Here is a 55681-nt window from a genome sequence, read left to right as displayed (position 1 = left end):
AGCAGTGATTTTTTTTCTCTTCAGATTTTAAGGGAATCTATACCCTTGGTCAAAACATTTTGTGAGAGAGAGAAAAATAAGTACAACAGAAAGAAATAAATCAGACAAAGCAAAAAGAACCGAGATCTCAAAGTTAGTAAAAGTATGTAAATTTCTAATTGCAACATGGCAACTGAGTATTATGACAAGTGGTGGGGACAACTATCCCAGAGGCCATGCACTTAATTATCAGGAATTTGTGGTTATATCCTTAAAGGTCAAGTCCACCCCAGAAAGATCATGATTTGAATAAACAGATAAAAATCAAACAAGCACCGTCGATGCTGAAAATTTCATCGAAATCGGTTGCCGTAAAAAAAGAAAGTTATGACATTTTAAAGTTTCGCTTAATTATTTTTCACAAAACAGTTATATGCACAACTCAGTGATATGCAAATGTGAGAGCCAATGATGCACCTCACTATTTCTTTTGTTTTTTTATTGTTTGAATTATAGACAATATTTCAATAATAATTAAAGACCAGGCGGGTGTTTCATAAAGCTGTTCGTAAGATAAGAGCGACTTTAAGAACGACTGGTGATCCTTTCTTATGCGCTAAACCGTCGCCAATGAATATACCATTTACCACAAGAAAGGATCACCAGTCGTTCTTAAAGTCGTTCTTAACTTACGAACAGCTTTATGAAACACCCACCAGCTTTATTGAACCACAAAATGTTATAACAATGGTAGTTCCACATGTTCGGGAGGAATAAAATCAGTCAGTCTGCAAGCCCGGGGGGGGGGCACTTCCATTGACGAGTGGATATACCATGCGCGACCACGGGGTCTTGAGAAGCACCCTAAACACGTATTTTCCATATTCTGAAAATGCACCCCTTAACAAGTATTGGCGTGTGAAACCCTACCCTTAACAAGTATTGGAAACAAATACTATTGGCAAGTATTCCCAGAACTGAGCCCCTAAACAAGTATACAGCGATGTATTTTCCATATTCTGAAAATGCACCCCTTAACAAGTATTGGAAACAAAACGATACTCTTAGCAAGTATTCCCTGAAATGAACTTGAACCCCTAAACAAGTACAGATATATTGTATTTTTATGTCACGCGTCCGTCGGTCCCATCTCAGTGCACACCTCGCGCAAATCGGACTCTAAACACGTGTTGGGGCAAAAAGGACATCCTTTATAAAACATTTTGATTTTGTTTTATCATCCCCGCACATTTGACCCTAAACACGTATATTTTTCCGGGCAAAATAGATACCCTTTTTTCAATATTTTTGTGTTTTTGACACCCTTATCACGTTACGTACGTAACGTGCCCTATCTTGAAAAAGACATCCTTTTTACGTGTTTTTTTGGTCGCGCATGGTATCCACTCGTCAATGTAAGTGCCCCCCCCCCCCCCGGGTCTGCAAGCCCCTATATAATGAGCAAGATGAGCAGCCCGGTCGATCGTGTTATTTTTTTTCTTGTCCCTTTTCTTTGTTTTCTAATTAAGCTTTGACTTATTCCATTCTACCTTCGTTTCCCGCTATTGTTTGCCATTTTGTCATCTTTTAATTTATTTCCCATCATGCATGCTATTGAATTTCAAAATGATTTGTTCTTTGTCAAATGTTCTTCTTTCGTACCTTTTCTCGTCTTTTTTCCTTTTCCATTAAAAAAAATCTTCGTTTTCTTTTCACTTTTCCCCTTTCCCTTTCTTTCTTTCTCCCTCCTTTTTTTATTTTCCCGTTTTTTAATTTTCTCGGTGAAATCCGCCAGGGGGGCAGCTTGCCCACCCCCGCCTGTTACGCCACTGATTATAACATCTTTTTAAAAAGCCAAACACATGACCTGAAAGAATGATTTTTCTTCTTTATGAAGATACCAAAAACATGAAATTTTGTTAAAGGGATGGTCCGGGCTGAAAGTATGTATAGCTTAATAAATAGTGTAGAATTCACTAAGCAAAATGCCAAAAATTTCATCAAAATCGGATAGCAAATAACAAAGTTATTGAATTTTAAAGTTTAGCAATATTTTGTGAAAACAGTCGTCATGAATATTCATTAGGTGGGCTGATGATGTCACATCTCCACTTGTTCTTTTGTATTTTATTATATGAAATTATGTTTATTCAATTTTTTTCCTCCAAGAACTAGAAAATTGGATTGACAACTGATTTGGTGCATTAGGTATTTATTGCTGCAACTTATTTCATTATAAGGGAGACATATTATTCACACAAATGAAATAATGAAAAAATTATGATTTCATGTAATAACATAACAAAACGGAAAGTGGAGATGTGACATCATCAGCCCACCTAATGAATATTCATGACTACTGTTTTCACAAAATATTGCCAAACTTTAAACTTCAATAACTTTATTATTTGTTATCCGATTTTGATGAAATTTTTGACATTTTGCTCAGTGAATTCTACTCTATATACTAAGATTTAAATATTTTCAGCCCGGACCATCCCTTTAATATTTAGAGCAGCAATGGCCGAATAAAGAGGTGTTTTGGTCCGCACCAAGCTCATTAACAATGCAAAACCACTCTAGTCATAAAAGAAGCCACTTTTTGAGGGCTTGCCGACTGACTGCAATTTTGTTTCACATGACAAATGAGAAAATATTTGAAATGAAATACAAAAGAAATAGTGAGTGATGTCATCAGTCCCCTCATTTGCATACCGACCAAGAGGTGCATATAACTGTTTTGTTAGATTTTAACAAAAACTTTAAAATGTCATAACTTCCTTATTTTACATCCGATTTTGATGAAATTTTCAGTGTTGTTATGCTTGTTGGATTTTTCTCTTTTTATTAAATTTAACTTTTTGTTGGGGTAGACTTGTCCTTTCAATACCCATTCCCCTCGGGAAGTAATCAAAATATAACACAGGTAGTATATTGTTTGATATCTTCATGAAAGCAAAGTATATTTTTAACTGAAGTAAAAGAAATAGCATTTTGGCCAATGTATCTATTAAAGTAAATAGAATAGTCGTCCCTACCTAACATCACAATGACATCACCAATGCAGCCAATTTGAAGTCTCCGTGGATACATAGTGATTACCAATTTTTACAACTTCTTAAAAATTCCTAACTTTCTTATTGTTAAAACTTTCACCATATCTACTTGTCTGAGTTTTGTGAACCTCTAAAAAGAAAAACTTTCATTAGGTCGGATTTCTAATAAGTTCCTTGAAAGGGTTAATACTTTAACTCAAGAAAATCGAAGACCCCATATTGTTAATTCAATATTTTAGATTTTATTCATTCATTTTGCCATATGTATATAGGAAGTACAAGAATTTCAATCATTATTTTATACATACTGTATTAGTGTACAGTCTTGAGAATGATTCAATACATTGATGGAAGTGCAGTTAATAAAATACTATAGGAATATCATTTATAGAAATGGAAACATATGAACTCTCATTCATCAAGTTAAATTACATGCATTTATAACTATAGGCCAAGTTCTCTATGGCATAAGTATCAAGCAAGTATAACACTTAAACGTAATATACATCAGCTTTATTTGCCAAATAATATACATCTGGCATAGTTACAATTATGTGGTACTTCTATAAAAAGGAAAAAAAAAATGTACACAAAAATAAGAAATTAATAACACATATTCGGAGAGAAGCACTGTCCGACTTCTTTCCAAGATAAGACACTTCCTGATCTCTTACTGCTTTAAATTCTTTTAGAGCATTGACATCCATTTCTTTACAAACCAGGAAATCACAATTCATACTCTTATTACTTTCAATAAGAAAATATTGCACCTCATTTAAATTATCACAAAAAGTTGAAAATGAATTTCTCTTGGCATTATTCAAAACCATCCACATGAATCCAGAGCATTTTCAGTATTCTTATCCCCCCAAATCAGTATTTTGACCCCAAAACTCAGTATTTTTACCGTGTGAGATAAATATTTTGTATTTTCCCCCCAAAAAAGTGTATTTCATAATAAATTGCTTGGCGCACTCGCCCATCACGGCGCTCAAGCTGCATGCAAGCTAAAATGCGCACTGCTCTTGCAGATGAAAAAAAAACCATTGAAACTTGTGTATATCTCTTCCTGGTTTTTACAAAATGATTGAAAAAAAAACAAGTTACCTGAAATTACATTGATCTAATAACCATATTTGTGTACGTTTTATAAAATAGAGACATATAGAGATGATTTTTCTCAATAAATTACGATTTAAAAAACATATTTTTTAAAGAAAAAAACGTACTGCCGTATTTTGGTTGCAAAAACGTACTAAATACGGCTAAAACGTACTGGTTGGCAGGTCTGTAAATCCCGAACCAGTCTTCAAGATTATGTCATTAAACTTAAGACATCTCTATCTTAAAGCATTCTCTAGAGGTTGACAATCAGACAGTGAAGCTACCAAATCACAATGAATCATATCATTAATTCTCCAAATTATTATCAGAGCTTTCCTGCAACAGGTGCATATATGTTCAATACAGCTTTACTTCTTAATTGCCACAAACATGCCCCATATAAACTACAAAAATATTTAGTAATAAACACTAGTGCACTGATGATTTAATTTGGCCAAAATCTGATCTAACAATAAGAAAAATAAGAATTGAAAAAATAAGACTTTTTGAAAAACTGAGATCACTGAGACCTAAAATATTGTCATTTTCTTATTAAAAGTAGCTTGATGACAGATGACATTTCAATGAATTAGACTAAATGGAGATAATTATGTACTGTACATCAGATTGACATTCCTTTTTGCAGTAAACGAGAAATCACTATTTCAACTAGCTCTATTTAACTTATTAACTAATATTATTATTTAACTCATTTCACTAGCTGTACGCCTAAAAGAAAATAGTACTTCATCGGTCTATATTATAAGCTTGTAGGTTCAGATCCAAACCAATAAAAAATGGCAAGATTTTTCTTAGATTTACTTGATAAATCATCAATACTGTTCAAGATACACGTAAGTACTGACAATAATTTTCAAAAATATGAGTAGTTCGAGTACACTATATATTTGTTTATAATTTACTTCTTCACAAAAATGTCTTCACAGAAAATAAAAAAATACAATCATTTGAATTGATTCTTTGTCATAACAGGATTCAGTAGACTGGCATGTATAGGCCTAGATGACAGAGGTTACATATCATAAATTAAATATCATATGTTGAAGAAATTATAAAACTATGCATTAAGTATACATATTTTTCAAGGAAAAAATAGAAGAAAAACCATGTATCATAAAAAAAAAGTTTTAGCCTCAATCCAGTCAAATCATTGCTCCATAATGGTATTAATGTATGGTAGTAATGAGTGTACATATAAAGAGTATTGTGCAAAATCTACTAAACAAAATTACATTCACAATAAGTTGTACCATTAAACATACCGGTATATAGATTTTCACATGGTTAGCACACCATATCTTTGTTTTTTGAGGCAGTGTGAAATGTCTGAAAACAATGACTTTTCATATTTTTTGGAAAGTTGAATACTGAACAATGCGATTACTTATACTTGTATCAGAATTGGAATGCAGGAACAAAACCTGGTAAGTTGAAACATTCTAAAGTTGTCTGAATTGTTCAGACTCCCTGGGCTAAATGAGAGTGCAGTACACTTGGTTCATGCCACATTGATGCCTCATGCCATCAAACTTATGCTAGACTGTTAGTTAAAGTGTCAATTAGGGTCTGTGCCTGCAGACTATATCAGATGGCAAATATATTATAATGCAGGTGTGCTCTTGTGATAGGTGAAATGCAATGAAATAAGAATTGGATTCTGCTTACAATATATTGTTCTGATTTACAAACAAAAGCTGGAAGACAGTGTTGAGCTTGGCAACCTGGAGTTGATAGATGAACAACAGTCTCTTGTAAAAAGCACCACCTTTGCATCCTTTCATTACAACTACTCGACAGTGGTTCCTTCGTTTGTGTATTTGAATGCTGAAATAAAGATGGTTTCCATGGCATCATGTTTCTCCAGTAAGATCTGGAAGATCAGGTAAAGTGTCTATTGCACCAGTAGTCTCCTCCTCCATGCTCTTGCGACTGGATGAATGCCGCCTTGGCTTGGATTTCCTATCAGGAGTTTTCTGATCATAGGATTATTAGGATAGAAGCATACAGACAAAAATATCATCAATATGATTGCAATATCCCTAATTTAAATGTGATGTCTGTTCTTACTCTATATTGTTATTGCATTACAATCCCGTGCGTGTTTTACAAAGCGATGTAACAATTTGCTTAAAGGACAAGTCCACCCCAACAAAAATCTGATTGGAATAGAAAGAGAAAAATCAAAAAGCATAACACTAAAAATTTCATCAAAATCGGATGTAAAATAAGAAAGTTATGACATTTTTAAGTTTCGCTTAATTTCACAAAACAGTTATATGCACATCCTGTTCGGTATGCAAATGAGGGAACCGATGACATCATCCACTCACTATTTTTTTTGTATTTTATTATATGAAATATTTTGATTTTCTCGTCACTGTCATGTGAAACAAAGTTTCATTCCTCCCTGAACACATGGAATTCCATTATTTTAACATTTTGTGGTTCAAGCAAGGGGGTCCTGATTGTCAAATTCGTAAAAATTGAAATATTGTATAATTCAAACAATAAAAAACAAAAGAAATAGTGAGTGACATCATTGACTCTCTCATTTGCATATCACTGAGTTGAGCATAGAACTGTTTTGTGAAAAATAAGCGGAACTTTAAAATGTCATAACTTTCTTATTTTACATCCAATTTTGATGAAGTTTTCAGCGTTATTCATGTTTGATTTTTCTCTATTATTCAAATCAACTTTTTTCTGGGGTGGACTTGGCCTTTAATTGAAAATTTACCGGTAAGTTTTATCAAACATTGAATTGGTATTGCCAGTATCAGATTTGACAAAGAGTCAAGGAAGTATTTCAAAATAATGATTCACAAAATGTATTTATTGTATAAGTATTTGGTTGCTAGTCTATAGTAATTCTCACCTTCTTTCAGTCCTGCACAGAAGTCCATCCATATCATGCCACATAAAATTGTTCCAAGGCATCCACAAAAATATTAGCCTTGTATGCAACAATTGCAAATATCAAAGTGTCAACAGATTTCTGCGACCCCAAGAGATTTTTAAACTAGCGAGATTTCCCTGTAGTAGCTAACTTGATACATGTAGGAATTGCTATCAATGTCAAGTTGTAACTATCATGGACAGTTTCTGTTTGCTAAACAACAAATAAAAATCAAGGTTTCCATGGAATTTACCATCAGTGGCAAAGTTATCAGTAATTGTTTTATAAAGCAAAACAGGCCTGGGGGTATTTCACTACAAGTTTGTCAATGACGATTTTAATTTGCAATTGCACTTGAACTCATAATTGCATGTGGTATACAACATATCATTGCACTAGTCAGATTATTCAAGAGATACATGCTGCCGCAGTTAGAAATAAGATTATAATAATTGCCATTAGACGTGACCCTTATGAATCTTTATGAAACATCCTGGGTAGAGTAACTGGAAAAAAAAATCTTTAACTACCTTCTTTGTTCTTTGTTTTGTGGTGAACATTTGTTTATATATCCTTTCAGCTTCCTGTCTCTCATCCCAAGTGACTGGTTGATCATCTAATGTCTCAAGTACAGGAAGCTGACTGATCACATACTGCCTAAAAAAACAAAACATCTTAACATTTTAATGTCAAATGGTAATTTTTAGATACAATAAAACAGAAAATATGCAGATACCCTGACTTACTCATCACTAGCAACAGTTTTGTTTGGGTTTTAAATCAAAGACACATGTAATTTGTAGACTTAATAGGGACTACAAAAACGTTCAATAGAAGTTTAACCTACAGGGTTGTCAAGCACAGCAAAATAACTTTTCCAGGTACACTGACATAATATAATATCATTTTCTCTTTAAAAAATATATACATATCATGATTTTCATTAATCCATTTGTAGAAAATTTTCATTCATGGTGGTCTAAACATCAATCTATAGAGTTGTCATATAGCAGGAAATTAATAAAGAGTCTGGCTTCTTTACACTGTACACATAGTATTACCTATAGTCTTGAAACTGTTGAAAAGTGCCTCCATTGAAGAAGCTTGGTGCAGCAGGGTTATTCATCATGCTAAGAAACTTCAGCTTGGGAAAGTTCTGGGCCAAGGTCTCAACAAATGTTGTTAAGTTGGTGATGTTATTACGATTGACCCACAGGGTATGTAAGCAGGGCATTGGAGGGAACTTTGTATGTGACTTTATCTCATTGTTATCCAAGATCAGTGTGTGAATATTGTCAAAGCTCTCCAATGTCCTTAGCTCTCTGTTTTGATAATGAATTAAGGAAGAATCAATTAAGTCCCATTAACTTTTGGTAAAGGGCAAGTCCAAGAATTCACGCGCATCACGTACACATGGGACATATCAGAGGCTTTAATGGCCTGAAAAATAGTGTTAAATGACTTTCATTAGATTTAATACCATCAAGATGGCTGATATCTAGGAGAATTATAATGTAAACAAGTGGAATGCCTCTGGCGGTCTCACCTGCATCACGCGATTCAATATAGCAGCAGTGCTGAATTTGAAAACTACTATAAAATAATTATTCACAAAAACACCATTCATATAATGATACAATACTACGTTCATTGACATTTGACCTTGATCATGTGACCTAAAACTTGTCAGTGATACTTGATAACCCCTATATCCACATTTTATACACTATATCTATAAACTTTGAAAGTTATGACAGCAATCTAATAATTACCTCTAAAATGGCCTTAAATGACCTTTGACTTTGGTCATGTGACCTGAAACTTGCATGAGATGTTCAGTGATACTTGATGACTCTTATGTCCAAGTTTTATGAACTATACCAATATACTTACAGTTATGATGGTAATTCAACAAATACCCCCAACATGGCCAAAGTCCATTGACCTTTGACCTTGGTCATGTGACCTGAAACTCGCACAAGATGTTCAGTGACACTTGGTTACTCTTATGTCCACGTTTTATGAACTAGACCGATACACTTACAGAGATATGATGGTAATTCAACAAATACCCCCAACATGGCCAAAGTTCATTGACCTTAAATGACCTTTGACCTTGGTCATGTGACCTGAAACTCGGGCGAAATGTTCAAAGATACGTGATTACTCTCATGTCCAAGTTTCATGAATCAGATCCATAAACATTCAAAGTTATGATGGTAATCCAACAGATACCCCAGATGGGACGCAGAAAAAGATTTTTTTTTTCAAGTTGAGAATCCTCTAAAAGTATTTCATTTGACAACTTGTTACTCAGTCAGTGTGATAAAAGTCATAACAATCTTATATCTAAGGCAAGTTTCACGTCATAAGGCAAAACCCTCTAGTTACAGACTCTGATTAAACCAATTAATGACATTTTAGTATTGGACATTTTGCCCCCATAGAGAACACACACAATTTTCCCCATTATTATAAAAATCCAAATAATTTCAAATTTGGAAATAACAAAAGTTTTTTTTTCTTTTAAAATGTTCTATTGAGACAATATGTGATATGGCTGAAAACTTCCTAGAGATGCAACAATACAAGGAATGGATTAGAGAAATAACTTAAAAAAAACATCCTCAAAATGTTACGTATGGGACATTCCATCCTTGGACAAGACCTAATTTGCATTTTATTAGATGACACCACTTTTTTTTCCCAAAAAAGTAATAAGATGTTGGGGGGTCTATGTCCCACCTATGACTAAATCTCACAAATTTTGTTCTGATTTTCTATGAGTTTTATAATTGTCCCATACATAACACCCATTTTACCAATTGTGCAAATTAGGTGCCCCTAAATTACCATAAATTTGCATATTATCACATTTTAAATTTTCAAATTCAACATTTGGGCTCTCTTATCCCACCAAAGAAAACTTCTTCAAATAAAGATGAAATTTTGCTGCTTGACCTGTTCTTGGACTTTCCCTAAAAAGCTCCTAGTCTGCGTAGTGCTGTACACAGGCATATATGTATCTGCGCAATTCTAATAAAAGAAGATACATAATGACCACATACTTTACATAGTAGTACTATTACACAGACAGTTATTCATATAAAAATCTGACTCAAATTGGTGAAAAATATTTATTTTCAGGCATTAATGTGACGGCCTCAAAATGCAGCCTTTCTCATCAACATTTTAGAATTGTGTGTCAATTGTCAAGTGAATAGGTGTGCAGAAATTTGGCACCATTTTTTATCATTCTTAAAATGACTAGCCAAGGTTTTTTCCAAACCAAGAAAGATCTAGGGTCTTTTTCTCTCATTTTCTAATGAGAATTTTGGCACACTAAAATTCTCATAAGAATTAGAGAACATTATCAACTTATTTTTTGTGAAATAAAAAGAAATTCATGATTAATCCCGAGTTAAACTGTTAGGTGCACAGACATGGCCCCCCCCCTTCATACAGATGGCGTATACAATTACAAGAATAGTAGTAGTAGCAGATACGTTGAGAATTGTAACAAGTCATTTGTTCAGGGAATGGAATAACGTTTATCCCAAGCAAGGGAACATTGCACTTATACTAAAGCCAATTAGGCATACGCAACGAGAAGATACGCAACGAGCACGAACTCTACACATGCAATACATGGACAGGTATTCATAAAAAAATCAGACTCAAAATGATGGAAAAATGAATTTAGGGCATTTCATGTGACAGCCTCAAAATGCAGCCTTTCTCATCAAAATCCCTGAATCGTGTGCAATGTGAATGAGTGCGCAGACGTGGGGTACCATTTTTTTTTCAATCTGAAAATGACAGCCCGAGGTTTTTTCAAGAAAATCCTATTTTCTTTAATTTTTTAATCAGAAATTTGGTACACTTAATAATAATAATATAAGGAACCTTATTAACTGAAAGATTTTGTGAAATAAGAAGAAATTCATGTTAAATCTTAACTCAAATTGTTAGGTGCGCAGACTTGGGGCCCACCATCATAACATAGAATTTAGAAAGCTATGTATCAATATCATGATTATGAATGCCTATTTTCTTGGCTTGGCCTTGGGATAAACATTATTCCATTCCCTTAACATATCATACAAATGACTTGTTAAAATTCTTGACTCAGTCTCAACTTGCATGATTCTCTTTAATTCTATCAATCTTTTAACTGGAATATTGTTATTTTTGCTTTAATTTACTGATTAAAAAAAGATGTCTAACGTAAACGTATAATAACTATAATGTTTAATAAAATGAAAAACTTAGTAAAAAAAGGATACGAAAACTTGTTATGGCTCAGGTCTAAAACAAATGTTGTCTTAGAATAATGAAGAATAATGTTGTCTGGAAGTTCTTTCATGTCTTGGTAGGCCAAGTTGAGGCGATGTGTGTCGTCAGCATCCGTCAGCTTCAGTTTCGCCATCACTGATGTCTGTCACTCAGTCTTCTGCAACTCGAGCAAGCTATTTCGCTGGAAGCCGGTACGGTATCTGAGACCGGTAAAGAATTCAGTGATCCGATCCGGAGTTGACACACATTCGCACTACACAACGTTGGCACTACACACGTATGTATATGTATGACGACTTCCAAATATCGATTGCATTTGACAAACAAGTTTGTAAACCACTTTTTGAGGAAACCGAATTCATCAAGATGGCGGGTAGCGGCGGCTTTAAATTTGGATCAACAGGAACCAGTGCCAGTGGAGGTAGCTTTTCATTTGGAAATACTAGGTAAAAATATCATTACGAACAATTCTTGTTTCGGCCAGTCTATTGTAATCCTTTGCATGTTTGATTTAGTGAATGTTATTGTAAGTTTAAGTTACAAAAGCCGGCCTGGCCCGACTACTGGCCGTGGTGCGGTGTGGAGTGCAGTGGCCTGTGCCGGCTGTGCCTGTGGCTGTGTCAGTGTGGATTCAAGCCAGGCCAGATTGGCTAGCGAGTAGCGGCAGCGGTGCCCGTGAAGCTCGGCCACGCCGCCCACCTCCCTGAGCTGCGCGGCGAAGCCTCGCTTCGAACATCGCGGTGGACGTGGCGATTAAAAACAATCAAAACAAACCGTTTTAGTCCAATTATGTTTAAGTGTCCGACATTTGGGTACTTTGCTCTTAGTCTTGGCAAAAAAAAATACAATCATTGTCATTGGATAAAAATCATGTGTAAGACCACTCAGTGACTCACACAACATGCGAGGTTAGTATACTAACCTCGCACAACACATGTGATTTCATACTAATCATAGTGCATTTTGACGTTTTCATTCATCACACGAATGTGAGGGACTAAACTACGCCAAACCTTTCAATATTTGTCCACTATGTTAATCTTGATCGTATGATTTAAGTTTATTTGAATGAGGAATTATAAATTATTTATTAAAGTGTTTTTATCGCTTACCTCCAAATCTCAACCAGGATACTTCGCTCGGTCCGTCCTTAGTCATCCTTCGTACTGCGGTGGAAATTACGCAAACAACAATCGAAATGCGAAATTTTCCTATCGAACACTCTCGATTCAAGTCGTCGGCGCATAATAGGAAATTGTACCAAAAATCAACATAGTTCTCTATTTATTCAAACAATTTTTTCTGGGGTGCACTTGACCTTTAAGAGATTTTCCAATGAAAATATTACATGGAACTTGGAAATACAAATCATAATTTGGTTGAACAAAATGTTTTCTGTTAAAGGTCAAGTCCACCTCAGAAAAATGTTGATTTGAATCAATAGAGAAAAATCAGACAAGCACAATGCTGAAAATTTCATCAAAATTGGATGTAAAATAAGAAAGTTATGACATTTCAAAGTTTCGCTTATTTTTAACAAAATAGTTATGTGAATGAGCCAGTTACATCCAAATGAGAGAGTCGATGATGTCACTCACTCACTATTTCTTTTGTTTTTTATTGTTTGAATTATACAATATTTCAATTTTTACGAATTTGACGATTAGGACCTCCTTGCCTGAAGCACAAAATGTTAAAATAATGGAATTCCACGTGTTTAGGGAGGAATGAAACTTCATTTCACATGAAAATGACGAGAAAATAAACATATTTCATATAATAAAATACATAAGAAATAGTGAGTGAGTGATGTCATCAGTTCCTTATTTGCATACCGGCCGAGATGTGCATATAACTGTTTTGTGAAATGAAGCGAAACTTTAAAATGCCATAACTTTCCTATTTTACATCCGATTTTGATGAATTTTTCAGTGTTATGCTTGTTGAATTTTTCTCTTTTTATTTAAATCAAGTTTTTGTTGGGGTGGACTTGTCCTTTAAAGTATAAAACAGAAGAGGAACATATCCTTCACGTATTTTTATATCCAAAATATGTTGCCTTAGTATGGAATAATCACAATGACATAAAATGAAAATGGGTAAAGTACCTTCCTAATGATCATTGAGATTTCGCCTATGGAATCATTGTTTAATAATTTTCAAAGCTTTAAATAGATGAAAATGTTCATTGAGAAAATATACATATATATATATGAACAAAATGATAATGTCCTGATTGTTTCGCATTACGTGTGTTAGATTGCGGGCGTTTGTGTGTGTGTGTAGGAAGCAAGATGTTCGTGTTAATGTTTGCACAAAAAAGGAGAGGGAAAGGGAAAGGAAAAGGGAGGGGGAAAGGTAGAGGAGAGAGAGGGAAAAGGAGACCATAAAATAGAAAGAAAACAAAAGAAAGGAAGAGGGGAAGGGAGAGGGAAAGAAAAATGGAAAGAGCGAGAAAAGAGTAGGGGAGGGAGAAAGGAAAGAAAAGAAGAGAAAGGAAAAAGCGAGAAAGGGAATGGAGGGGGCGGGAAAGGGAAGGAGAGACAATAAAAGACAGATCAGGGGAGGGGGAAAGGTAGAGGAGAGAGAGGGAAAAGGAGACCATAAAATAGAAAGAATACAAAAGAAAGGAAGAGGGGAAGGGAGAGGGAAAGAAAAATGGAAAGAGCGAGAAAAGAGTAGGGGAGGGAGAAAGGCAAGAAAAGAAGGGAAAGGAAAAGCGAAAAAGGGAAGGGAAAGGGAGAGAAGAAAAGAAGGGAGAACGAAAATGGGGAAAGGGAGAAGGAGAGGGGATGATGAAGGGGATGGGAAAATGTCAAGTTTGAAGATCTGAATATTAACACTAAAACAAAATTAGACTCCCATGTTTTATTTATAAAAATACCATCTTTTTCATGATTATAAAGGTTCAACGTCCCTGTTCTAGGTCTAAACTTCAACATAAATCTACTGGCGCTTCGCGCTTGAATTCTGGAGGTCATTCCTCTTTTAAAAGTATAGGTAATCTGTCGGACTTTTCAAATCCCAAATTTAAATCTTAAGTGCAAATGCCCTCGCATTATTTTTCATTTAGATACAGTCCTGTCATCAATATCAAAAACTCTAAGCGCGAGCTTCGCGCTGGCATCATTTTTGTAAGTGACATTTATGATGTTGTTCATATTTTAAAAATGTCCATTTGTTGAGGTTTAAATGTCCAAAAGTTCAGCGCTCGCATAATTTGTAAGGTAAATAGGCCTACCCTTTTATACAAAGGTAGGGACAGTGATTTTCCGCGATCGCGGAAAACGGACAGAATTCACGAAAAGGGCCTTTTGAAACGGAAAATGGCATTTCAAACGGAAAATCACGGAAAACGTATTTTCCCTCAAAATACACAGAATAGCAACAGAAATTACTCCAAAATCACAACAAAATGAGAATATTAAATGGCCAAAAAAACCCAGAAAACACGATCTCACTTCGCTACTATCATGACAATTCACACATCATGACTGCACTCGACATCAGCACACTCGATTGTACCCCGCACCGTACCCGTATCCGGCCGGTGTACCGGCGGATCCTGCGCCTGGCAGATACTGTTCTAGGCACCAAATCCGCCGGCGGATCGTGTTCTACTCCGGCGGATTCAGTACCAAAAAAGGCCACTCTCTTCGGAAGATATCGTTCTTGCGCTATCGCGATATCCTTCACTCACATACGTGGAGGTGCCGTGGCCGAGTGGTCTAGGCGGCCTGGCTATGCCCGTGAGCCTGGAGGCATTTAATCTGCAACGCTCTTTTATCTTGCTTTCAAATAAATGGAAATGCTATATGCATTAGTGGTAACTATATAGGTGTGCACTGTTTAAAAAAAAAAACGCCTTGTAATAAAAAATATGCATTTTTAATTCATTTTATACCTATTAAATCCTTCTTATCACAATTTTAGGGATAAATTTGATACAATATGCATCAATTATGATTGATACAGAGTATTAAATAAAGGCAAACAATGGCAGGATTTTGTAATAAGTTTTCTAAAGGGAAGTATAGATAATGATCACTGCAAATTAAATTCTTGATTTGCGAAATTCCTATGTATTTTATTTCCTCCACATTTTCTCGTATATTTTTTTCTCCCTTCCCTCCTCTTTCTATTTCTCCCTTTTTGGTGCTATATCTAATCACCCACGCGTATACGCCCCAGATATATTCATGATGTGCCAGAAATGTTAGGAAACTGGAGAAGAGGCAAAAGGGGCGAAATGAGCAGGGACAGAAAGAAAGGCCAAAAATAAAGAGATGAAAAACCAGAAGGGGGTATAGTAAGAGAAACAAAAGATATAAAGGAGAAATTATATTTCACTAAAGATCCCATATTGATCTTAAAATTAGATGACTGAGAGGTAAATTGAGGAGCATACGATACATGGCGTATCTAACTTTTGTCAGGGTGAACTTCGATCCGGTCCCCAAGTTCAGATTCCTTAACAAAAATATTGAAGAAAAAAAGAATTAAAAAAAAAATACATGATAAATTAAAAATTGGCCTACAATAAACTACATAAGAAATAAATCATGTTTTGACATTTTTATTTTTATTTTTTTTTAAATGTCAAATTTATGTTTTCACCCAAAATTAGCATTCTACAAGCAATAATATGAGTTAACAGCAAAACATATTTTCATACACTTATTTGCATCATTTATTTGGAAATATGAAGTTTTAATTTGTTGAAATTTTTCTAAACATTTGTAGTTTCAAAAACCAATATGCCTATACAGTGCGTATCGAAAAAACGGGACAGATTTGAAAAGTCTATAAAATTTTTGTTTCAAATTATGACATCTATATATTGGTGTTAATAGGTGCTCTGAGGTCTTATCTTTCAAATGCCATTTAAAAAAATAGTTTTGTTCATGCTTGAGCGAACACGGAATGTTTTTGTTTGGGGTTAAAAAGGAATCTTGCGCCAAAATGGCATAACATGATAAATGATCGGACTTCTTGCTATTTAGCAGACTTCCTTTTAACCTTTTAATTATCTTCGACATAATTTTCGAATTATGCTGTTAAAATTCATTTTCGAATTATGCTGTTAAAATTCATTTTCGAATCTGTTTATTTGCCTGAATTGTTCTGTTGTTTCTTTTTAATATGTTCTCTTTTAGCTTTCAATATTCATTCTATATAAGCAAAAACAAAATTTTTAAACAGAGTATTTTTTAATCCTTCCATTGTGTGCTACAAAGGTTATGGTGCTTTTGAACAGTGGCATACAGATGGGTGGGGGCTCGGGGTGTTACCCCCCCCCCCAATAAAAAAGTGGAAAGGGAATACAAGGAAAGATAGAAAGTGAAATATGATTTATTTTCTAAATATTTTGTCAAAATCTATCACAGAATTGGATATTAAAAAAAGTGGAAATTTTTGCTTGCTCGCTCACAACTATTTAAATACATTTTATCCGATCTGCCATATCTAGCTCCTTCAAAATTTATATATTGCCATTGAAAGACATGAATCCTTTCCTGTTTGCCCTGTCAAGCACTTAATTAAACTTGGTCAAGGAATCAATGACCCCTTGAAAATAGGATTCATGTTTTTCTATTATAAAGGTACCATAACGTAATTTTTTTCACCTAATGAAATACGATTTGAATAACTACAAGTTCTCCCAATTAACATGATTAATAACGCAAATCTTCTTCCTTGGGTTGACAAAAGTCTTCTTTTCTTACTTATGAAGGAAAATTCAAAGGTTAAAGAAGTTTTAATGAAAAAACAAAATAATTCAAGTATATAAATACATTTGTAAATAAAATTTGACAGCATAATTCGAAAATCATGGCGAAGATAATGAAAAGGTAAAAAGGAAGCCTGCTGATTAGCAAAAAGTCTGATCGTCAAATTTCTAATTTCTGCCATTTTGGCGCAAGCCTCTCTTTGAACCCCCAACAAAAACGTCCCTTGTTCGCTCAAGCATGAACAATTTTTTTTTAAATGGCATTTCAAAGATAAGATTTCAGAGCATCTATTAACATCAAAATATAGATATCATAATTTGAAACAATTTTTTATAGACTTTTCAAATCTGTCCCGTTTTTTTTTATACGCACTGTATGGGGGTGCACATTTTCGCCAAACAGTCTGGCAAACTGACACTAACATTGGTGTGAAAAAGCACAGTTAAAGAGATCGATGCATACTGCGGACTGAAAATAGTATACAAATTCACAAAAACAAAATGATGAAAATTTCATCAAGATCTGATAATAATAAATATAGCAAAGTTTTGGCGTATGTGCCAGGTCTATGTAATACATGAAATATCGAGACATTATTTCTCCTATTAATCCTCACCCCCATCGAGCCCTATGTCGAACGCTGTATGGATCCACCCCTGAATAAAAATTCACTAAAGGCGGACGAAAATCCCCCCCCCCCCCCAATTGCGATCGACATTGCCAGAGCCGCGCATGCGCGCGCTGCCGAGGTTGTCTGAATTACACGTATAGTCAATAGAACCAAATCCGCCGAGGAACCAAATCTGCAAACTTCAAGCCGCGCAAACCCGGCGGATATGGTTCCGATTAAAAACGATATCGGCCATTTAGAACGATATCTGCCGGCGGATACGGTATCCGCCGGTGGAACCGAATCCGCCGCTACACCGGCCGGCCGGGTTGACGTTGGGCTTCACATGCACACGTATCGTTCAACTACATGTACACAGTTGTGTGTTGCTGCCCTCTACGTTTGAAGATGTAACAGCACGATATCGTGGTCTTAAAATCCAAGATGGCGGATTGGGAAAAGACGATGACTGATGATAACGATGTCCAAAAACCCCCAAAATTATCGATGAAATATCATTTCACCGTGAAATAATGCTAATAATATGAAAGGTGAGGATGTATGCATGCAAAATGGGTGTGTTAAAATATTTTATTCACCCGCATAGATCCGATTAGAACGGATTTTATTGTGTTGTTGGTACAGTAGCAGATACAAATTTTGACCAGTGCGAGTGTGCATGTAAATGTGTATTACGGAAATGTCACATTTCCGTGTGTACAAAGTCTATGGGGAAACGGAATTTCCGTTTTCTGACATGCTGAAACGGAATTTGAGATTTTCTGAAACGGAAAAGGCAATTTTTTGAAACGGAAAATCACTGTCCCTACAAAGGCGCTTATACAACGTCCAGAATGCAGTTCGGAATATTGAAAATAACTATTGGTCCCGCTATTTCTGCCCGTGCGACAAGCATTTATCATTTTGAATCATGAGATTCACCTTTAAAATATGATGAAAAAGTATCGTTAAGACTGAATCAAGAAAAAAAGAAGCTCACGTTTCACGCTCGCATTTTGATCCGTTAGCTTGTGATAATAATGGTGACTTCGTTAATATATCTTAGCGGACATGTCCACCTTTTGGTGCTTCAAGAAAAATAAACACAACACACAAATAATAATAGAAAACGAACAAGAATAGAATAGATAGTTACCTATCCCACGCATTAATTCTTATTTAACAGTCCCCAAAACGTCTTTTTTTCGTGTTAGCTTATTTCATATACATATATATAGGCCTATATATAAATATATATATATATATATATATATATATATATATATATATATATATAGGTCTCCTCATCATGGTTATAAAAAGTGCTCAGAATGTTTTATTTTCAAGTCCTTGTATCAGAATTTTCAGCTCGGGCAGCTCTATCGCATTTTGATTACTATCCTGTTGATTTATTTACTTGAACAAAATATTTAAAATGTCCAGCTTTTAGAACAGATATCAAAAAAAGGTATTCACCTTTGATCATAGATGAGGAAGAAGAAAAAAGTGCAAAAAAATAGGAAACAAACTAACGAATTAATGTGACATAATTTTTCTTAATTTCAAGGCGACTCTTTACATTTCATCATCGCTGATGGCGCTACAATAGAAAATACCGCTTGACAGCAAAAAAAAAACAGAAAGAGGAAAATAATGCTGAGCGTCTAAAATGCAGCTAGCAGTACCAGCTGCAGAACCGTAAACAAACATCTTGTGAATAATATCGCGCGCCCTCTTTAAGCAAAAGTTTACAACCACGATGACCCTGCGGTATCTACGTGAAGATCACGAGAAAATGCTTTTTTTCCCTTAAAAACACACCAAAGAGAAGTCAAGAAACGATCCATATGGTTCGGTAAGTTTCATAGCACAATTAGAAACATTATTTTAAAAGGAATGGCATAGTTATTTTAGTAAAAAGGGTGTGAAAAATTCGCGTGCACCATGTGCATATGAATCCTTGGCACCCGAGATGCATTGATCCCATGAGTGGTGTAAGACTACCTCGGGCGATGTTCGTGCAGGCTCCACTCCACTTGGTCTTGGCACTTCACTACCGGCACCGCTACACTATGCTCCACCTACCCGGGTAGGTGGAGCGTAGACGCCGTAGTGTAGCGGTAGTGAAGTGGATGTTCGTGCAGGCTCCACTTCACTACCGCTACACTACGCTCCACCTACCCGGGTAGGTGGAGCGTAGTGTAGCGGTAGTAACGGTAGTGAAGTGGAGTGGAGCCTGCACGAACATTGCCTGAGGTAGTGTAAGACTAAACTAAGTAAGTAAGTTAGATCTAGATTAGATGATCTAGATCTTATTCTAGGCCCTATTTGATTTCCGTAGTACAGCCTATTAGTATTATGTTGAATATTAATGTCACAAAAAAATAGAATTGAAAAAAAAAAGTTAACTGAAATTATTTACTTACTACCAGAAGCTTGTTTTTTGCCAAAAAACGGACGTAGTTTCCAAATATCGGACGCGTAGTCGTAGAGTTGTGCGCTGCAATCAATTTCGGCGATTTAGATCGCTCTAAACCCCAAAATAATTGCTTGATTGTTGGGAAATTTAGTTCAGCTGTGCAAATGCCAATTCTAATTATTAATCAGTAATTTTTATACAGAAATCGGTAAATGATAATTAATGACTTACCAAACGGACCTCTTTTTGCTCTAAATGTCAGACGTTTTCGCCTCAGCTGCGCACGACTTCGTTCTTAAAACAAACGCCCGCGTGTCAACAGCACGCATTTCTAATTCAATTGGCGACATGTCCGATGTTTGGGAGAAAGCCATATTTGGAACGGTGTCGAATGTCCCACCGTGGGGAACCCCCACAGCGGCCATTGCAGATTTGCTTTCGATAGATTGAACATCAGGGGCGATATTTCCGGTGAAAATCACTTCCCCCTTACAAGACTTTTTACCATCATATCTTTAAAAGTTTATGGATCTGATTCATAAAACTTGGACATAAGAGTAATCTAGTATCACTGAACATCCTGTGTGAGTTTCAGGTCACATGACCAAGGCCAAAGGTAATTTAAGGTCAATGAACTGGCCATGTTGGGGGTATTTGTTGAATTACCATCATACATGTAACTCTGTTAGTGTATTGGTCTAGTTCATAGAACTTGGACATAAGAGTAATCAAGTATCACTGAACATCCTGTGGCGAGTTTCAGGTCACATGACCAAGGTCAAAGGTCATTTAAGGTTAATGAACTGGCCATGTTGGGAATATTTGTTGAATAACCATAACTCTGAAAGTGTATGGATCCAGTTTATGAAACTTATCACCGAACATCTCATGCGAGTTTCAGGTCACATGACCAAAGTCAAAGGTCATTTAAGGTCATTGAACCTTGGCCATTTTAGAGGTAATTATTAGATTGCTGTCATAACTTTCAAAGTTTTATAGATATCGTTTATAAAATGTAGATATAGGGGTAATCAAGTATCACTGACAAGTCTTAGGTCGTATGATCAAGTTAAAATGTCATTTATTGTCAATGAACGTAGTATTGTATCATCATATGAATGGTGTTTTTTTGTGAATAATTTTTTATTTTGCCTCCGACGAAGATTCTGCTAGGATCGAAAGCTTAGGCCCCTTTTTGACTTTCTAATTTACTCCATTGGCTCTCTTTTATTAGATAAGCAGTTTTCAGCAGCTTCTTTTTGCCAATAATTTTTTATAGTAGTTTTCAAAGTCATGTCCACCCCAGGAAAATGCTGACTTGAATAAATAGAGAAAAATCAAACTAGCATAGTGCTGAAAATTTCATCAAAATCGGATGTAAAATAAGAAAGTTATGACATTTTAAAGTAAAAAAAAACAGTGATATGCACAACTTGGTGAGTCACTCAATGATGTCCATCACTATTTCGTTTGTTTTTTATTGTTTGAATTATACAATATTTCATTTTTTATAGATTTGACAAAGACAAACTTGACTGAACCATATTGTATTAAACAATGCTAATTCCACATGTTCAGAGAGGAATTAATTGTTGTATCACTTGACAATGAGGAGAAAATTATAATATTTCATATTTCATATAATAAAATACAAAAGAAATAGTGAGTGGATGACATCATAGTCTCCTCATTTGCATGTACCAGCCAGGATGTGCATATAACTGTTTTGTGAAATTAAGCGAAACTTTAAAATATAACTTTCTTATTTTACATCCGATTTTGATGAAATTTTCAGTGTTATGCTTGTTGGATTTTTCTCTTTTCATTCAAATCAACTTTTTGTTGGGGTGGACTTGTCCTTTAAATTTGCAATATCGTTTGCAAACTCGGAACAAAACCGCAGATTCCTTCATTTTTCGGCAACCCCGCTTCTTAAATTTCAGCTACATATAAGCCGCCATGTGCTCCGGAAATATGGCGCAGAATCCACATTTTTGATGGTGAAATTTGACTTTTTAAAGGGGATTTTAGAGTTGAAATCGGGACTTTCATGTGGTGAGTGATAGTGCCCGTGTAGGCAGGCCTATATAACAATATGTTTGGTGTGTGTTGTGATTGATTGTGCTAGCTCGTGAAATAAGTTTGCCATGTCAAATGGAGGCACATGTCGAATTTGGGGTGCGTTACTCTATTAGAAAGGTTTTGTGGTCATTGAGAACAGAGTCAGAGACCCTTTTGTCTTTTGAGACAAGCGGGGCCACTAGCTGGGGGGGGGGCAGGGCTTTTCTCGAAAGGGTGTGTTAACTAGTCTTCGACTTCAGTCATGTAATTGTAAAACTACGTAAATTTGACGTAAACTGGTAAATTGGAAATGTTCCTTAACTGAAATGATTTGTCTCAGCTTTTTAGTTCAGATAAAAAGATTAGAATTATGCTCTGTACTCTTCCATTCCCTGTTTGCCACATTTTGTTTCATGCATATATAGATGTAGCCAGGTATCAACAAAACTTCTGACCCTTCACAACTTGAGTCTATAGAATTAAAAAAATTTCTCATTGTGTGGCATCAAATAACTTTGCTTGCTAGTTTTTCACTTGTGCTCTTATTAGCAAATTGAGAAGAGTAATTTCTTTTTAATGTGTTATTGTAGAGAGTATAATAACTTGCTTTATTTATAAATTATTTTGTCATCTTTTGTCGCAGTGCAAGTACCAAACCTACTGGGCTCTCATTTGGCACTCCTGCATCTACCTCTCAAGCTCCAACTGGAGTAGCAACAGGGTTCAAGTTTGGAGGAGCAGCATCCCAAGCATCAGGTGGACTACAACTAGGAGGTGCAACAGGTATTTGTTTTTCTTTCTTAGCTGTAGTGATGTGATGCCATCTTTTGTTTTAATAAATCAGTAAAGTACAAGTGTAATTCATGTACCAATTTTAAATTTCAGATTGTTAAGGTACATGTATCATTAAGAAGAATGTTGAGATATCATATTCTCCTCCTAAACAATGAAAATCAATAGATCACTGGATTAATTGCAGAATGGATGATACAAGATTTGCTTTACTTTAGGATATGTATTCGCTACTTTTGAGTCCGTGGTTACTTCAGAAATGCTTATTCCAATAATATTGTTTGAAAGTGACTGTACAATATTAGGTACTGATTGGCTGAGAAGCACTCTTAGTCTCTTACTATGTTAAATATTCCAAGAGTTCGGGAAAATATTCCACGAATTGCAGATGAGTGGAATATTGAGCCTAACGAGTGGAATATTTCTGGTATTTCATGAAATAAAGCCATCCAATATAATTATTATCTCTCCCACCCCCCCCCCCCAAAAAAAAAAAGAGGGAGCAATTTTATTTAACAAGTCATATCACATATCACATTATGCCATTATCTCTTCATAGGATCAATTTTGGTCGTTGACATGCGAATGGCATGTAGTTCATTATGACGTCATTGAGCATAGTTGTGGTCTACAATGCGCATCGTATTGCTTTCATTGTTGTACGCGTTGTATATTTCACGCATTCCCGCACGCACCCTAAACAGTTGAATATGCTCTCATAATCAATAGAAAATTTTGTACAGGAGCCTATGGGATAATCGTAGGATTTCTGTCCTTTTTAGGGATACGCTCTGATACTGCATGGGCAATTGATGCAGACCAAAATACATGTTTTTAATGCATTGCTAGAACACTCTATATAGATGATAATATTGAATGTTATTGAACTCATCAACATTTATGGAATGTGTCGTGGTAAAAGCCTGGACCTCTCAGCAAGACAGGAGAAGGTTTGTATCTCTTAACACTTATCTGCAATCAACCGAGTCGTGTAGTTGTACCCGTTCTGTAGAAAAATAAAATGTACAAGTTTGTTAGACTTGACCCTATTAAAGTGATTGAACTTGTTCAAATTTTTTTTTTCTCACAGCTACATCTCAAGCAAGTAAACCTCTTGGTTTTGGACTGGGTTCCACAGCTACTACTTCTGCTGCAGGTGACTTGATTTTTCTTTACCCATATCATTTGATAATTTCAAATGTAATATTTATACACTGAGTATGAGAAAATAGATTTTGAATTCTATTTACCTGTATGCTTCAGAGGGTTGTTTTAGAAATAAGAATGCTTGATAAACTACAATGAATGGAGTGAAAGAAGGAAGAATAGGAAAATAGAGGAAATGACTGCTAAAATAATTTGATTATTTTTCAAACCTATTATGGATGAAAGCAAAAAGTTGATTCAACAATGATGAATGTATCATAAAGATGTTGATAGAATTGTTTCAAATTTTTCTTATTTTGTTGTTCTTTAATGCAGGTACTGGTCTAACTTTAGGAACACCAAGTACTGGTACAGGTCTATCTCTCGGTGGTACCCTTGGAGGTACCCTAGGAGGTACCAGCACTGGCACTGGTCTGACCTTGGGTGGCGCAAAGCCTGGTGGGTTGACCCTTGGTGGATCTAAACCAGCTGGAAGTGGATTCAGTCTAGGAGGAACCTCGGGGACCGGACTCACTCTGGGAGGTACAACAGGTCTTGGCCTGGGAGGGACCGCTACCACATCTTCTGGGCTAACGCTTGGTTCTGTTTCTACCAGTGGAGTGTCAACCGGCCTTGCACTAGGTACTGCAATACAAGCATTTGTGCTTAGAGAAAGAGTTCCCATACCCATGTTTCCCTCCTCATATTGGTTCCCCCCCAATATTTGTAATTCTTTCCTTTTTGTCTCGCCTGCATAGCAGAGTGAGACTATATGCGCCGCTTTTCCGATGGCGACGGCGGCGCCGTCAACATTGAAATCTTAACCAAGGTTCAGTTTTTGAAATGTCATCATAACTTAGAAAGTATATGGACCTATTTCATGAAATTTGGACATAAGGGTAATAGTGTATCACTAAATATCCTTCCTGAGTTTCAAGTCACATGATTAAGGTCAAAGGTCACTTAGGGTCAACAAACTTTGGCCATGTTGGGGTTATTTGAGGAATTGTCATCATAACTTTAAAAGTTTATGGATCTAGTTCATGAAACTTGGACATAAGAGCAACCATGTATCCCTGAATATAATGTGCAAGTTTCAGGTCACATGACCAAGGTCAAAGGTCACCAAGGGTCAACTAACTTTGGCCATATGGGGGTATTTGAGGAATTGTCATCATAACTTTGATATCTTATGGATTTAGTTCATAAAGCTTGGACATAAGAGCAATCAAGTATCCTTGATCCTTGAACATCCTGTGCTAATTTCAGGTCACATGACCAAGGTCAAAGGTCATTTAGGGTCAACAAACTTTGGTAATGTTGGGGATATTTGTGGAATTGTCATCATAACTTTTAAAGTATATGGATTTATTTCATGAAACTTGGACATAAGAGCAGCAGTGTATCCTTGAATACCCTGTGTGTGTTTCAGGAACATGGCCAAGGTCAAAGGTAATTTAAAGGTCAATGTCAATGTGTGGAATTGGCATCATAACTTAGAAGTTTATGGTACTCGCTCATGAAACATCGACATAAGGGTAATCAAGTATGAATGATAGTTTTGCACAATCCTTAGGTCACATGATCATGGTCAAAGGTCATTTTGGGTCAATGGACATAATATTTTAATATCTTATTAATGTTTCTTCTGTGAATAATTATTCATTAGCTGTTTTTCAAAGGAAGCAATGCTGCTATATCGAATTGCGTAATGCAGGCGAGACTGCCAGAGGCGTTCCACTTGTTTGAGTTTATTTTTGCTGTTGAAATTTCATCCCTTGTCAAATTAATTTTGTAATAAATCATATTTGTGTTTTGTTCTCATGGAATAAATAAATTAAGAAATCAGTTGGCCAAACCCTTCAAAGAACACAGTAATACATTTATCTACAGTAAATTTAAAAAAAAATGCATTACTGGTATTTTGCATGTTGCAGAAACTCCCTTTCATATTATGAATCTTTATAACTTTGTGATTTTCAGGTGTTGTTGCACCTACAGCTAAGGTTGGCCTGGGTGGTGTGGACCCATCAACTCTTTCTACTTCCACTGCTACGTCAACCTCAAGTACTGCGTCAGATTCAACTGGGTAAGATTTTGTCTGTTATTGGTTGGACTTATTATTACAGAGATAAAGTGAAGGATAACCAACAAAAGTAGGTGCAAGCCAAGAGTTGTCACTGTTGTTGAGCATATGTAATACATTAAAAAAAATATATATAATAATTCAGCCGCGGATAACATTTCAACCATGGTTTTCACTCTTTCTTATGAATTAAACTTCATGTTGCCAACTTGCCATAAATTTGGAAAAGGTACCTTTTATGACATCTGAACAATCTTAGAGATAGATACAGTAGAATAATAATTTGATTTATTTCACATTTATGTCTTTGTATCCTTTTGTTTCTTTCTGTTTATCTCTTTCTTTCATTCTTTGTATTCCCCTCAATTCCTTGTTTATCTCTTTCTCTTTCACCGTTTTTTCTTCCCATTTATTAATCTTTGAAAACTCACAGCAAAGGACAAGGTGTCAAGGAGAGTGATGTGCCTCAACCAATATGTCAGAATGTGAAGAATTTCAAGTGAGTAGGCTGGATTTGTATATTAATAATGATATAAATAGTTGCATTTTTGTCTCGCTCAGCTATAGGCGCCGTTTGATGACGGCGTCAACATGTTAAACTATGGTTAAGTTTTTAAAATGACATCATAACTTAGAAAGTTTATGGACCTAGTTCATGAAATGTAGACATAAGGGCAATCAAGTATTACTGAACATCCTGCCTTTGTTTCAGGTCACATGACCAAGGTCAAAGGTCATTTAGAGTCAATGAACTTAGACCATGTTGGGGGAATCAATATTGAAATCTTAACCTAAGGTTAAATTTTTTTAATGTCATTATACCTTTGAAAGTATATGGAACTAATTCGTGAAACTTACACATAAGGGTAGTGAAGTATTACTGAACTTCCTGCCCCAGTTTTAGGTCACATGACCAAGGTCAAAGGTCATTTAGGGTCAACAAACTTTGGGCATGTTATGGGTATTTGTTGAATTTCCATTGTAACTTTGAAGTTTGATGGAGCTAGTTCATAAAACTTGGACATAAGATTAATTAAGTATCACTGAACATCCTGTGCGAGTTTCTTGTCACATGACTAAGGTCAATGAACTTAAACCCTGTTGGGGGAATCAATATCGAAATCTTAACCGTAGGTTAAGTTTTTAAAATATCATTAGAACTTTGAAAGTATATGGAACTAGTTCGTGAAACTTACACATAAGGGTAATGAAGTATTACTGAACTTCCTGCCCGAGTTTCAGGTCACATGACCAAGGTCAAAGGTCATTTAGGGTCAATGAACTTTGGGCATGTTACGGGTATTTGTTGAATTTCCATTGTAACTGCGAAGATTGATGGAGCTAGTTCATAAAACCTGGACATAAGAGTAATTAAGTATCACTGAACATCCTGTGCGAGTTTCTTATCACATGGTCAAAGGTCATTTAGGGTCAATGAGTTTTGGTCATGTTGGGGGTATTTGTTGAATTGGCATCATAACATTTATGGATCTAGTTCATGAAAACATAGACATAAGGGTAATCAAGTATAAATGATTGTTTTGCACAATAGATCACATGATCATCGTCAAAGGTCATTTTGGGTCAATGGACATAATATTTTATTATCATCTAGATGTTTTCGTTTGCAAATAATTATTTCAATAGCTGTTTTCAAAGTCAGCACTGCTGCTATATCGAATCGCGTAATGCAGGCGAGACTACCAGAGGAATTCCACTTGTTATAGCGCTTTACATTGCCATTATTATTAACTCGGCCATTGGATCCTGGCATGCCTACACACAATGTATGTACTTTCTGCACTCCTTGGGGAGCATTCCAACAAGAGTTCTAAGATTCAAATGCTAGGTGTACTAAAAAGGTTTTTCTGGGTAGGGGAGATCGGGGTTAGTTGGAACTTGGGGTAAGTTGAAACATTGTAATTTTCTTTAATGCCTGTAAAATAAATTTAATAGCAATAAATTGAGGGCAGTATTGCATAGATTTATTTTACAGGCGTTCAAGAAAATTACAATGTTTCAATTTACCCCACGTTCCAACTAACCACGATCTCCCCTACACACCTGGGTGGAGAATGGCAAAGTGTGGATTAACACCTTGCCACAAGACGAAAGGCTGTGATGGGATTTGAACACACAACCCTCTGATTACAAGGCAAGAGTCAGAACCGCTACACACGATGCTTCCACCAAAATTATTTCAATGCTTTATATAGAAATTCTTGTAAATATGTATGTGTGTGAAATACACATTTGGAAGGCCCTTTTTATGATTTGAAAATGGTTTATGTCTTTGATCAAAATATCATTGGTCCTGTTAGAAGCTTGTCCTTGGATATTTACCAAAAGATGGGAAACAGAGTTTCCATTAAAATTGAATTAAGTATGAAGTCCTTTTTATTCTTCAATATCTTATATTCCACAATTACTTTGATGTGTGTTTTTTGCACCTGTGAAGTGCTTCTCAGCATGCCCAATAAAATGAGAATTAAACTTTCATTTAATCATGAAAAGGAATACTGGTGTTAGAACTTTTAAAGGGGAATCCAGCCTTGGCAATAAAATGTTGTGTTGGGAAGTAGAAAAATAAAGTGAACAGAATGGTGAAAGTTTGAAAGAAATCGGACAAGCAATAAGAAAGTTATAGCTGCTTTAAAATTGAGATCACTAATACTATGTAGATTTCAAATTGGCAACTGGGTAAGTAAATTATGACAAGGGGCAAGGACAACTTTCGCATAGGCCATGTACTTTATTATCAGGGATTTGTGGTTTTCTCCTAAGTACCCATTCCCCTGGGGCAGTAATCTAAATATAACCCAGGTAGTATATTGTTTTATGTCCTCATGAAAGAAAAATATAATTTGAAATAAATATTTTGGGAAAAATGACATTTTAGCCAAAATATGTATTGGAGTACATGGAAGAGTAGTCCTTGCCTTACATCACAATGACATCCCATATGCGGCCAATTTGAAGTCTCAATGGGTATAGTGATTACCAATATTTACAACTGTTAAAATTTCATAACTTTCTTGTTGTTTGTCCAATATTGTTCAAACTTTGACCTATCAACTTGTCTGATTTTTCTTTTCCTTATTAAAACAAGTTTTTATTTGGGTTGGATTCCCCTTTAAGTGAAGAGTCAGCACTTAACACTACTTTTCCTTATTTTGTCATATATTTTTGTCCACCTTGCAGAGAGTATGTTAAAAAGCAAAAATCCACACGCGAGGAGATTTTACGTTTCTCTGACAAGCCCCTCCATCGAGTGCGTGAAGAGACAGCAGCCCTTCATCAGCTCCTCCGGCAAGCCTCCAGCAGCCTCCAAAGGAATGCTGCAGCTGTCCGTAAGCTGAAGGAACAGTCTGCTCAGCAGCTGAAGGATGTAGAGATAGCACAGAGGACTAGGGAGATACCAGCTGCTCTACAGCTTGAATACTCTGCACCTACAGAGTGAGTTGATGCAGGAAACATACTTTAAATTTTATCCTGCCTGTCCAACAGTGTGAGGTTTATATAACATCAAAGGCTTTAGGGTGTAGAAAGTAGTGATGTGAGTCTTGCAAGGAGTGCAAATGGCTAATTGTTCTGAATGTAAGCATGTAGGGTTGTATGATTTATTTTGTTCAGATAATGTGAAAAAGATTTGGATAAGAGCTAGGTTGTGTGACTTAATATGCTCTGCTTCTTTTAGGCCACAAACCTATCATATAACATTTCTTGTCAAACTATTGTAAAATATTGTTTGATTTCAGGGATCACGTTTAATTTTTTTTTCAAGTAGCCACACAGGCCAGGTAATAAAAGAAATTGGCTAATCCACCAGAAGTTATTTTATCAAATTATGAATTATTTCACAATATTACATGCCACACTTATTAAAAGTTAAGTTGGAATAGACACACAAGTTAGCAACTTTATATTTTAGCTGGCCCGCTGTGATTTTTACTAGCTATGGCTATTGGGCTAGTATTAATTTGGAAGGGCCTGGATCAATTGGTTTTAATAAATGCGCTATAAAATGTATTTGTTTGCTATTGTAACCAGAGCATATGTTGTGGAATCATAATTTTTGTGATTACATTACTGAAATTGTACTCCCCCCCAGGTATTTCCAGAGACTTGTTTATCAGTTTGAGCAAGATATGGTGTTATGTAGACAACAGATTGAACAGATGGAGAGTTTCATGGCTGCCTTGGAGCAACCTGCTTCATATTCACCTCAGGGTTAGTATACCAGGACCCTGCCTCACGAAGGGTTGCAATACATTCATATCAATCTCAAAGTGTGATTGATCTAAGCTTGTGCAGTTAAGACATCGCAATTTGAGTTTGAATCTAATCAATCGTACCTATTTGTTAGACAGGGCCCTGGTTTGCGTCTTTCAAAAAGGTATGATTGATTCAGATCGATCTCAACTTTGATCTTTTATTGATTGAGATCATTCTCAATATTGTAATTAATTGATATTCATTTAATTCAATTGCATTTCATATATACAAAGATTGTTCTGTATACAGCCACTGTAGTATTTGATAACAACATCTACCTACAGTATATGATTTTCACCAATATGAATCTGTTTACTTTTTTATTTTAATTCAAATTGAATTATTTTACAGAGCTATCCAATATCATGGTGAAACTCAACGAGACCTTTGTTGCTTTGGCTGCCCAGCTGCAAGGTGTTCATGAAATCATTAAGGTTTGCACATTTAGTTATTCTCGTTAAATTGTCTTAAAAGTATACTCCACATTATTTGCTTTATTACCAGGAATTTAACCACTCATATCATTACTTCAAAACATGGTCAATTCTGGTAATGATAATAATAGGCATTTTACAGTGCCATCTTTCTAAATATATCCTACATGTGTTCTGATAGTGATATGTTACTGTAGCATTTTGTTTTCAATTCAGACTATAGTTTCTTATTGCATAGTTCCAAGTTTGCTGATGTCACATTTATTTACTTTACTTATTTGAGTAGCAGAACTCTGGTAAAATAACCACTGAAACCACTAAACCTGTACCATGTATTATGTACAATCAGATATGATTATTTTTGTCTGCAGCTGATCTTTTATGTCACCATCCAAAAGACTTGTCCAAGGACTCGAACCTCAAATCTCTGTGTGACATGACAAGTGAATTCATTTTATCTTCAAGTAATTATTTGACATTTTATTTCCTTCACAGGCCCAGAAGGACCAGTACTTGAACTACCGTCGGGTATATCTAGGAGACTCGCAGGATGTCTTCTCAGCCCGTCGTAAGCTAGCTGAGAGACAGACCAGATCCAAGACCCAGTCCAAGGGTCCTCAACCCTTCACACAGTTTCCTAATATGGCTCTGGTTATGGCAACCGCTATGCAATCTGCTCAAAAACCAACTGGTGAGAATGCTGTTATGATCTTTAGTTGACTTCTTCTGACAGTGATAGTGTTGTTGATGCCAGTTATGAGGCCCTCTCCTTTGCTTCGTACATCTTGATCTTGGCCTTGAACTTGTGCATAACTCTGGTTAATGAAGGGGAATGCATATCTGAATCCATCTTGAACTTTGAAGATATATAGATTTTATTATTAGTTACGCACCGTAAAACAGCTCTTTTGTTTTCTTTCAGCAGGACCCCAGTCAACATTTTATTCTGTGTATTTGTCCAATTTAGATAAATAATGGAGAATTGCTGTAAATTCCTGGGTAAAGCAAAACTAGTAAAGTATGTGACCAATGCTGGTTGGTCATTAGTGTAGTTAGTTGAAGATCAGTATCCTCATGCCTATTAGAGTTGTTTAGGCCCCCCCCCCTCCCCACCTTGAAAAAAACATGAATGAGAGAGAGAGAGAGAGAGAAATACATGTTCATGTATATAGATTTTAAAGCTCTAAGCTTTTTTTTTGTGTCACTTAGGTGTGGGAGGATTAAGTATTCATCTTCTCATTGTATGATGGTATGTCTCATTCCTACCAGGTATGGGAGGTGGCTTGCAAACTGGTCTCGGTACCACCACAGGCTTGGGAGGCACTACTGCAGGATTGGGTGGTACTGCTGTTGGATTAGGTGGTACCACAACAGGATTGGGCGGTGCAGGTTCAACCTTTGGAGGCACAACTGGCTTTGGCACTGGCTTCCAGAACAAAGGCTTTGGAACTGGCACTGGAACCTTTGGAACAGGCTCAACACTAGGAACAGGCCTGGGTTCGACCTCATCAACCTTTGGTGGTGGAACAGGTGGTCTCTTTGGTAGCAACCCAGCAACTACAACTTCAGCAACTGGTTTTAACTTTGGCGGTAGTCTAAGTGCAGGTCCCACTCTAGGCTCTACTGGTGCAGCAGGTGGTGGATTTGGTGGCTTTGGGACTACACCAGGTTAGTTGATAATGGTATTCTTCTAATTTTTTTGCTGCTTTTTCTCTCACTCTCTTTATTTTTTCATTAAAATAATTGAAATATAACCATTTCCTAAAATTGATAAGGAGAAATCCAAAATAAAAAAGGTTAACTAATTCTGAGTAATTTCAAATCAGCAAAACTTTGAATTATCGTGTCTTAGTATAAAATTGCTTTAATTTTTGCATATGACAATTGTAAACTAAATATTCGTATATAAATTTTCCTATTGCACATCCTGTAGAAAAAAATGAAGCCTATCTATAGTTTCAAAGATTAAAAACTGAATAATGTGGATATCATAACATTTATTCTGATATATTTACCTAACGTTTAGTCACTGCTTATTATTCTTCATTATTAGATTTTTTTGGGACAAGTTTTGAATTTGAATGTTTATTAGATTTAGTGTCCACTATTGGTATAATGGTAATATTTTCTGAATGAAATCATTTTTTCCAAATCCATATAAGGAGGCTGTATCCTGAATTGTATTTATCCATTCCATGCTTAAGAATTGATTTTTTAAAAAATAAATAGATAAAACAAAACAAAAATAATTTATTGTCAGGTACCCAACTTTCTTTGTACTTACAACATTTTTACAGATAGCTGCCTTTTCTTCTACTAGTATGCTAGACTTGTCTATGTTTTCTGTTGGACTATTTTCTCTCTCATATTAAAACTATTTCAGCCCCAACTTTCAAGAGTTAGTAGCCTCTTCAGTGTGCATCTTAAATCATCTTGGTAGGTTCTAGAAAGTTGTGTCTAATCTGGATTTTTTGGAGATCCCCATTTTATTACTATATATACTGTACCTTCTTTCCAAGTTTTTCCCTTTTTTTTTCTTCGAATTATATTGCTTGTCCACATGTCTTATAATCATTACTTGATTATTAGAGAGCAATTTGCATGGCTTGTCTACTTTTTTCATATCATGTCTTTCATTGGAATGTAATATGGTGTATTTGTCATTTTATTCCTTGTTTATATCTGGGGGCAATTACAGAATCATATAAAGAATATGATTTAAATCCATCCTAATACTTTGTATAAACTTGAATTGGGAATGATGTTTTTATGTGTCAAATTATTTGAATTGAATGAAGTGTAAATTTCCATTTGAAGTGCATGATTCATTTTACTTGGTTGTGGTTTTTATTTTTGTTTTATTTTGGGGAATTGTGTTTTTATTGTGTTTCCAAAACTTTGTAGTAACAATCATATCTTAATTTTATATACAGTCCGACCTCTCTTATCCGGCCTCCCCTTATCCGGCCTCCCCTTATCCGGATCTCTCTATTATCCGGACGCACACTTGCTGAGATTTTTTTTTTCAATTCAATCTAGTACGTGAGGAAATGAGATTTCAATCTAAACTCAATCTTATACGCAAACTCACTTTGATTACATATATTTTCCAATATAGCCTACATACAACATTATTTTTCATGAAAATATCTCACCCAAATCACTGAAAGAACTTAAACAGGATAATTTTCCAGTAAATCAGGGCGCAGCGCAAACATTTCATTTTGCTAGCTAACACTAGGCCTTAATACGGACAGCGCCATCTATCATGTTTGAGCCTACAGTCAGTATAACAATGGCTGACATTGCGAAGCTGCGATACCCGCCGCGACCATCTAATTGTAAAACTTTGTTTCAATCAAGTCATTCTCTTTCTTTCTAGGTATGCTCGATGTATACCTCAACCATTTTAGCAGGTAAATTATCCAACAGTTTTGGCCATCGATCGATTTCATTTCCGTAAAAATACCGCCTATAATTTGCACTGACACTGCAGTGAATACTGTCTGTACGCGCACCCACTACAGTAGATAACGTTTAATATTGGGTCTCCCAGATCCGGATAAATCCCTTATCCGGATTGGTGCTGGTCCCAACGTGTCCGGATAAGAGAGGTTGGACTGTAATTCATATTATCATCTTTGGAATTCTCTACCAATCCAACTTTGAGAATTTAACAACGCTGAGACCTTCAAGTCTGAACTAAAGACCTATCTTCAATATAGATACAAGTACATGTAATCATGGACAGAAATATTTCATCTTCTGAAGCTTTTTCTATTTATTTTCCATCTTCTCATTATGAAATCAAATGACAAAATTGTGTTCTATCAATTCTTATTTGCTATTAAAAATATTTGTAGGAGAAATAATGTTAATGCTCAAATGATTTTATTAAATTGAAAATTACTAGTAATCATAATTATTACTGTGACCATAGTCAACATTTCAACCTGTGATATTTTTTTTAATGATGGGCAGTATTATTATGAATTTATGATTTAATAATTATTGAGTTTTAACAGCAATCCATAGATTCATTATCATGTCTATCATATATAATTATCCATTATTTGCTTTCATGTACATGTAATGTTCACTCAATGTACTACACTATAACTTGTACATGTTCGTTTTTAGTGAATTCATTGAGAGTGTTTATTTTTAGCAAAAATTGATGTTATTTGGCCACATGATGTTATGAATAGATATAATGTATGTTGAGAACAATAACATGAGTTTCTTTTGCTGTAATTGATAAAGGCTTACATGGCATAATTGTGATAAGAGATCTTATGTACACCCTGTGTAGACCTTGTTTTTATGGGACAGTAGATGTTCATTTGTTGGGCTTATTGATGCAGGCTATGGTTATTATTGTCTCCTCTCTTCGTGATTATTGGCTCTTTTTTTTTTTTGAGTTCTGTAAGATATCTTGGGAGTGTTTCACAAAGAGTTAATACTTAAAGTTATGCTTTGTGCTGATCCGCACATGATCATTTAACGTGCAATCTTTATTGATTAATACACAGTAGCACGCTATTATAATATCATGATTTGACCAATGTGATGCCTTTGACATGTATTTGGAACGCAAGTAGACATTTAAGTGCGACTCTAAGTCATAGTTCACTTTTTGTTAAACGCCCCCTGATTTTCCAAACACCCTGTATGTGATTGTCTTCTTTTTGGTTTGTGGAGTGGTGGAATACTGGTTTTGGAAGTAGATTTTTATTTCATTTGAAATGTTCTTTAATGTTGTCCCTTGTTGTTAGTCAGTGTATAGAGTATAGGTTTGATATCTGTGCTGGGGGAATGTTTCAAAAATCTGTTCAGAAATTTTTGTGCATGAATGGTGATCCTTGTGAGTTGTGAAAAATAAACCATATAATTATAAAGGCCACCGCACACCTTACGACCCAACTGGTCTACGACTGGTCTGCAACTGAGTGAGGGGACATGAATCGCAAGGTAGTGTCATAAGCCTCGACACCGCACACCTTGCGATCCGACGACCCTTCTGTCTGCGACTCACGCATGTGCTTTTTGCCATAGCAACTGAGAAAATGACACTTACTACTGCGTATGCGAATTGCATATCATGTACACGTCGATATTTAAGTGCAAATCTGCAGCCTGATTTGCTAGAAGTTGGATTGAGCTTCCAATCCAGTTGTAAGGATTCAATATGTCAAATCCTTACGATTTTCCTTGCGATCTGTCTATGACCGGTCTGCAACTCCCAAGCTGACAAGAGCTGTGACATCATATTTCCCTTCACTCAGTCACTGACCAGTCGGGTCATAAGGTGTGCGGTGACCTTAAGGTACCCCCAAATAAACTGTTTTAATAGTAATTCATTTCCAATAAACCAATCTTTAAATATTGAATTTCCTCTCGGATGCTTGTTAATGATTACCATTTTAATCAACAAAGATTGCAGTTTTGACTAGCTAATGGAAAACAAAATAATCTGATTTAGCATCCAAGAAATGGTCACCAGTCATGGATTAGGTCATGTGTAACGGTGAACTGCCAATTGTCTATTGCCAACTTGTCCACTCATCACATGGTCTACTTTCATCAAGTCTTATGCCATTCTGTCCGTCAACATTTTGTCTAACAGCTATTTGGTCCAATAATCACTTTGTCTAATCACTATTTCGTCCTGTAACTAGTTGGTCTAATACCCATTTTTGTCTCGCCTGCATAGCAGAGTTGGACTATAGGCACCGCTTTTCCGACGGCGGCGGCATCAACATCAAATCTTAACCTAAGGTTAAGTTTTTGAAATGACATCATAACTTAGAAAGTATATGGACCTAGTTCATGAAACTTGGACCTAAGGGTAATCAAGTATTACTGAACATCCTTCCATGGTTTTAGGTCACATGACCAAGTTCAAAGGTCATTTAGGGTCAATGAACTTTGGGCATGTTGAGGCATTTGTTGAATTTCCATCGTAACTTTAGAGTTTTATGGAGCTAGTTCATAAAACTTGGACATAAGCGTAATCAAGTATCACTGAACATCCTGTGCAAGTTTCAGGTCACATGATTAAGGTCAAAGGTTATTTATGGTCAATGAACTTTGGTCATGTTGGGGGTATTGAATTTGCATCATAACTTAGGAAGTTTATAGATCTAGTTCATGAAACATAGACATTAGGGTAATCAAGTGTTTGTTTTGCACACATCGTAGATCACATGATCATGGTCAAAGGTCATTTTTGGTCAATGGACAAAGTATTTTATTATCATATGAATGTTTTCTTTTGTGAAGAAATGATAAATGACCAAATGATTATGATAAATGGACTAAATGGCTATTGGACCAACTGGACGAAAAGGCAATTAGACCATGTGGATAGTGGACAAACTGATGGTAGACCAAATTATAGTAGATGTGTTGGTAATTGGGACGAATTGTCATTAAACCAATTGGAAATAAACCTAACTTATGAACGGCATGAAAAAACATGACTCTATATATAAAAGACAGGCATCAGCAGATAGTTCCAAGTCAAAGACTTTTCACAAGATGTAATTGATAAGATGTAATTGATAAGATTTATATATAGAATTATTCCTTTGATTCTTGTGTTCATTATAATATATGACTAGTTGATGTGGGTATGATTGTACAATGGTTGTATTTCCTCTCTAGTTGCTGGTTTCTTTGTACTCATGATTTAAAATGTAAATGTATTGTAGTGTTTATCTTCAAAATCAAACTTCATATCTTTTCCCCTGGATTATAATACAGTTCATGTCATGTACAGCCCTGGTTTTCAGTCTGAACACTCCCCTTGATGTTCTTGATAGTAATTTGATGTTTAGTTAATAGTTGATAAATATTTCTTGTAACAAATTTCACTTTGGAAGTTTGGATCGTTAATATTTTTTTACATGACAGTTCATGGGTAGTGAACATTAATAATGTATAGATGTAAAATAATTCTGTTTAACACACCTCTTTCCGGACTTTCAATTGATCATGTACATGTTTTCTTCTGGTTATGTAAGGACAGCTGTAAATTGGCACTTAATCTTTTATATTTTTCTCTAATTTGTGTTTAACCAAAATATATAGGGATTGTAATGGATGATTCCACATAAACATGCATGGCTATGTATTTTACATGCATGAATTTGGGAAAACCAGCCTCTGATAATTAACTAACTCTATTATTAATGCTATATTCCTCTTTTTGATGATGGGGATTTGATGGTATAGTGTAGACCATGAATATGAATTGCTTCAACTATATAGTCTTCTCTTGTCTCTATACCATTACTTCATGAAATTAAAAGTCTGTATCAACCTTCACTCAAAACTTTAAATTATGCATATAAATGTTTACTCTGCGGGAGGAGTATGTACGTTTTAATAGATTTTCATACCTGGTGCTGACAGTTGTGTGAATATGTATCCATTTGTTCACAATATGTACAATGTACAACAATTGAAACAGGGACTGCAGATATCCCTATTGATAGCATAGAATACTCACAAGACTAAAAATTATTTAGTAGTCAGTGACACCAAAATCTTATGAGGAAAAACTAGTATTGTCAATTTATTTTTTTGCAGGTTTGTTCATTTACTTGTCTTAGGAATCATGAAATGAATCCTAAGAATTCAATTTCTAATGAATCTCAAACAAGCCAGACAGCAGGATCATAAATCTACTCCCCCCCCCCTCCATGATTTGCGGAAAGGTCATTTATGGAGTACATTCTATTTGCAGATTTTTTAGAATCTTTCAACCTTTCTGTTCTTGCTCTTCTCATATAGTTGTAATTGTGTATGCATAGAAAGATTAATCAAAGTTATATTTCTCCTACTTTATATTTTCTGTTTGCATAGCAGGTACCTCATTTGGATCAACCACAACAGGAAAGCCTTTACAACTTCAAAAACCCCCTCTTAAGACGCGGAAGAGCACACGCTGATATTGTAACTCATTTGGCTCGACCACAACAGGAAAGCCTTTACAACTTCAGAAACCCCCTCTTAAGACGCGGAAGAGCACACGCTGATATTTTAACTCATTTGGATCGACCACAACAGGAAAGCCTTTACAACTTCAGAAACCCCCTCTTAGGACGCGGAAGAGCACACGCTGGTATTGTAATCCAGTAACCGAATTAGAAACCATGACGACCAAAGTTGACCACCACCTGATATCATATTTACAAAGAGAGCTTCAGACACAAATATCCATCTATCTGGACTCATATCAACTTTTTTGGGTTTTTCGTACAATGGAATGACGATACTTACTTATATGGTTTACATGTACGTGTTAAAGCACCTTAATAAAGTCACAGCTGTGTCTTTCCTGCAGGAATCCTTTGCAGCATCTTTTCTTTGCTCATCCTTCAATATTAGCACAAACAACACTTGGAATGCAGAAAAAAGCTGAGAGGGATTCCTGCTAAACGATGCTGCAAATACTTTTCCTAAAGATCTTAGATATGTTTCTGATATTAGTTAAAATCCTGATCCTAATTCTGGACATCTATTGTTGATTTAATCCTCATAACTGGTCGTGGTCTAGTGGTTCTGACTCTCGTCTTTCAAACAGAGGGTCGTAGGTCTGAATCCTAGCCATGGCGTGTTTTCCTTCAGCAAGAAATTTATCCACACTGTGCTGCACTTGACTCAGGTGAGCGCCGGTGAAGGTAGCTTGAGCTAAAGTCGGAAATAATAGCATGCGCTTTGTGTCCTCAGGCAAAAAGCGCTATATAAATCCAGCTATTATTATTATTAACTAGTATAAAAACCCTGACTTAACAAGGTAAATATTTATGATACATCAATAACCCAGTTTATACTGACCTTGTTAAGACTATACAGATGTTCATATTGTTAAGAAGCATAAATTTATTGATCATTAGCTCTGAAACATCTCAAAACTTGATGGGGATCCACACTTAATTTAATGGGTCATTCGCTGGGAAGAACTTTGAGGCTATGCTAACTTGTAAGAACAAGTCTTCTACAAGGCATATTAGTCAAATAATTCATAATATTCATTTCAGGTGGTGTGAATCCTTATAAAGGTTTGTTAACAGAGTTTTGCTTTCATATTGTGGTATTCTTATAATACATCCTGGATTTTAGTCCTGACTAAAATTGTAATTGGTTATACGAGCATGGCATTATACAAGCAGAAGGCTGTCCTGCCAAGTTCCTACAGGAGTTGACCATAACAGAAACAGACTAAACATAAAGTTTATAAATACACTTTTATGGAATGTTAGGTTTCGTCTTCCTTATTCACTCTTCAGGACAGACAAAATGGAGCAAAGAATAACCTTTAACATGTATTCACTATCATTCCATTGTGAAATATTTCTTTTACACTTGTGGCTGCATGAATTTAATAGTCTGTTCTTAGTAAATGAATTGGCAACTGCCACTGCGTAAGAAATATGGTTAATCCGAGGTAAACTGACTCTACGTTATAAGAATACCAATCATAATGTTAAAATTTAAAAGCTCTGGTTGTTGCCTATAGTAGATTGTATAACTGTCTTATAATTTGTTAATTTCAAGTTAGATATTTAACTCAGTAAGGTCCTCTGCCATTTTTATAGTCAGTCTTTGAATTGCTTTATACATTGAATCTAATATGCCTTGAAAGAAACCAAAAGAAATCATCTGGTCAAGAGATTATGGAAGAAGTTATCCCTCATCAGAGATGAAATGTATTCTTTCATATTTTTCTGAAATATAATTTGTGTCAGTGCAAGAATGCTCTTAACACCACACTTTCGCGAATCGCATTCACGGTTTCTGCTCCAATTGGGTGTGCGGAAATGTTTCGCTAAGGGCATTCTTTCACCAACACAACAAATTGAGTTTGATAATCTTCCATTTACAAAATGTGTAATTGATAGCCAAAATAAGGTCCCGACTTAATGGAGTTTTTGACAATTTTGTACAATACGAAAGTAGGATACATGTGGTCTTTACCTTTTGTCATCACACAAAAATAAATAGGCAAGAACAAAGCATTCATATACAAATAATTATGTTTCTTTCTTCAGTAAAGAGCTACAACCTTAAACAGTGATTTACATACATGTCCATGTTAACAGGAACGTGTATAGTATGTGAATAAACATCACCGTTTTGTACAGTTCTTCTGTATAAACTTGATCATGTGACAATCAGCGTAATGGGACTAAGCCTTTTGACAAGGTCTCCCTCTGTATATGGTCTGCTGTGGAAAGACTACACTCATGGGCTATGAACAGCATTGACAGCTTGTGAGTAACTATGTTGCCTTTGTCAGCTGTTAATTGCAGTGTAATGTTTTAAAAACACACAGTGGAGCTTTGCCAAAAGGCAAAGTTGACCTTCAAATAAAATTGTTCATACTACTAAGGGACTTGAATGCTGAAAAATTCCTTTTTACAAGATGGATAAAACTTCACTTACAGATGATAAATTCAACTCTACTTGTTTATTGAATTACAAATCTAGGCAGTGCTAAAGCATTTCTAATCAATGTCACTAAAAGAAAGATACAAAAAGGAATGTACTCTATGTCATAACATTTATTTTTTTGTAATTGAGAATGTCAAATAAATTGTAATAGCATAAAAATATAATGGGTAGAGACCACAAATGAAAACATTCAAGCATTATAGGATAGTGCTGTGCTTCTTGGTTTTCTAAAATAGCATAATTGAAATTTTACATTTTAGGTGATTTTTGCAGATCGCATAAATACTGTTAATTTTGCTGCATTAATCATGATACATTTCAAGTGAAGACTATATTTTGTAAACATTTCATTTGCTTAACAAGTATTTTCAATAGGCTGATTGGATGTGTTACATAATGCCTTTGAAGATAATTACAAGAGAATGAATAATAAATAATGTGTATTAAAATTGAATTAATGATATTATCTCGCTTTTGTGCATTTAAAGCTTCAGTATAGTTTTGGTAAATGTAGGAATCAACTAATTTCAAAATTTCAAAGATAAGCCTATAACAGTGCAAAGAGAACTACTTTTTTTGTGAAGATGATGAATGTTTCATAAGATGAAGAGTCCAAAATGATGGATTATTAAATCTTTACCAAAAGTATACTGGAGCTTGTTTTAATCATGATTATTACGTACAGAGAGCTTTGCTTCACATAGGATACTGCCACATTGAATACACATGCAATACATATTACCCATGGTAGCCCCACAAAATCCTATAATCAATGTAGAAGTGAATTAAAGATTCATCCTCCGAAGCCACATGATCGGCCTAAATCTATGCAACTCATGCGCTGCCATGACATTCCCTGTCCCTAAATGTATTGAAACAATTCATACATAATATTGATCGTAAATAACATACTGAAAAAAATCTTAAATATTCCACATAATCCTAATAGTTGTATTAGCACTACAAAGGGATTTAAAAAAATACTACCTGTACTTAAAGGGAAATGAAACCTTTGGAACAAGTAGGCTTCTGTCGAAACAGAAAATTCAAAGAATAAGAACAAAGAAAGTTTGAGAAAAATCGGACAAATAATGAGAAAGTTATGAGCATTTGAATATTGCAATCACTAATGCTATGGAGATCCTCCCATTGGCAATGCGAAAAGGATGTGTGATGTCACATGTGAACAACTTTTCCTTTGATGGACTAAAAAATACCCCAAAAATGTCTCTTATTGCTTTTTCTTATGGTGATACAAACTCTTTATCCATGATGTATTCTTTGAAAATCTGTATTACATGTCCTCCTATAGAAAGAACACATGATCTACCAATAGATGTGATAAAAGAGGCAGTTTAAGTGAAATATATACTAAAGTAATGAAGAGAGTTGTTCACAAGTGACATCACACATATTTGTCGCATTGCCAATGTGAGGATCTCCATAGCATTAGTGATCGCAATATTCAAATGCTCATAACTTTCTCATTATTTGACCGATTTTTCTCAAACTTTCGTTGATCTGTTTCTTAGATTGTTCTGTTTTCACACAAGCTATCTTCTTCCAAAGGTTTCATTCTCCTTTAATGACTACAATGATATCTACAATCAATACACTGAGTTAACATTTACATATAATTGAGGGTAGAATTTTTAGATGGCAATGAAATAATGGATAATTGAAAATTACTATATCATAGAGGTACAGCTTTATATATTTTCTTTATCAATTAAATTTTTAATATAGTTTTAGAATATTCAAATGTAATAGAAATCTAGACTAATAGAGAAACATGGAAAAAATATTTCTAATGGAAATTGAACGGAAAAATTGTTCAAGCATAAGGAAAATATTAACAGAGATAAAAGAAGAATAAAATGTTGTACATCTCAGATACAACAATACACTATTGGAAATGTCAATGTTAACACAAAAGGAGCTACTTTAAGATCAAATGCTTTCATAAATAAACAAGGATTGAATCGGAAATGAATGAAAATCATTATCACAGTAGCTAAGATGATGATATGATGATGAAATGGTGATGATGATGTTGATGATGTTGTTGATGATGGTGATGATGATGTTGATGAAATATTAGTGACAAGGATGGCAGGATGATTATGAAGGTGACAATTACATGAACCGGAACAAAAACATTTACTTTTTTAACAATATTGCCTTCATTTATTATAATAGCACATATTTCACTAAGAAAGTCATACTCCTTCAGCATTTTGATGAATATATAGATTTTACTTCATATGTTTCACATAAATATTTAATTAACCATTTCACTCATTTCAATGTCTTAAAATACAATATCTCCCCAAATATCTAAAGAAGTGGGAACAGACCCCATACATAAAACTCATAAAAACATTAGCATATATGACAATCTCATCAATGATGACTAAGGAATAAGAGTCAAGTTCACCGAGAGGTAACTTGGCAAGTTCAGTGACTCAAATATTCAGGAAGCATTGGGGACATGACTTACAGGTAAATATCAGAGTTGTAGATTGTGAAATTATCTTGAGACAATCTCGTATGCAGCTAAAAGCAATGTCTTGATCGTACTACCTATGCACTGATAACATTCCACTGAATGGAACAGAGAACATGCTGCTACACACAATATGGACTTCATCATAGATACCCTGGCATCTAAGCCAAGTATTTTCCATACTGATCTTAATCAAGGGATAACAGTTGTGACATTGCAGTCTATTCCTAAGTTCTTCCTTTGAATTAAAACCATAAGAAGACTGTGTGCCCTCCACACAAAAGAATGACTTCATCATATATTCCCTGGCTATTCGTGGCAAAGAAACAGGTTTGACTGCCAAATATTTGTCCACACTGTTCTTCATAGAGGGATAACAGTCATAATATTTCAGTCTGTTTGTGTGGGTGTTGTCTCTTTGAATTGAACTTATATAAGAAAGTTTGGTGTAGACTATGTACACTATGTCATCTCATCTTCTGAGTTCTTTGTCATCACCACAATGTCTTGTAGGATTGGTAGGAGAAGCTGGAATGCATCCTGGATGTATGACGTGCTGTTAGAAGCCTGGCGGAATGAATTTGTAAATTGAGTGAGATTTAGTCATAAACCCGGTAAAGGGCCATGGGACGGTTCCATGAAGCTGTCAGAATGTTACAAACAAGTTTATAAATGACTTGAAACCTATTCCTGTGCTAAATGATATATCCCTAGATAGATGTATAGTACCTAAGAACATTTCCATTTACGAGTAAAGATGTGCTTAACTTACAATAGATTTATGAAACACCACCCTACAAGAGTCAATTGAGGATTAATTAATTTGGGCAAATATTCCCTAGAAATATTCAGCCAGGCACTGTTATTTGAAAAGATGAAAAGAAACTCCCTTGAAAAATAATGCTGCACTCTCATAAATTGTGGAAAATCCATTCAATTTGTCTAACTTCAACTACCATATACTTTCAAACCTCATTTACATGTCACACACTCTAGATACATGCATATGTATTCACTGTCGCAAGAGTCATTACAGAGTCCAGCAGTTTTAGAGACCACACTAATCATTATCTAGCTCTTTTTATGATTAATTTATTAAACATTTGTCATTCCAAATAAAAAAATTTCTATAGAATGGGGGCTTCCATTATTCCTTTCATGGACAAATATCATCATTCAAAAACTGTTTATCAATTTACCTCTAGATAGATGTTTGTAATGATGGTATTGACTTCCTCTGAGCCCTGATCACCCAAGGAACTCAACAGCTCACAGAATTTGGTCGCAACAGAGCTGACCTCCGCAGACAGAATACTAGCTAGCCTGCAGGGATAGTGTGAGAGAGAATAGGATAAAAAAAGAGCAAGGTGGAAAAGATATGACAATGACATGATTACAAATCATAATGTTAGCTAATTTCAAAGGCAAAACAAGATAATTCATAAGTTCAAAAGAGCTGTTGTGTGTATATATCTAATATTTTCAACAAGATGATTTATAGTTTGAGTTATATATATAAGACACAGAAATTATATATTTGTTGAATTATACTTTGTTAAAAATCTGGGTATACCCTATATATCTAATTTCTATCACACAGATCTTCCCAAAAATAAAAATGATATTTTTTAAAGAACTTTTTAAAAATTTCTTCTCCAACATCAAAATTTTCATGAAATCACTTAAGGTCAATTTTTTCCTTTTTAAGTTTTGTCATTTATTTCTTCTCTTCCATGCAGCAAATGTCAACATACTTTGATAATGTGGTAGCTCTTTCCACTGGACTCTTTGCTTTGGCTTGTTCTGTCTCCTGACCTAGCAGCATAAGTTCTGATACTTTGTGGAACTGTTCAATCGTCCTAGCTGTAAGCTCTGCAAGGGTCTGCATTGCCTTAGCATGAATATCCTGATCAGAAAAACAAAAGAAAAAGACAGTCTTGTACTAAATATATAAGCCTGTTTTAATAAACACATTCAAAGTACACAAGATTTCTTAAAGTGAAAAAAAATTATAAGCTGCTGGTATGCATAAAGATAAATAGAATAAAAATTGTGTGAAATGTATGAAAATAATTTAGTTCATTCTTTTTTTTCTTTATTAAATGAGGAATGACCATTTGTATGCACATCATAAACATGAGCATGTTAAAATGATAATCAAGGAAATTAAATTATATCCATAAATTAAGAGTTAATGTGCGGAATCATTCAATAGGACTTAACTTCTACTGATACAATCAACTATTGGTCTGACGTGGCCGGGGTTTGAACTCCCGACCTCCCGGTTGTGAGACACTCTGCCAACTGAGCCAACACATGGGTCATCACTTCATAGAAGAGCATGATGCATCAGTGGGTAAAATATTGCCCTATAGTACACATGAACAATGTAAAACAGAAAATATTATGAGATCACAGAGAAGATAATATAAACTCACTTACCTTGATATCTATCGTGTTCTTGTTCTCTTTATCACCATCTTCATTTTGTTGTGATGCATGAGCTGTCAACCAATCTCTTGTCTCCTTCTGAACCTACAGGACAAATAAATAAATTGTCACTTAATTTTTCAAGACATCTCTAGCTGAAATCTCAACTAATATTGTATCCTTGTCATTCCCCCTCTCCCTTCCTTCCCTTAAGCTGAGAAATATGTTGCTGAACCAGTGACAATTGAATCATCAACTCTTCTCAAAACAAATTAATAATTATCACCTACCCTCTGTAACTTGTCTGGAGTTGCAGCCATGCTTAGACTGAATAGTAGCTCAGTGATGACATTTACAAAGTCCTGATCACTAGCAGTTTCTGAGTAAAAAATAAAATGAAAATACACTGTGATATGGAAAGAAATGATATCGAGATAAATGAAACATTCTTTCAGGAATTTGGATATCTACAGGATGGTATTCAATTTTCATTTCTATATAAGTATGAAATTATATATCCTTTATTTGCACCCAACTTCCTGTCTTCTTCAACATTTTTCCAAGATCCCCTGACATAATTCCCCAAAATTTTCTCCAACAAATTGTTCCTGTGGAAATTCACAAACACCAAAGTATATACTCATCACAACCCTAACCCTAATCTCCATCCTTATTCTCATTTTCTGAATCAAACCACTACTACTGTACAACTTGCTAAAACAAAAGCAGAACAATGAATACAGGATCAAGTGGGACAGAACTTAGCCATCCAATGATGTACCTTCATCCACTGCATCTAGATCCTCTAGCTGGAATGCATCCCTGACCTCTAAGAGTTCAGTCTTCAGGTCATCTAACCTATCATCCGTTACTATGGAGATAGATGATTGGACCTTGGTTTCACTCTGATTGGATAACATCTCAAGAGCTTCTAGATGAGCTAGACCTGAGAAACAATGTTAAAAAGATATTCATGAGAATCTAACACAAACCTTTAATACATAAATCATTCATTAAATATTTTATTAGTTTCATAGCTATATAAAGGTGCATTAGATTTATTTTCTAACTGTTCTTTAATGCAACTATTTAAATAGTTACTGTCTTTTTTCCACACCACAAGAAAAATAAGAATCAAACCAAGTAATCTAGTACTTTGAAATGCAACACCTACAATAATTACGCAAATCTAATGGGATTTATAAAATAACAAGTATAAATTTGGTTTCCTGTATAATGAATTGTTAAAGTGGTTAGGGGTGCGGGTGGCTTAATTTTTTATGACTTTCACAAGTAGTCGCTTGTGGGAGATCAAAATTCATGATCATGTTCACTTGAATAGTGTAAACATCACATAAATCACAAAAAAAACCTTCACTTCCACACCTTGTACAATCATGGAAATAACCAGCAATACAATTATAAAACAGGAGAAAAAAAAGAGATAACCTTCAAATTGAGTGAGATCTTAAATGGTGTGATTACCATTAGAAACTAACCTTGATATTGATCAAAGAGAAAGCTAAAGTTGTACTTCTGATGTTCTTCTTCCTCCTGTCTCCTAGCAGCCTCTTCTTCTGCATCTTTCTTGGCTTGTCTTAAAACCTACAAGAAAGCATACATGATTGATGGTATCAGAATGTGTCCAATAGGATTGGAGTCACACATGTAACATGAACATGATTTAGTATGTATACATGTATAAAACAATGATTTCCACAGATGTTATTGGCAGTATGTCTTCTGAACAATACAATATAAGCCAGTCAATTAAAACTCTTTTTCCAGGGAACCATTTCATGAAGTATCTTGCTAGTGATTTCCCCTTGATTCTTTTAGTTTAATTTTCAGTGATTTTCACAAAAATTAATCTCAGCCAATCAGTAGTCTGCTATGCAGCCTCTGAATGGCTTGTGAGGTCGGACTGCTTCGCGCACTGCTGCTGGTTTAGCAAACCAGTCTGAAAGGGCTGCAGCCACAGTAGACCTAGTCTGCTATGCAGACTCCTTGAATCAGCTGTGATACACACACTGCAGATGTGGGTCTCCATTTGTAGACTAGCCAATCAGCTGCAAGGATTTCAGTTATCCACTGACATAACAAGACATGTAATACTTTAACAGTAATTTTTACTCAACAGAGGAAATATCTTGGTGTGTTTTTTTTTAACTAAACCTAAATAATTCTAAGACATAATGTTTCTCTTTGCACCAGCATAAACACAACTGAGAAAGAGTACCATAATCCTTTTAAACCAAGTGCCTCCAGAAACAAAGCAGTCCCTGTCCAAAGCCTATGTGAATTAGAGAATTCAGTAATCAACAGATAATACTATCAATTACATCTTTCATCACACATTCTATTATTAGTTCTTGATACATTTGACTTACCTCTGACAGGTTACTTTTCTCTCTTTTTGGAATAATCATTCCTCTTTTCTTCTCTAATCTTGGGTCACCTTCTTGGAGGATGTCCATTGTCTTACGTCCAATCATCTCAAGGGCATCAAGGCCACCACTCACCTATGGTCAAGAAAGATAAGTATGATCTATTAAAATGAGCTTTTCACAATGCGTACCCCGCCAACTTTCATAATTACGAGAGGCCTACTTTTCATTCGCAGGTCAACAATATTTCAAAACATATTTCACTGAACAAGGATCCCCACCGCAGGGAAAACAAGGATCCCTCTAAAACTGTACTATTTTGTAATTTAGGAATAGGAGAGCAATACTGTGTCTAATGGAGGGTGTATATCATTGTCAACCAATCGCTTAATATGAATTCATAGCAGTGATGTCATAAAAAGGACACAAAGATTGTGACTGATCGAATTCTTAAGACTCTTATATGATTGGTATTTGGTTCGGAAGCAATTCATTATATTATAGATATAAATTTGAATGTTGGGTCATTCCATGCCAATTCACCCAATGAATGTGCAATTTTGCACCCGACCCTCTCGGAATTCGTTGTAAATTGGTACACATAAAATTCACCATGGCCCACGCACAAAACAAAAAAAATTAGTCCAATTGGTCCGTCGGTTCTCGCGCTACGGCCCGCCCTTTTCTCCTTGTTTTGACAAAAATGGGCGTGACCCTCAACTTTCAATGGCCACTGCGTCGTAACGTGTTGACCAATTTTCATGAAACAGGTACCATTTATTAGGAAATTCAGAGAGGAATCCAAAACATGCATCAAATAATGTATTGGAGCAATTTATAAGGTCATGACCTTTGACCTTTACTTTGACCTTGAGTTTGACCCCCGGACAAATAATTTTTTAACTTGATTTTCATGTATGTTAATTATTAGTATGATATTGACAAAATATGTTAAAATCAATGATGATATTTTATTTCTTCACCTTTTAAAACTCTTCCAAAGATACCATGAAATTTCACTCTAGTCCTACATACTGATATTCATGTTAGTAAAGTGTTAACCATTTACATGATTTCTTCCAATCTTAAGTTACAGTATGCATGCACATGAAAAGAAATTAAGCTCATCAGTTCACAAATGAAACATTAAACATTTATGCTCATGAATAGGTATCTGTTTAGGCAATTTGATGTTCAGCAATATATGTCATATATGTACATATATATATATATATTCTTGTTAGTAAATAGGCATATACTCAACAATTTGATGATAAAAGTAAACACTTTACTAACAAGAATATATATATATATATGATATATATTGCTGAACATCAAAATGCCTAAACAGATACCTATTCATGAGCATAAATGTTTAATGTTTCATTTGTGAACTGATGAGCTTAATTTCTTTTCATGTGCATGCATACTGTAAGTTAAGATTGAAAGAAATCATGTAACTGGTAAACACTTTTACTAACATGAATATTAGTATGTGGGACTAGAGTGAAATTTCATGGTATCTTTGGAAGAGTTTTAAAAGGTGAAGACATAAAATATCATCATTGGTTTTAACATATTTTGTCAATATCATACAAATTATTAACATACCCGAAAATCAAGTTAAAAAATTATTTGTCCGGGGGTCAAACTCAAGGTCAAAGTAAAGGTCAAAGGTCATGACCTTATAAATCGCTCCAATACATTATTTGATGCATGTTTTGGATTCCTCTCTGAATTTCCTAATAAATGGTACCTGTTTCATGAAAATTGGTCGACACATTACGACGCAGTGGCCATTGAAATTTGAAGGTCACGCCCATTTTTGTCAAAACAAGGAGAAAAGGGCGGGCCGTAGCGCGAGAACCGACGAACCAATTGGACTTATTTTTTTGTTTTGTACGTGGGCCATGGTGAATTTTATATGTACCAAATTACAACAAATTCTGAGACGGTCGGGTGCAACCACTGGGTGAATCCAGATGGAATGACCCTGTTCAAGATGTCAATCATATCATCATGGTTTGGGATATGAAGCACATCATTTTTATTAATACATTAATACTACAATTTTAACTCACATTTCACACATTTGAAATGCTTTTATGTTTACTTAGGTAACTGGTTAAGAAGGCAAGACAGTAAATCAGAATCAAGGTTTCAATGGCAATTACCATAATACTTAAGTTTATGCTACTGGAGTACACTGCAGTCATTTTAACTGAAAGAGAGATGAGAACTACAATCTGTATGGATTCAGTTTGAAAAAAAATATTCAAGAACCAAAACGGCCAAATTCTTATTCCTTCCAAGACTTTAATTTATTTCATTAACGATAGATATGGACCTGCACATAAAACTGAACAATCTATAGATTCTTTTAACGCCTTGAGCACTCACTCACTGGTCAGCTGGGTATGTCAGGGTATCCTATAGTGCCTTGAAAACAGTACCTTGTTAGATTGACACATAAACAATATTTCATCATGATATCTTACCGTCTTGCCCATGGCACTGGTGAAGACTGATGCACCTGAAGAGAAGAAACTACCAATACCAGCACCTTCGTTCACGTCTTCCTCTTTTCCTTCTCTCTTATCCTCTGAACATTCTCCCTCTGTAAAAAAATAATAATAAATGCAAAAATAAATGAAAATAATTCAAATGCTATCTCCAATAATAGACATTTACATGTCTGCAGAACAGGTACTTCAAACTCAAGAATTATGGATATGGAACCAATGACAGTTTAAATGATCCAGATGCTGCCCAGTTTTGCGATCAGTCGCACAGCTTGTAGGGAGACCAACAAGCAAAAAGTGGCATTACCCACCAAAGCAAAAAATTCTAATCTATTTTAGTCAAAGAACAGTGAAACAAGATTGGTGTCTACTATGACTACTCCATTATCATGAGCTTCTAGTAATGATAAACTTGCATAAGTCGACCATGAACTAAATATTTGCAGACGTTGAAGCAACTTTATACAAAATTATGCAAAACATGTAATATACCTCTTCTCAGTAAAATTTCTAAGTCAAACAGATTTGTTTGGTCCAATAGATTAGAATTAGGCAAAGTTACCTGTAGTTTAAAGATAAATTTCAATCAAACCTCATTTTGAAATAAAAATGCAAGATAACATAGATAACATTCAACAAGGCATCTCCATACATATATCTTTATATGATTAATTAGAATGAATCATCAGGTCACTTGAAACTTGGGGTGAACTCTGTAGTTAACATCTAGATGGCTACAAATTCTTGCAGTAAGTTTCATGCTTTCACGAATGCCTCTTCTCATGAAAACAAGATATTCACTTAACTTTTTTTTTAAGTCTCTTATTCAAATAGGCATATATAATGACAACATGTGACATAGAAAAATGTTAAGAAGCACATAGTAGTCATTTTAAACACAGGTTAGGGGATATAAGCATACCTTTTATTTCTTGGTCCCCTTCATCTGGCTTGGCTGATTGTTCTTCTTTCTCCTTGGCCATTTTCTTTGCTTCCTCCTTCTCAATCTCTCCGAGTTCCTCTGGCTTTGGTACACCCAATGATGTCTCAACATTCTCCATGACTTGAGTGAGACCCTTTCCTAAAGTTATTCATAGCAGCATTGAAAATTTTATCCATTATGTTTATAAAGTCAATACCTTGTATGCATATTTTTTTGTTTTAATCTATGACACTTTACCAGAAGCAATGGGAACTTTAAAAAATATCAGGGTTCTACATGTTTCTCAGATGTTTATATCTTAAATTAAAAGAAGAGCTACTCTTGGCTTCTGGGTGATTGTTAAAACTTTAAGTCAAGAAAATTCAATAACAACATCCTTCGGATTATCAAAACTGACCCAGAGCTGTTTTGTCACATACACTATTAGAACTGCATGGTAATGAAAATTGCAATAAATGTAACATATTCAAGAGAACAAGAAATTATATTGTTGTGAATGAATTATTGTACATGGACTCCTGAGCATCACTGATCTTTTAGCTCTCCTGAATTCAAGCTTAATGAATTTAATTGCACACCAAGAACCGTCATTAAATAGAAGCTTGTATTTTCTTACCATTCATCAATGAGAAATAAGAAGTGAAGCAAATCTAACATTAATTAAAAAATACTGATCAAACTCACCAACATTATCAGAGACCTTGGTGACTGTTGCAGCAGCAGAAGAGAGAAGGGATGTCCCCCATCCACCCCATCCCCAACCGCCACCTGATGCACTAGAAGCATTCTCTGGGGCCTTGCCTGCTTTAGCATCGGTCTCTGTATCCTCTTGTCCAGAAGAAGCTCCTCGATTTATGATCTCTTCTCCCTCTGGCTCCTTCTGTTCTTTTTCTTTTCCTGGAGTTCCCTCTGTTTCATTGCCATCATCAGTCTTGACAGTTTCCTTTGCATCTCCTCCCCCTGTTTCATCCAATAAGTCAGTTCTACTTTCAGTTTTGTTGACATCATGCTCCATTCCTTCACCATCCTTTCCATTCTCTTGTTTGCTCACATATGGCTCTTCCATGCTTTCTTCACTTTTAGTTCTTGATTCATCAACAGGTACTTCTGTTCTGGAGCTATGTTCACTTTCTTTCTGTGTAGCACTTGCAACACTTTCATTGTCCTGTGACTGAGATGGTACTGGTTTGGAAGCATCATTGTCATCTTTTTTCTCCTCAACAATTTCATCCTGTTCACCTTCGTCTGCACTTTCAAATGTAACTTCAGCATCACTGTCACTACAATCAGCCATGATGTGGTTTCCTCAGCTCGGCTCTGGTTATAAGACAACCAAATTGTGAAATATTTCAAAAGAAAATATTAGAAACATATGGTAAGTAGATTTTTTTTTTCAAAACACCTTTTCCTTTCAATAACTGAATTACCTGCTTTCCCATAATACCCATCTTGATCATGTAATTTCAAAATAAATACAAACTTGCTATTTTGTAGCTAGTTTTATAGACACAAAGTTTTTAGTAGCCATAGTCTGGTTTACCTGGTTACATACAGTTTGATGAAGGACCCTCTCCTTCTTCACCGCATTTTATGTATTTTCCTCTTATGGCTATGCACCTCCTCCTTCGATCTTCTCCCCGTCAAGCCTCAAGCCTTGGGATTCCCATCTCTTTCTTCTTCTTCCTCATATTCTTCTCAATTTTCATGTTTTACATGTTCTTTTGGCCCCCTCTACCTTCTCTCTATTCTTCTTCTTCTTCCTCCTTAATCTTTTACTTCTGGTGCGGGTAAACACAAATTTCAACACATGGGACTGTAGTGTAAGGGGATTTTCAGGCATAAGATTAATACGAATATTGGGAAAACACTACACATCACAGAAAAATACAACACTTCAACGAGTGAAGACTAACTCACCGTTGATACAAAAACGACAATACAATATATTGACCTCTAAAGAGTCTAAGATCAGAACGTATAGATCTACCCTTTTCCGCAACCTTTTTTAGTCTTGTAATGAGTGAGCACAACAACATCAAATCAGCGCTGCCGTGTTTACGTCCACGTCATAACTTTGGTTTGTAATAGACCAAAACGTGAATTGTGATGATACGTACGTGGTGCCGTACGGTGCAATGGTAGATGGGGGGGGGGGGGGGGGGGGGGGGGAGGCCTGGGATGGTGTACCCTTTCAAATTGAAAAAGAGTAAGCTAGTATACCTAGACCAAAAGCTTCAGTCTCTGTTATATTGGTTGTTCCGTTGAACTACGTTGGCTCCACTCACCAATTACAGAGGAGAAATAAAAAATAAAAATTTTATATTAAAAAACTCCTCGAAAGTACAGACGGCTGCCAGCTGCTAGTATTTACCAGGAGACACCTTTCCAGCCTGAGCCCCGGCCTGAGCTCCCTACTCTTTTAAACCTCTGGAGATCGGGGCACCCTTTCAAAAAAACATATATACATAGTACGGTACGAGTAGGAGAATTTATTTATTTTTCTAGCCTGATAAAATCCCTCCATCTTTTTAACCCCCAGGAAAATTACATCTTTTGGTAAGCCGCTTTCATAGATTTGGCGTGTATTACCAGCCCCTAAATTATAGGCACAGAAGCGGATCTAGAGGGGGGGTTGGGGGGGTTGCAACCCCCCCCAAAAAAAAATCCGGGGACCATTTTTTTAAATCTTATCTTTTTTTTTAAACTTGTAATTTTATTTTATCCTATTTCTATGTATTTATTTCAAAAAATTTCCCTACTGTGTGAGGGGGGACACCCCCTCCCACACCCTCCCCCCTCACTCGCTCCGCTCGCTTGGACTCGGTCGCTACGCTCCCTCGCATACCACCCCAACCCCCCCCTTTATAAAAAGCTGGATCCGCCCCTGAGGCATATGTCATTTAGCTCATAGTGGTCTACAGAAATTAAACTGATTAAAATTAAACAAAAAATTATAGCCCAGAATGTGGGCATGGCGTAGGCCAAATCGGACTCAACAGAAAATTGATGATTGATTGGTTGGTTGGTTGATTGATTGATTTGCCAAGTCACCAAAACCTATAGCGTAATAATTAAATTACCAGGCTACCACCCCCCCCCCCTCAGAAAAAAAGGCAAAACGCTAAAAAATATATCAAAATTCGATGAAGAGTAAGAAATATGTAATGTTTTAAAGTTTCGCTCAATTTCACAAAACAACTATCCTATAGACGGTACAAATGAGAAACCAATATCGATGACGTAAGTTTTTCTCCTAAGTTTTGTTTATCAAGAAATATGAAATATTTTTTCCCCATTACAATAGGCCTACTATAAAACGAGGTTTAGTTTTTCGTGATTCACATAAAGAGCTGCAATTATGAAATGTTCTATAAAATACAAAAAAAAAAACACCCAGAAATAGTAAGTCTAAATTAGTGTGTCACATTATCGACTATCTAATTTGCATATCACTCGTGTTGTGTATAATAAGGTCCTGTTTTTTGTGAGAATAAACACAAATTTTAAATATCAAAGCTTTCTTAT

At 35.3% G+C, this 55681-nt stretch overlaps 3 protein-coding genes across 6 annotated transcripts; 1 reads left to right on the top strand and 2 right to left on the bottom strand.

Annotated features, from left to right (window-relative positions):
• Positions 1-3985: 3985 nt before the first annotated feature.
• On the bottom strand, positions 3986-12522 carry LOC129283937 (leucine-rich melanocyte differentiation-associated protein-like). The gene is made up of 5 exons (XM_064114351.1): positions 12465-12522; positions 11343-12180; positions 8118-8378; positions 7587-7713; positions 3986-6133 (listed from the first exon to the last, which is right to left on the bottom strand). Exons 2-5 carry the CDS (start codon positions 11483-11485, stop codon positions 6011-6013), a joined length of 654 nt encoding a protein of 217 aa, XP_063970421.1. The 5' UTR covers positions 11486-12180; positions 12465-12522; the 3' UTR covers positions 3986-6010.
• Positions 12523-22163: 9641 nt separating this feature from the next.
• On the top strand, positions 22164-41822 carry LOC129260826 (nucleoporin p58/p45-like). Its single transcript, XM_064114599.1, has 12 exons — positions 22164-22168; positions 22818-22957; positions 24057-24122; positions 24449-24754; positions 26096-26201; positions 26632-26697; positions 29400-29654; positions 30310-30428; positions 30825-30907; positions 31403-31598; positions 32177-32575; positions 38777-41822. Exons 1-12 carry the CDS (start codon positions 22164-22166, stop codon positions 38860-38862), a joined length of 1827 nt encoding a protein of 608 aa, XP_063970669.1. The 3' UTR covers positions 38863-41822.
• LOC129260827 (protein FAM114A2-like) lies at positions 40933-54293 on the bottom strand. 4 transcript variants are annotated; one of them, XM_054898814.2, is made up of 12 exons: positions 54074-54293; positions 52841-53473; positions 52136-52294; positions 51190-51308; positions 48695-48826; positions 47804-47909; positions 47086-47250; positions 46595-46683; positions 46317-46409; positions 45629-45780; positions 45074-45197; positions 40933-44441 (listed from the first exon to the last, which is right to left on the bottom strand). In XM_054898814.2, the coding sequence occupies exons 2-12, from the start codon at positions 53448-53450 to the stop codon at positions 44337-44339; spliced, it is 1854 nt and encodes a 617-aa protein (XP_054754789.2). In that variant the 5' UTR covers positions 53451-53473; positions 54074-54293; the 3' UTR covers positions 40933-44336. The 4 variants fall into 4 exon arrangements, with proteins under 4 accessions (XP_054754789.2, XP_054754788.2, XP_063970569.1 ...); XM_054898813.2 differs by having other exon boundaries at positions 54108-54254; XM_064114499.1 differs by having other exon boundaries at positions 41461-44441; positions 54144-54240.
• Positions 54294-55681: the final 1388 nt, after the last annotated feature.

This window comes from Lytechinus pictus, unplaced genomic scaffold (genome assembly GCF_037042905.1).
Source record: "Lytechinus pictus isolate F3 Inbred unplaced genomic scaffold, Lp3.0 scaffold_19, whole genome shotgun sequence".
NCBI classification, from domain to species: domain Eukaryota; kingdom Metazoa; phylum Echinodermata; class Echinoidea; order Temnopleuroida; family Toxopneustidae; genus Lytechinus; species Lytechinus pictus.
This window is presented reverse-complemented; position numbering and strand designations above follow the sequence as displayed.

Excerpts from the sequence above, each read along its gene's own strand:
- LOC129283937 (XM_064114351.1), bottom strand. The coding sequence starts at position 11,485 with ATGGCGAAACTGAAGCTGACGGATGCTGACGACACACATCGCCTCAAC. Across the intron at positions 7,714-8,117 it reads CAACAGTTTCAAGACTATAG|GCAGTATGTGATCAGTCAGC; the intron begins GTAATACTATGT and ends TTGTTTTTTTAG. Across the intron at positions 6,134-7,586 it reads CAAAACAAAGAACAAAGAAG|AAAACTCCTGATAGGAAATC; the intron begins GTAGTTAAAGAT and ends TCCTATGATCAG.
- LOC129260826 (XM_064114599.1), top strand. Across the intron at positions 26,698-29,399 it reads CAGAATGTGAAGAATTTCAA|AGAGTATGTTAAAAAGCAAA; the intron begins GTGAGTAGGCTG and ends TCCACCTTGCAG. Across the intron at positions 29,655-30,309 it reads GAATACTCTGCACCTACAGA|GTATTTCCAGAGACTTGTTT; the intron begins GTGAGTTGATGC and ends ACTCCCCCCCAG.
- LOC129260827 (XM_054898814.2), bottom strand. The coding sequence starts at position 53,450 with ATGGCTGATTGTAGTGACAGTGATGCTGAAGTTACATTTGAAAGTGCA. Across the intron at positions 47,251-47,803 it reads TCTCTTTGATCAATATCAAG|GTCTAGCTCATCTAGAAGCT; the intron begins GTTAGTTTCTAA and ends ATTGTTTCTCAG. Across the intron at positions 46,684-47,085 it reads TCTAGATGCAGTGGATGAAG|AAACTGCTAGTGATCAGGAC; the intron begins GTACATCATTGG and ends TTTTTTACTCAG.